The sequence below is a fragment of the Curcuma longa genome, chromosome 21 (assembly GCF_044706935.1).
Source record: "Curcuma longa cultivar G26 ecotype Majalengka, Jawa Barat chromosome 21, ITB_CL_G26_1.1, whole genome shotgun sequence".
Lineage (NCBI taxonomy): Eukaryota > Viridiplantae > Streptophyta > Magnoliopsida > Zingiberales > Zingiberaceae > Curcuma > Curcuma longa.
This window is the reverse complement of record NC_133881.1, coordinates 13000246-13059162: the sequence shown is the minus strand read 5'-3', so window position 1 is coordinate 13059162 and position 58917 is coordinate 13000246. Positions and strand designations below refer to the sequence as shown.

General features: G+C 39.3%; 10 protein-coding genes across 12 annotated transcripts; 7 read left to right on the top strand and 3 right to left on the bottom strand.

The window, feature by feature from the left end:
* Positions 1 to 1310: 1310 nt before the first annotated feature.
* LOC141815064 (uncharacterized) lies at positions 1311 to 6147 on the top strand. Of its 2 annotated transcripts, none has more exons than XM_074703029.1 (5): positions 1311 to 1454; positions 2548 to 2594; positions 4641 to 4817; positions 5122 to 5223; positions 5743 to 6147. In XM_074703029.1, exons 1-5 carry the CDS (start codon positions 1328 to 1330, stop codon positions 5875 to 5877), a joined length of 588 nt encoding a protein of 195 aa, XP_074559130.1. In that variant the 5' UTR covers positions 1311 to 1327; the 3' UTR covers positions 5878 to 6147. The 2 variants fall into 2 exon arrangements, with proteins under 2 accessions (XP_074559130.1, XP_074559129.1); XM_074703028.1 differs by having other exon boundaries at positions 2542 to 2594.
* Positions 6148 to 8588: 2441 nt separating this feature from the next.
* LOC141814407 (sulfite exporter TauE/SafE family protein 3-like) lies at positions 8589 to 11730 on the top strand. Its single transcript, XM_074702369.1, has 12 exons — positions 8589 to 9009; positions 9112 to 9271; positions 9522 to 9722; positions 9812 to 9876; positions 9969 to 9996; positions 10080 to 10240; positions 10327 to 10380; positions 10468 to 10689; positions 10776 to 10869; positions 10955 to 11095; positions 11200 to 11322; positions 11395 to 11730. The coding sequence occupies exons 1-11, from the start codon at positions 8797 to 8799 to the stop codon at positions 11283 to 11285; spliced, it is 1425 nt and encodes a 474-aa protein (XP_074558470.1). The 5' UTR covers positions 8589 to 8796; the 3' UTR covers positions 11286 to 11322; positions 11395 to 11730.
* A 351-nt stretch (positions 11731 to 12081) lies between these two features.
* LOC141814856 (bark storage protein A) lies at positions 12082 to 13892 on the bottom strand. Its single transcript, XM_074702808.1, has 5 exons — positions 13600 to 13892; positions 13332 to 13399; positions 13090 to 13245; positions 12617 to 12853; positions 12082 to 12524 (listed from the first exon to the last, which is right to left on the bottom strand). The coding sequence occupies exons 1-5, from the start codon at positions 13844 to 13846 to the stop codon at positions 12189 to 12191; spliced, it is 1044 nt and encodes a 347-aa protein (XP_074558909.1). The 5' UTR covers positions 13847 to 13892; the 3' UTR covers positions 12082 to 12188.
* Positions 13893 to 20317: 6425 nt separating this feature from the next.
* On the top strand, positions 20318 to 22360 carry LOC141815467 (transcription factor bHLH68-like). Its single transcript, XM_074703412.1, has 7 exons — positions 20318 to 20601; positions 20686 to 20986; positions 21157 to 21234; positions 21399 to 21464; positions 21575 to 21640; positions 21743 to 21802; positions 21924 to 22360. The coding sequence occupies exons 1-7, from the start codon at positions 20483 to 20485 to the stop codon at positions 22038 to 22040; spliced, it is 807 nt and encodes a 268-aa protein (XP_074559513.1). The 5' UTR covers positions 20318 to 20482; the 3' UTR covers positions 22041 to 22360.
* A 1379-nt stretch (positions 22361 to 23739) lies between these two features.
* On the top strand, positions 23740 to 30229 carry LOC141814757 (uncharacterized). Its single transcript, XM_074702702.1, has 9 exons — positions 23740 to 24173; positions 26144 to 26388; positions 27212 to 27296; positions 27594 to 27779; positions 27859 to 28029; positions 28106 to 28321; positions 29423 to 29594; positions 29668 to 29843; positions 29922 to 30229. Exons 1-9 carry the CDS (start codon positions 23781 to 23783, stop codon positions 30009 to 30011), a joined length of 1734 nt encoding a protein of 577 aa, XP_074558803.1. The 5' UTR covers positions 23740 to 23780; the 3' UTR covers positions 30012 to 30229.
* Positions 30230 to 33386: 3157 nt separating this feature from the next.
* On the top strand, positions 33387 to 36876 carry LOC141815206 (brassinosteroid LRR receptor kinase BRL2). Its single transcript, XM_074703123.1, has 2 exons — positions 33387 to 35936; positions 36012 to 36876. The coding sequence occupies exons 1-2, from the start codon at positions 33387 to 33389 to the stop codon at positions 36858 to 36860; spliced, it is 3399 nt and encodes a 1132-aa protein (XP_074559224.1). The 3' UTR covers positions 36861 to 36876.
* On the bottom strand, positions 36813 to 40785 carry LOC141815332 (pentatricopeptide repeat-containing protein At4g20090). Of its 2 annotated transcripts, none has more exons than XM_074703273.1 (4): positions 40459 to 40785; positions 40328 to 40382; positions 37216 to 39102; positions 36813 to 36877 (listed from the first exon to the last, which is right to left on the bottom strand). In XM_074703273.1, exon 3 carries the CDS (start codon positions 38702 to 38704, stop codon positions 37547 to 37549), a length of 1158 nt encoding a protein of 385 aa, XP_074559374.1. In that variant the 5' UTR covers positions 38705 to 39102; positions 40328 to 40382; positions 40459 to 40785; the 3' UTR covers positions 36813 to 36877; positions 37216 to 37546. The 2 variants fall into 2 exon arrangements, with proteins under 2 accessions (XP_074559374.1, XP_074559375.1); XM_074703274.1 differs by lacking the exon at positions 40328 to 40382 and having other exon boundaries at positions 37216 to 38818; positions 38885 to 39102.
* A 647-nt stretch (positions 40786 to 41432) lies between these two features.
* On the top strand, positions 41433 to 43490 carry LOC141815205 (pollen receptor-like kinase 3). The gene is made up of 2 exons (XM_074703122.1): positions 41433 to 42819; positions 42898 to 43490. The coding sequence occupies exons 1-2, from the start codon at positions 41433 to 41435 to the stop codon at positions 43488 to 43490; spliced, it is 1980 nt and encodes a 659-aa protein (XP_074559223.1).
* A 2530-nt stretch (positions 43491 to 46020) lies between these two features.
* On the bottom strand, positions 46021 to 46535 carry LOC141815526 (auxin-responsive protein SAUR76-like). The gene has a single exon (XM_074703472.1). The coding sequence runs from the start codon at positions 46500 to 46502 to the stop codon at positions 46152 to 46154; it is 351 nt and encodes a 116-aa protein (XP_074559573.1). The 5' UTR covers positions 46503 to 46535; the 3' UTR covers positions 46021 to 46151.
* A 7379-nt stretch (positions 46536 to 53914) lies between these two features.
* On the top strand, positions 53915 to 57855 carry LOC141815307 (putative oxidoreductase At4g09670). Its single transcript, XM_074703241.1, has 2 exons — positions 53915 to 54433; positions 57115 to 57855. Exons 1-2 carry the CDS (start codon positions 53963 to 53965, stop codon positions 57733 to 57735), a joined length of 1092 nt encoding a protein of 363 aa, XP_074559342.1. The 5' UTR covers positions 53915 to 53962; the 3' UTR covers positions 57736 to 57855.
* The last annotated feature ends 1062 nt before the right edge of the window (positions 57856 to 58917 follow it).

Sequence of the window (58917 nt, the reverse complement as noted above, 5' to 3'; positions counted from 1 at the left end):
CGTGGCAGCCCATCACTGGAGGTCTATCGCAGGAATATCAACCGGCACAACTCGACTCGGACTCGGTCTAGTCAGTCGAACACACGTCTCCTTCGACTAGACTAGTGGGAAGGCTGGTGTTACGGGCGTGAGGATACGGGTCCGGATCCGACCGAGAGACACGGCCGAGTCGAGTCAATCATCCGGCGGCAGTCGGCTGGAACATTGGGGCCCGGATCCAGGTGCCGGGATAACCGCCCGAGAGGTCTACATCCAAGCCCTATAGCCCGGGGCGTCCGCCGAGTTTACGAATAACCCCACCGAGCCGACTCCCAAATAACCCGAGTGGGCAGCATACCCGACTCGTCCCGAGAAGTCGGAGCTCGCCAGCATATGTCACAGATAGGCTTGCCAAGCCGACTCCCGGATAGTCCGATTGAGCAGCGTACTCGATTCGACCCAGGGAGTCGGGGCCGAATCGTACGCTCTGTCTCTGACCACTCCCTCTCCTGTCCTACTGACCACTCCAGCACGCCGTCAGGCACAAGCGTACGACACTGTCCACAGTGTACCTCCTCATGGCCACGCCTTCAAGGTAAGGTCCACCTCCTCGTCCGTGGTACGGACCGACTCCCCCTTATATAAGGCGAGCCCCTGCGGAGGGGTCAGGTATGTGCTCACTATTCCTTACTGTTGCCACTCTCGTTTTCTCATATGCCACCGCTGACTTAAGCATCGGAGTAGTCCGCCGGTCTCGCCGGCCGTCCATCTCACGGTGTCTGTGTTTGCAGGTCTCCGGCGATCGTCAGCCAGTCTCAGCCGTTTTCCCGCACAGTGCCCCTGAGGAAGTGTCGTGTGCGCCCAGGAGAGGTTCTTGACGGGAACACTATTTTATGATCCAAATAAATAATTAATACTTAAAATTTTTTAATTTCCCGTGAAACGGCCGCAAAACTGGCTGATTTAGATTCAGTATGTTCGAGCAAAATCATGGAATGCGAAAATAATGCCAAAATTGAAGGGCAAAAATAAAAGACACCCCACTTTTAAAATTAAACTAAAACAGCAAGCACCTACTTTTTAAGATTTTGAATATAATATAAAATAAATTTATCTATTTATTAAAAATGAAAAAATTATATTAATTAACATATACTTAATTATTATTATAATTCGATTAAAATCACACATCTTTATTTAAAATAATTTTGTTAAAAGGGAAAAAATAGGGGTGTTTTTATTATATTCAGACTACAGAAGGGTTTTTGGGTAAATCTGTTCGCGTTGAAAAATCTCGATCGATTAGGTCTCTCCTCCTCCTCGATATTCCAGGAAACGCCTGCCCGCTATGTATCGCCCTCCGTCCACCTCCTCCTCCATGTATCCTAGAGTCGGCTCCTCCGGAGCACCTACGCCGGATGTCGAAGCACCTTATGCCCACCCGACCTCATCTGCACCTCCCCCTTCCTCCGTCGGTACAGTCTCTTTATTAAAATATCTATTTTGGTAGATTTCTTGTATTATTATTACTTTTTTAAGATGATCGGATCTCGGATTTCTTTGTTCACAAGCTCTCTCTCTCTTTGTTCCGTCGCTGTGTGGTCTGATTCTCCATTCATACACTTCGTATTGGTTCCAACTTCAATTAATTGGATTTCCGGAAGAATTTCTGGAGAGTTAGTGTTACGCGTTTAGTTATCTGGTTTCCATTGTTGTCTTTAGTAGGGAAAGAGTTATTCTCTGACAAGCCTAAATGTGTGATTTTGGTTGCCTGAGTTGAGCACCAAGGGAAAAAGCTTGAACTTCTAATTGTATCTTGTTGATGAAGTGTTCAGTGTCCTTTTTGTATGTGACTTGCTGCATATCTCAGATTTGTGAGTATAATAAATGTCTGTAGATTTCAAGTATGAGCTTTTCCATGTCACTGGTTGAGTGCGAGAACTTGGGCTATGTTTTCTTTTGTTTCTTCTTTATTAGACATTTTCCAATGTCACGTGGACTTAAAATTAATTTAGTCAACGTGATTCTTTTGCTTTTAAAACCTTATAAAATTTGTCTTTTGCATCAGCAGTAGCCAAGTTTAAAGGGAAGCATGTAAGACATGGTGGTTTATGTTATGTTTTGGCTACTAGTTAATGCCAGATAATAGGATGAGAAAACTGAAGGATACCATTTTTATTCATTGTAATATGGTTGGTCTCCTTGTTTGAACAATTTTGATTTCAGATTTTTTTTGACTAAAATACAAGATCCGTATGCTTTTTCTTGAAGCACCTGCTGATTTTACAGATATCTATTGTCAGTGTCTGTTTCTCCACTCATCTTTACTTCACTACAATAGATGTTTGACAATTAGGTGAATAAAAAATATTAACCTTCATGAACTAAATCAATAGTTATTACCAACTTATATTTCTTTTGATTTCTTTGTCATTTTATGTGGTTAATGCTCCTTTTGATACAAAACTCTTAAATATTTCTGCATTAATTAATTGTTCTTTGAAAATCTTTAATTATCACTGAATATTGGTATAATATATTCAAGCCTCTTAAACTTTTTAGCTGCAGGACTTGGCATCAAAGTTATGATAAAGCCAGAATATGTTATAACTCCAGTAAGTAATTTGTTTCATAGTTATGTTCTATTCGTCATTAATTTCCTAGTCCAGAACTTGCCTTCTCAAAATTAACATATATGTCTGTAATCTTCATTGTTTGTTTGTGTCTGTTGTACTTGATCTTACATATTGAAACAAATATTAGTTAATCTTAATTGATTTTTCAAAATTTCCATTTCCTTGATGCCCAATTCCTCAGTTTGATTATGATACAAATTGCATCTTCTTTTATTATTTAGTTTTTTGGATACCTAATGTATAAAGTAAACTTGTAATTGCTTCTGAAATTTTACTTTCGTGCACCCTGACTATTACTAGATCATCCTTATTTCTTGTCCATTTTATGAAACAGATGAGTGCTAAATTTTTTATGATTATCTTAAGGTTATTTGCTCATGCATGTATATCTTTCAAAAGAAACGTTAAGTTACATGCATTTTGCATACTAGTTTTGTTTACTTTGCATTCTTATTTCCATGTGTCTAACATTGTGCAACACAATTTTAGATACATGGTCTCTCTGATTTTTTCCTCAGCATTTCTAACTATGATGTGATGAATCACACAATGCCTGGTTCTGATTCATCTCACAGTTAAGTGTTGTAACATTAATACAAGTTGGGAGCAAGCAAATGTAGTGTTGAGAAAACGAGTTACTTGAGACAAGAGAGATGTCAAGAAAGATGAACGCTGTTAAGTTTTGTCTCATATTGAGTAGGGTTAATTAATAAATTATCACAAATTTTGTACAGCTTTCATATCTGTCACAACAGTTAGATTTTTTTAAATGTATCTCAACATCTAAGTTTCAATGTTAAATCTATCATCCACTTGATTTTCATCCAGATGCACTAAGTTGATAAACTGTTGTGACATGCTGAAATGCTAGATCATCCATTTTACATTACCCTGTCAATCTAACAGTTCCTTGCCAACTCATTTGCTAATTCATCCCTTGTTAATGCAAGTCCTTGCTCTTTCCTCCCTCCTCTTCCTCCTCCTCCTCGTCCTCGTCCCACCATCCAACACAATATTGGAGCTGTGATGACAGATCACAATCACAAAATGATGATATTTTGATTGCTTAAGTTACTGAAGACTTGTACGAAAACTAATCTATCTTATTGTTACAACAAAAAGGACATGTATTTCCTTTTGCTGTTGGTATGATAAATCACTTTATGCAGCATTTACTCAATAAGAAGTATGGGCATGTGAAGTTCAATTATTTCTCTGATACAGACTTTTTTGGTCTATGGATGTTAGGAGGTCGTTTTCAGAATTTATAGTTTTTTTGGAGGTAAACTGATATGTGGAAGAGGAGTATAATGCTGTTGTTCACTCTCCTGCTGAAGTTGAATGTGGTGCCAGGATGTTAAAAATTTTGCGATGCTGTGGTCCATCATTCTTCTCAATAGCAGCACTTTTACCCGTTCAAAATTAGTGAATATGCACCCTAATTATGAAGCTACCATCTATATTGCAAATAATCCTATGGTTCATGATTCCATGAAAGACTAGACACAATGAACTCATTTGTAACTTCATCAGAAATGTTGTTATGTGCAATAAATCAACACAGTTTCATCTGGAGGAAAAATTGATTTGATTTTCTATGTCGTGTCACAAGCTTGACATAATTGATATCTCCTTGTGAGAGTTAGAGTGAGATGGAGCTATAGACGAACATTAGTTGTTTACTATTTTTTACTACTGTATATGAAACTTTTATATGTTGTGTATCCTCACCAGCTCACCTTTTCAATTGAAGTGGAACCTTTCTGTTAACTGAGCATATTTCAGCAATTATCTATGCTAACGATCTTCTAGCCTATAGTTCTTGTAGTTTGAGCCAGCATACACTCCTTTGAACTAAAAATAGGCAAAGCAATTTGACAAGAACATCAAATTCAGAATTATTGTTTATAAATTGGAGTCATTTTCATAGATAATTCCTTGTGTTATATTTGTCATTTGTGTAATTGTTGTTTTTGAGTTTCTGAATATATTGACATTTGTTTCTTAATTAACATTAATCTTCAGCCTCAGTTAGCACCTCAAATGCCAGAAGTTCCTCGTAGCAAATTCCAATTTGATTTTGAGTTTGAGAAACAAATACTAGCTGAAGCTGAAAAAGATAGTCAGAGTTGGAGCAAAATTGCATCTCAAAAACAACCATCAAAGCCTTCAACTGTGTCATCATCTTCATCTTCTTCAATGGTAGGGTAGACCTCAGCCTGACATACCTGTATTGCATGTTCTTTTTATTTACTTCTTGATCTCTAAAATTTGACTTACTTTCTATTCTATCATGAAACCATCATTTGTAGCCAAATTCTGTTTGTTTGCTGGAATGTTTTTTTTCTTTGATTTTGTTTATGTACTTTAATTGTCATATACATAATGCGATTATGGGTTACTTTTATTTCTTTCCACTACCTTTCCACATTATATATAAAAAATAAGAGAAACTGTTCTACGACTCAAGGCATTTCCTTATTTGGTCTTGTGCAATCTTTTGAAGGCATCAGCAGGGGATCCAATTGTGGACAAGTATGTTGCCTCAGGGCTTGGACGTGAAGCCGTGTCACTTGCAGTCCTGAACTATGGTGACAATCCGGTGAAGGTACCTAATTGTCTCTTTAAAAATTCTCTCCCGTCATAAAAGTAATACAAACACATCTTGCATCAATTAATTTCTTTTATGATGACAAGGTTCCACTGTTTACTTCGTACTCTTCTCATTACAACTGTGTTTTCTTATCCTGATTGCATTTTTTTGTATTATTTTGTTGCAAACTTCATGTTCATTGCATAGTTACAAGTGGATGTAACAAAGTGATTCATATAGCCTGAATGGAGGAATTAGATATAAACTAGAGTTTTGCTTCTAGGTTGTTTTTTCCCAGATGAATGAAGAGGTAAAAGAATAGGGAAATAAAAAAATTAATCATTCTTGAGAGAGTAAAATGTAGGTAAGACAAACCAAATATAGTTACTTTCCCTTGATCCTTCTATCCATATGAAGATTTTCTACCTCCAAGCAACATCTGCGAATCTTTTCAGCACCATCACAATCAGCTTTCTCCATTTATTTTAGTTCTTGGGCTTTATTTTCATTCGTATTAAAACAATTGTTTTTCAGGTGAGGGAATTTGTAAAAGGGTACAACATTCTCCGTGAAATGGGGTTCCCATCGAAGAATGTGGCAGAGGCATTGGCCATTTACGATAATGACACGGACAAGGCCGTCGCCCACTTTCTTAACTCCTCGCAGTGATGCTGCTCTTAATGTTTTTAAAATGTTGATTTTGTGTTCGATAGACTCTCTCCATGTTGTTATTGTGTGTATAATCATCAATACGTATTTCATAGTCTTGTTACCATATAAAAGTCTTAACGTTGTTGAATAATTTTGGTTTGCAATTCTATTGTGCACCTCTATAAACTGTCTTGTTTACGCTGCTTCGGGTTGTATTTCACGTCACTTTTTTGTTGTGCAAACTTGAGTTGAATGGTAGAAATTTTAGTTTGTGATTTATCTTCCAAATCAGAGCATCAAATAAATAAAAGGTCATACAATCCAGATGTCCCAGTTTAGTTCAATTAATTTTAGAGTTAGATGGTTTTTTTAAACAAAAAATTCTGAGCTTCACTTAGAGGTAGATGATTTTTTGCTTTATTCATTTTTTTTCTGCAAAAAGTGAAACTGCCACCTTCAGCGGCCTTACACGGTCGGCTCCATGATTATCTATGAGGAAGTTAATCGAAAAGTACAGTTAGTACATGCACGGAGGAGAGTATTATTTGATTTCGTTGAATTTCAAAATCTTGTTCTTTTTTAATAAATCTGTTTTATTGTAATCAATCAATCATGTCTATGTCCCGAGCGCTGTTTTATTCATCTTTGAAATAACTAAAGGTGCACATATTTATTTTCCTAAACTGATAGTAAATTAATAGGTGATGTTTGAGGCCTTAAGATATGGGAGCTCTCATTTATATTCAGTTTCACATTTTTTTTTGATAACAAAATTCATATAAAACATAAACATCTTATGCGTATCAGTGCTTCTTATCCATCAAAACATCGTTCTCCACCACGCGTGCAGTTTCGTGTTGGACTCCAGGTCTAACCTTTCTTCTGATGAAGATGACTAGCCTTTCAAGTACCTTCATCTTCAACTTTGTCCATGCACCGCTAGTGTTGTAAAGCTCAGTTCACAAGTCTCGCCAAGTGTCAAATGGCAATGGAGAAGAAAAACACTCCTTTTCTGCTGCCAATCAACCTCCTCCGATTCACACTTCGATCTGATCTCCATAGCTATCCACCTCATCATCAATTATTCCTCATATCAATCGCGTATTCGCGTGGCTTCAACACCTCAAAAGAAGAAATCTAAGAAACACAAACGCAAAGTTAGATACAAAGTAATTGGATTGAATTGTATTGTATTGATGTGAGGGGTGTGTTTGCCTTCCCATGAACAATTATTAGTATGCAAAAGGTTATGCAGTCTAGAGTTAGAGCTGTCAATTTAAATTGGATCCGTTAAATAATTTAAATAGATTAAATTATAATTTTATTAATCTGTTTTAAGATGGTTTAGGTCGAATGATCTGTTTAGGTCTGCGATCTGTGTGGATGGGTCTACGGCGGACTTAGTTTGATTTATAAATTGAGAAAACTTATTTTTTAAAATTTAAATTAAAATAAAAAATTTAATAGACTAGTGGGGTTGACCATCTAAACTATAATCCAAATTTAAAAAATTTAAAACACATTTAAATTATAATTCAAATTTTAAAAATTTAATATTTTTTACACTCTTTATTTTTTAATAGATCTGTTCATCTCAACCCGTCAAGTTGATAGATCGATCCGTCTAACTCCATCATATGATAAGTTTCTGATAGATTGAATCGCCCAATTGACCGCATTTGACCGCTCTAACTTGGTCCTAATCAACTCTGATATTGCTATCGTTCTTACATAAATTGATTGTACATTGTAATTATCTATTTCATAAGAAATGGACGTATGGTTCTTTTCAGATTTGTTCATAATTACGTGTCTCTCTTGTAGTTTAGAGGGGGAAAAAAATCATTTTTTTAAAATTTAAATTTGATGTCTATCGATACACATCTTCAATTTAAAATTTTCTAGAATTGTTGTCTGTTTTTTTTTTGTTTGTCATGCTAGATCCCTCCAAAACCTTGCAATTATTTTGTGATTCTTACCAATTGAGCAAATCCATATATAATCTAAACATTATTAAATAATTATTGTTGTGCTTAAATGTGTGAGTTGGTTAGTTGAATTAGTTATTTTTTTTTATTTTTTTGTTCTGGGTCCTTTTCTTCTTTTAGTAAAGTAGGCTCCAAAGAGTTCTTCAAAGGTTAGCATTCATTAACAATTCAATCTATAAGAGCCAATCAAAGTTGATAGATGGCCCTTCAATAATTCAAAGTCCATTTCAATTGGTCTTTTAAATTCTTCACAATTTCCACTTTGACTTTGCCAAAAAGGAGCCTCCAATCATAAAGCTTAGTGATTGAGCACATGGATAGAGTAAATGATATAGTTAATTTTTTTATCTATGATTAAGTTGATTATTATAGGATAGATTTGCTGCAGTAGATAAAGATTAAATTTCGATGAAATTGAAATAATACTATCTTCGTAGTGGTTAACTGTAACTTTTTGATCTATTTCCTCGTAGATAATCGTAAGACCGATCATGCGGAATTGCTAGAGTAGTAAATTTCATTTTTTACTGCAATGATATTTAATTATAAAAAGGATTAAGAAATCTTTTTTAGTAGTTTATATATAAAGAGTCTCAATATAATTAATTATACTTGTTAATATGAATGGAAAAACTGCCCACGCTACCGTAAATTAAATAACACCAACTACAGGGGTGTTTCGTAATAGAAGCTTTTTAAATGTGGCTCTGCCTCTTCTCCCCCGAACGCTGGTACTGAACTCGTGGCCACAACCGCTGCTGCTCTCCGCTCTGCTTCCCCGACGTCGGAGACCGGCGGCGACGATCTAGAATCGCCTATCTTTTGGATTCCACACCTGCGCTTCTTCCTTTAGCTAGAGGCGTGATTTTAGAGGAGAACTCGAGCAAGCGAGGAAAGTTTAGATTTTTTTTTAGGCGCACGCTCGTGGAGGGGGCAAAGAAGGGGGGAAATGGAACCCAAGTGGCGGAGCGCTCAGTTGCTGCCGGCAGTTCTGGTCGCTCTGGCGTCTTTCGTGGCTGTCTCCGCAGAGCGTCGACTGCGGTCGGAGGGGGCGGTGGCCGAGGTTGTTGAAGCGGAGGAGGTCGGGCTGTCCGATTACGTGCTCAGGGTGGTCGACTTCCTGTGGCGGCCCGATGAGTCTTCCTACCAGCACGTCTGGCCGGTAACTTTGATTTTTAGCTTATATTCTTGCTCTTTCTGTTTTCTAGTGGTCGATCTCGTGAGAAAATTGTCTCTTTTTCCCCCCGTTGGTTTCCTCTCAAAGGCTATGAAATTTGGGTGGCAAATCGTGGTCGGAACCATCATCGGGTTCTTGGGCTCAGCATTTGGGAGCGTCGGAGGCGTCGGTGGTGGTGGAATATATGTTCCCATGCTCACTCTCATCATTGGATTCGACGCCAAATCTTCCACTGCCATATCAAAATGTGAGAGACTATGTTCTGTTTGCGTTATTGAGTTTAGAACCCACTCTCATCATCCCAATTTGTGCTATCACTACCAGTAAATGATGTTTTCTGAAAGCTTAACAAGGGAAACTTAACTTATTTGTTTGCTTTTTTGGCCATTAATTACGTACTTAAAGTGGATAATTTACGTTGCAAATACTATTCTACCTTACTAAGTTCATTGATTAATGCTTATTCTTCTTGTCTGTGTTCACAATTCTTTGGATAGGTATGATCATGGGTGCAGCAGGATCAACAGTTTGGTACAACCTTAAGCTCAGGCATCCAACTCTAGACATTCCGATCGTTGACTATGATTTGGCTTTGCTTTTCCAACCAATGCTCATGCTGGGGATTAGTATTGGAGTGTCTTTCAATGTCATCTTTGCAGATTGGATGGTCACTGTCCTTCTAATTATCCTCTTCATAGGTAATTATGCCATTCTACTTCCTTGCAGTTTTGCGTTTGCTGCTTCAGACTGTTTGCAGAAGCTTATGTTGTATGGCTTCTCTTGATAGGCACATCAACCAAAGCTTTTTTGAAAGGGGTCGAGACATGGAAGACAGAGACAATTATGAAGAGGGTGAGCAGCGTTCTTAGTTTATCTTAGAACAGGATTTTGCTTCTATCTCTATTGAATCACAGTTTGCCTTGCATATTTTCTTCGAAATCTAGGAGGCAAAAAAGCGTATAGAGTCCAATGGTAAGCTGACAAGCCTTCCTTTTTTCTCCCCCGACATGGCACATGGCCAACTGTTGCCTAAATTGCTGTTCTACATCACATAGGGAGTGAAGAAACAGAATACAAAGCTCTCCCTTCTGGTCCTGGGAATTCAAATACGAAAGAGGAGAAGGTGCAGGCTCCAGTGTTGGAAAATGTTCACTGGAAGGAGCTTGGTCTTCTTTGCTTCGTATGGGTAGCTTTCCTTGTCCTGCAAATTTTGAAGGTGAACCATTCTGTTCTGAAGCATTCACCGGGTCCATTATCTTTCAATTAAATCACTCACAGTTGCTTGAATTCTTGTACCTCCAGCAAAATTATACGTCAACATGTTCTCTTTGGTATTGGATATTGAACTTTCTTCAGGTAATCCATTAATTGTTCTTCTTAAGCAGAAATGCTAACCTTTGATTAGATTTATATGTATGTGAATAATGCAAAAAACTTGTTCAGGTTCCTGTATCACTGGGAGTTGCAGGATACGAGGCTATTAGCTTACACAAGGGGAAGAGAGTAATATCATCAAAGGGGGATGAAGAAATAGGTTTTACAGTTTTGCAGCTCGTTTCCTACTGCTTGGTTGGTGTCCTTGCAGGAGTAGTGGGAGGGCTTCTTGGCCTTGGAGGAGGCTTCATTTTGGGCCCTGTATTCTTGGAACTTGGCATTCCTCCCCAGGTAAGCTCCATCAACGATTCTAGGAATTTGATCATTTCTGGATTAAATTGTCTGAATTACTGAAGAACAGGTTGATCTTTCCCCAGGTCTCAAGCGCCACTGCAACTTTTGCAATGACCTTTTCTTCATCTATGTCCGTCGTTGAATACTACCTTTTGAAGCGGTTCCCAGTCCCGTATGGTAACTTCTAACAGTACGTTCAACATTTTCATCTCGTTCGTTCTGTTGTGTGAATCAGTGCTTCGTGGCCATTACAATTGGGCAGCATTGTATTTCGTGGCGGTCGCACTAGTTGCTGCAATCATCGGCCAACACATAGTGAGGAAGATCATTGAAATACTGGGGAGAGCTTCTCTCATTATCTTCATTCTTTCCTTTACGATCTTCGTCAGCGCTGTTTCTCTCGGTCAGTGGCCATCTTCACATAATCAGCATTCTCAGGCATGCGTTGTCTTCCATTTTTCTGATCTCCTGGTGCTAAAATTATGCATGTATCCTAATGCTTGACAGGAGGGGTGGGTATTTCCAACATGATTTACAAAATTGAGCATCACGAGTACATGGGATTTGAAGATCTCTGCAAATATGAAGTGTAGATGAGGACGGAGACATTTAGTTGGTAGCTCTGCCATGGTAGCGTCCATGCAATTATCTTAAACGATTGTCTTGTTTGTTGGAATTACTAAAAGTTTTTCTTTTTTGCAGTACGTCGTTAGATTCGTGTGGTTGTGGACTGATAAGGACTACCAGTCGATTATTAACAAGAAATGTAGTCACAGAATGTTATCCAATTCCAATCGATTGATTCCATCAATCAAATGCTATCAGTTCGACTATAACATTTGATTGATGGAATCAATCGATTGTTATAAGATCTCAGTCGACTGATGTGTCTGAACTTGCAAACAGAATAGTATTTGGATTTGATTGGAGCATTCGATTGATATGACTGTTGCTCATAAGGTTGGACATAGAATGTTATCAGTTCGGTTGTAGCATTCGATTGATTTCATCAGTTGACTGCTATCAAGTCTTGATCTACTAATGTGCTTGAAATTGTGAACAAAATGATATCAAACTCAATTAGAGCATTCAACTACTTGTATTAGTCGACTGCTATAAGGTCCCAATCGATTAATGTTTGAGAAGTTCTGAATAAAATACTATCAAAATTGATTAGAGCATTCAACTGATTACTATCAGTTGACTATTATGAAGTACCAGTCAACTGTTGCTTGATGGCTCATGCACAGAAGCTTTTTGATTGGATTGACAAACATAGATGATGATGACATTATATCCCATGATTCATCATATGATTTTATTTCTATGTATCACTTTTGCTTTCACGATACCTATTATCAAAGTTCTGTATCTTTAAAAGAATATACATGAATGCAAACAAGTAGCTCGTAGAACGAGCTTTATTATAGATTGATCAACAATTATTGAGTCACAATACAAATCTGAAGAGGATCATCATAAGACACACATACACTTCAATGCAACAGATTGATGAATTCTATCACAACGTCGACAGCATTTTGAGCAGCCAGCGAACCGAAAACAGCAGCTTCATTGGATTGAGAGGAGCCACCACCCGCGAGGTCTGATAGCGCTCTGAAGGCGATGAAAGGCACCTGTTCCTGTCGGCAAACGAGCGCGACAGCAGCGCTCTCCATGTCTATCGGAGTAACATCAAACTTAGCCCTCAAGAACTGCCTGTATCCTGCATTGTCAACAAATGTGTTGGCACTGCAACCATTCTCCACCCTCACCACTTTCGCCCTCCTGCTCAGGCATGTGCCGTTGATGCACTGCGGCAGCTTCAAGCCCTGTCAAGAATAAGTATTTCCAAGTCGTGAATTAGCTAGCTCACAAGATAACCAAGTTTTTCAGCCTCATAGTCATCGATCGCCACTATCACCTCTAGATTCCTGGAGAGTGTGTAGTAGTTCTTGCTGACAGAAACCCAGAAGGCATGCTGTCTGACTTCTGGAATTCCATCCACTGGAAAAATCTCTTCAGGTTGGTACCAAACGCTGTTCAGTAAGTTTCCTTCTTTGATTACATCGTAATCTGAAAAATTGAGATACCCAATTCTTCTTGTGTAGTCACCAGCGGCCTCCAGAGCCAGTTCATCATTAGGTCCAGCTCCATATCGCTGTCAAGGTTATGAAAACAGCACAGAAGCTTAATTCAATGGCTGCTGCATAAGGAACTTTCCTAGAAATCAGTAATAGTTGAATCATTTGAAGTCTATATATGTTTACGTCAAGCTATTAATCACTTCGTTTGAATTGTCTATTGCATGTCAGTTTCAGTGACTAGTCTTCAGCCTTGACTTTGTCGACTCAAGAGTATTTTTTTTATATATTGATTTCTTGTTCGATAGATCACCTGCCAATTCCAAAGGCCTGTGTGAGCCCATCGACGAGGAATTGCTACGTCTCCTATTTGGAGATCAGAGTTTGCATTCCCAGCAATTCCAAAATGCACAACTCCTTTCACATCGAAGAGAGTCAGAAGCAACTGGGTGCTTAAACCAGCATTAAGCTGCAATTGGATTGAAAGAATGTGATTATTCACAGTTAAGTATTGTATAATTAACTCTTCATTTTCATTATAATTGGATATTATACCATGCTCAAGCCTGTCATCACCACAATAACCTTCTCTTTTCCCACTGTTCCAAATCGAAATCTCTTTCCTTCATTCATATGAACCCAACAACATCAATTTAATACATGTTAGAGTTTAATATCACTTTTAGCAGTAGAAACCAAATTTGTGAAGCTTTACTATGCATGCTAATGGCAAACCCTATCAAAATTTTCAATCATGTTCTTGGGGATGTAGCTGAATAAACAATTCAAAGAAGAATTAATGAATCAAGAGAAAAGTATGCACCTGCAAGATCCAAGAAAGGGAGACGTGAACTGTTGACAAAGTTGGAGGACTGGAGAAGAGGATTCAGCTCGAAGGAGTTTGGGACTACAAGCCCCAAGTATGGCCCTTCCCTGTTCACTCTTCTAATTGTTCTCCAAGCCTTCTTCGTTATACTCCCACCACTGGCTCTCGCACTCCATGAGCACGCCATGGCTGTCAAAACAAGCAGCACAAGGATCCTCCTCTTCTCCATCGATTCCATCCTCATGGACTCTCTTTCTCTATGAGCTAGCTCGTTCGTTATAAGAAGATGCAAGGCTTGATTTGGACGTTAAATAAAGCAAAGAAGGAGAAAGAGGAGAAAATTCTGACCGGCCTTAAATTTTGACTCCGAGCTTTGGTTCACGATAATTTTATTAGAATCCGGATTGCACAAGACAAAGCACGACAAGTAAGAAAAAGAACTTTGCAAGTTTTCTTCGAAGAAGAGATTAATTTTCTTAATTGTTGCACAGAGGGATAAAACTCCTATTTTATAAGAAATTAATTAGATTGTTACTTAGCCGTTGTCGACCAGCCAAAGAACAGTTGTATTACAATCAAATAATAGCAAGTAATCAATCAAACAATGGTTAATATGGCAGTTAATTAATGGTTGATTTGGGCACCAGTTAGTGATTGATAAACTAATCAAATAAGGGTTGACTTTAAAACTAAGGCTGGTTAAATAATGATAGATTTCTAGAGGGATAATGATAGATTTCCTAACATAGTTGAATATGCATGCTTTTATTGTCGAAAATATAAGTTAAATGTTTTAGTTTTTTTTCTCCAAACTAAAGTTCATTAATCTAGAGAAATGTTAGAACTTTCATATCTATAAATATCAAATTTTATTTTCTTCCTCTCTAACATAGAAGTTGAAACAAAATAAAAAATAAAATTTTATATTCAATGCAGTGTTGGATTTAATTTTTTTATTGGGGGTTTATATATTATTTTGTAACACATAATTTTATGTCGTTAAGGACAAACTCATTATGTGATCTAATTAATATTAATTATGAATTTATATTATTGGATGTGAATTTATAGGTGTAGAATCTATTAAACTATATTTTTTTATCAATGATCGACTGATTATAAAATCGAACTTATTGTAGATATAGGGGTTAGATCCATCGTCATTTGATTGAATTTTATTTCTACTATTCATTTGATGTTAACTATATTTTATTTATGATTTTTTGTTGCATTCATATGGTTTATTAGAATGGTCTTAGCAACATGTATTTGTTCACTGAGGTGCTGTGCGATTCAAGTCTTAGCAACATGTATTTGTTGGCTGAGGTGCTGTTGAGGCAGTATGCTCTTATCAATCTATAGTGGTACCGTGCCTCTAAAAAATCCCTTAGGGGGTTTTCTGATATGGAGCCGTTTCGGCGGTGGGGCCGGTCACTATAAAAAGTTTACCCGCTACAGTTTTTTGTTGAAGTGCCTTATCCCAAGTGGTAAGCATGGAGACGTGTGTTGCTTGAGGTTTCAAATTCGAATCATCGTAGCAACATGTATTTGTTGGCTGAGGTGCTGTTGAGGTAGTATGCTGTTATCAACCTAGTGGTACCGTGTCTCCAAAATATGAGGCCATGGCGGTGGGGCCGGTTACTATAAAAAGTTTATCCACTACAGTTTAGTCCCCGGGGCTATGGTGTCGTGGTAGACATCCAGGTTGTCACCCAGGCACCCGCGGTTCGATCCCCAGCTACGGTGTATTTATAAGAATTTTCTTCTAAATGGAGATCACAATCAAAGGATGCTGGGCATCTGGGTTGGCCGCTGCGTGCGCTTCCCGATTTACCCTGATGGCCGGTGGGAAGCTTCGGTGGGACCGGATCGATCACCCCCAGGGATTGAGTCAATGCGACTAACTGGGATTATCATTTTTATTAGAATGGTGTTATGAATGATTCCTCGGAACCGAGGTGTTTTATACCATTCCAAAGATCTAGTAAATAATATTCCTTGCTTTGTGATGTCGTTGTTGGACGTTATAACGGCAAAAGAATGGACCGGAACAATGTATTGTTAGGATTACTCAGAGATAATTCCTTTTAACCAATTACAGTTTCTTGATTTACTTCTTTACAGATTGTCATAGGACTGATCGTATGAAGCCATTGAAATGATAGATTTTATTTTTTATCGAAGAGATAATTCCTCTTAATTAAATTTATTACCTAGGCAGTCGCTCGCGGCCTCTTCTCCAACAGCGGCAGGCTGCCGACAGAGGTTATTCTCCAGCTACTGGCGATGGGAAAGAACAAGGGTATTGTCAGTCGATGGTGAAGTCTGTGGTGCGTCGGAAAGGAGGAAAACAAACTGCAATAAAGGGCAAACTGTTTGAGGTTGTCGGTGATGATTGCTATCGACTACTCATGAGCAACGTTGTCGGTGATGATTGCTATCTACTACTCATGAGCATAGCGACTTCGGGTTTGGCATGCGTGAAGGCACACAGTGTTAAATCGAAATCTTAGATTTTAATTAAAATTATATATTAATAAATTAAACCAATTTCAGACTTAAATAGATAATTTAATTAAAGTCTAATTAAATTATCTCCTAAAAATATTATATAAAATTTGTTTAAATTCAGAAAAATTCTAAATAAATTATATATATATATATATATATATATATATATATATATATAATTCACATTGCGATTGTGATCATTTCGTAAGATGGTATATTATTCTTGTGAACCATAGTATTAGGTGGTAAAAAAGGATCTTATAACGATTAAAAGAAGTAAATCAAGATAACTCAACTACCTTTTTTAAGTAGGAAGAATTTTATTCTTTTAAAAAATAGTTTTTGATAATTTAATTCTTACTTTCATATAATAATTTATTATTTTTTATAAATTTTATTAAATCATTTTTGAGACATAATTGAATTGATTATGACAAAGTAAAGTTATAGAATAGATAAAAATTTGAATCTGGACGAAGTTAAAATAATTATTTTTTTTATCCTAATTAATTATAATTTTTTAATTTATTTATTTTATATATGATTATAAAATCGACCAACAATGATGGATTCCCTTACAGAAATTAATTCCATTGTGCCATGGGAACATTATTGCCCTCTTCCGTCACGTCAGGAATTGGACCGGGAAAGAGGAATTGGGCCGGGAAGCCCGCCCCTCTTCACCGGGCCGGTGAGAGGAGCTAGGGTTTGCTTTTGCGACTCCGGTCGTCGTCCTCCGCGTCGGTTGTGTTCAGGAAACGGAAGCGGGTTAGGGCTTGAGCGCTAGCCTCCATGTCTACCGGGCGTACGAAAGGTTCGAATCGGGTCAAGGCGGTGGGGCAGCTCAACCAGGGGGATCTCGTTCTCGCTAAGGTGAAAGGATACCCTGCTTGGCCTGCGAAGGTTAGTTCCCATTTGCAATATTCTTGATTCTATACTCTAAAAAGATGGGATTTTGATCCTTCCTTCCTGACTTTGGGAGTCTGCTGTTATCTGTTCTCAAGCTCTTTATGATCTGTTGGGAGAAGCTCACTTTGTGATATGCGGGCTATTAAGATTTTGACTAATCTCCAGATCTCCCAGGAAATACTTTGTTCGATTTTTTAGGACCACTGAAATGTAAGTTTCTTATTTGTTTTGATTTTTTGCCCCCATCAGTTTGATTTGTTCCGTATTCTTCCTGATAACTGAGTTTGCTTGTGGTGCTAAAAGAATTCCGAATTTGGTTGCTTTTAAAACTATGTGCAAATCCATAAAACTATGTGGCTGCTTTTAAAATTCTAGAGCACCAAAGACTGTGATGAGGTCTTGCGAGGGGGATCTTACATTGCGATTGGATGCCCCTTGTACCTCAAAGCGTCGTCGATGGAGTTTTCCTTTCAACGGGAGGAGCTCCAGCACTTGCTGATCTGGATACAAATCTCTAACTTGGCTCTCTGAGTGTTGGACGATGCGAGCATTGAACAAATTGGCCTCACAATTTGGTCGGCTGCTATACACGGATCAAATGACAAGGCAACGCGGAAGGATATATCAACTTCGCACGAGTTCTTGTGGAGGTTGACATCACCTACGAACCAGCGAACATTCTTCCCATCACATTGCATGGAGGGCTAGAGGTGGAACTTCCATTCCATTTTGAATCTAAATTTAAATTTTGTTTACATTGTCAGCATATGAGACACTACAAAGAGCAATGCGAAGCCAATATTCAGCTGGACACAATGTGACATTATTGAACTGGTCCTGCAGCTGGCCATGCCGGTGTCTGATCTTGATCTCAACCATACTGAATGCACTGATGGGGTTGTACAAGTGATACCATCTGAGTAAGTTTCGGGGACTCAACAGACAGTTACCTTCTCATAGATGATCATGGGATCGATCGTGTCAGGCCGCTGGGGTGGCAGATTCTACCTTTTTGCAGAAGAAGAGGGGACTCAACTGACAGAATTTTATATCACCATCCATCAAGCTATGAAGACGGTTAGAGGGCTCAAGCTTATGAAGATCGGATCATGGAACATTCGTAACCTTAATAAAGACCTCAAGTAGAAGGGGATGGAATCTTCTCTCTGTCCCTAACTATTTACTAGCTACTATCTATGTAATAAATCATCTTCCAACTCCTATTCTCAAACAATCTCACCATTTGATTGAATGTCTTCATAATTAATGTTTCTCCTCATACAACCATCTTCATGTCTAGCAATACCTATTTGTTCTGTTACACAATAAACTCATCGCCAAAAATTGCAATGGCAAAGATGGCTGGATGTCGAAAATGAAGGCTGTAGATACTTCATGGAGATCTTAAAGACATTCATGAAGGCTAATAAGAGTGCATTTTAAATTACGTAGAGATATATGGAAATTTCATCCTTGTATTCAACTCCTATTTACTGGAAAGGACAGAACACTTTGACATCAATCGTCTCTTTATTCAGTCTAGCTCGATCGGTATCGAGAAAACCAATTTAATTACGATATTTCTCCTCTAAAGAACAAGCTAGCTGCAAACCTTCTCACTAAGTTAACAGCAATGCAGTTTAGGGGTCTGATCACTGATTTGGTGGAGCATATATATTCCTTTTCATTCTTTAATTTCCTTACCAATTCTAGCTTTCCATTTGTGTATAAATACCATGTAAATCTTTAGAAATAAAAAAAATCAATCATGTTTTCTTCCATTAACCTCTCATAATTAATATCCTTTGGTCATTGTTTTGAGATTTTTCATTTATTACTATTTTTCCACACTACAGTTTCTCATTAATTTGGATTGAATCTATACATTAGTGACTTTTATCATGTTGTAGGGATATATACCTCACGGTTAAGACTTGGAGCAGTAAAATCCAAGATTCAAAGAGAAAGCACTGTTAAACCAACAAAAACATACATGAAATTGAACATGGAGCAAAGCTGCAAGCTAGCAGACAAATCGATCGATCGAAAATCTGCTAAACAAAACAAAATATGGGCAATGCTTTAGATTTGCGCAGAAGGTAGCAGCGGACGTGTGGTAGCTACCACAAAGCTCACTTTTTCTTTTATGTCCATGCAATGATGAGCACGCGCTCCAGATTTTGCGTGGTTCAAGAGCTGTAAAGCTGAGGAGAAGCATGGGGGCATTGGCTTGTCACCGCACACGACATTGATCGATCGATCACTAGCTAGCTAGCTAGAAGAATCGCATCCTCCTAGGCAATCAATTGATAAAGAAATTATATATATATGTTTAGCTAACTAGTAATCCGTACCTTGAGGCAATGCATGCTAATCTCGTTGTTTGTAACAGGGGAGGGAGGGAGGAGAAACGCATACGCATGCATGATGCATGCATGGCGTGGAGAAACAGACAAGGGAGTGGAGACAGTGGATTGGAATAATGTTGTGTGAGAAGAAGGGAATGATGGCAGAGTCAACGTCGTCTTTCACCTCCTCGTTGCTCTCGACCAGCAGATTGGCAGGCACGCGGAGCCCCACCACCGGCCGCGCGGATTCCTCCCCTTTCTTAGAGAAAAAAACATAAACAATCACTGGTTAATTAGAGAAGCTCTCACGAGAGGGAGGTGATGAAAGGAAGCAGAAAGTAGAGGAGAAGGTGCAGGAAAGAGATCGAGGTTCAAAAGTTGTTTATTTGGGATCATTACAAAAGAAGGATGGAACTTTTAATCTGTCTAATACTTTCTTTTGCTTTTATATGAGAAGAAAGATGGATGGTAATTAAGAAAACTAACTACCATTTATCATAGAAATAGACAGAAGGCAGAATACGCTGTAACATGTGGTGAAAGGAAGGAATATCTGCATGGCAGGATGAAGACAAGCAAGAGGAAGTGAAACTTCCAAGAAAATGAGTTAGAGAAAGAGATTAATTAATTATTTGTATACATATGAAAGAACAGTATGTGGCACTTGCTGAGGACAGAGGACAAACTACTTGGGGAACCGAAGTACTCGTGATAATTTACCTTTTTTCTGCCTAAACAAAGCACACAGATGGTGCAGTGTTTTGCGATTCTTCAAACTTAAACAAATTTAAGGACCATCCGAGTTTCTGTCCTACTTTATGATAAAGCAAAAGCATGGGCTACAGGAAAGGAGAAAAAAATTAATAATTAAGAGAAATAATCTTGCTAAATAAAACACATCCACTTTATGAACACTGAGGTATTCGTCTTCACTTGGCTATGCTTTCTTCTCCTAACCTTATCTCCATGGCGAAAGGTGGAGCAAACAGAAGCTTGTAGGGGTAGTTATAGCTTCAATCATGTACATATACTGGTACAGTCACAAGGGAAGTAATCAAGGTTGTAGAGATGAATAGAGGATTGCTTCATATCAAAGTAGTCCTCCATTGCAAATGATGAGGGGAAGTCGTAGCTTTTGGAGCATGAACGCTATGATGAGCCCACCTGCCGAGCAAAACTATTGCCTTCTACCTTACCAAGATCCTCCACTCTCATGGAGCCAATTGTTGCTGTAATTAACTCTCTAGATCTAGCTCTTGTTATTTATTTATTTATTTTTATGGAAATACTAAAGATTAATGTGCATGACATCTAGCGATTGTTGCAGGGGAGAATCATATGCTAGCGAAGAAGAGAAGCATGATACTGAACTTATAGAGGGTTGTTGGGAAGAACAAATTGGAAACGCTGGCACAGGTGCATATATGGCAGCTGCAGGGAGTGGGTGCATGATCCAGAGCCCTGCAGGGAGTAGCGAAGTGATCCAATCATCTAAATGTTCATGGAGCCATCAAGTTTTGCCACCTTCTATCTCCACTTTGAGCAACAACCTGTTGGAGTTCTCAAACAACAAGTCTCAGCACAACAGCACCAAGCCAGCTGATAGCTCATCTGAGGTAGGAATAAAATCAGTAAGAAGATTAATTATATATATGCATTAAAATTTTTAGAAAAATCAATGAAATAGGTTATGTAATGTGAGTTTAGTTTGCTATGATAAATTGGAGAAAATTTTCAAACGATTGTGGAAAACTTTCCTAATAGTTCGGACTTCTCCTTTCTCAAGTGCAACAGCACTGCAACTGGTGGAGCTCTCAAGAAGGCCAGGGTTCAAGGCTCCTTCACAGCTCAATCCACGTTGAAGGTTCACTTCTATAAACATCCATGGCTGATATCATATAATTATGAACTTATAACTATGCAGATTAGTAACTTCAGTACTGGAAAACAATTTAGTACTCAAGTAAGAAGCAGCTTTTGTTAATTAGCTGCACACGAAAATTAAGCTGATATCTTCTTTACTCTTAGGTGAGGAAGGAAAAATTAGGAGATAGAATAACTGCACTTCATCAGATTGTTTCCCCTTTTGGGAAGGTACTGAATACATTCCTATGTATTTTGCATCTACCCTCATTGTTCATGAAATTTAAGCTCATTCCATCTCTTATTTTCATATCTTTTGTTGATTTTGATGAGCTTTACAGACTGATACAGCCTCTGTGTTGTTAGAAGCAATTGGCTACATAAGATTCTTGCAAAGTCAAATTGAGGTAGCTTAACTAGTCCCCTGTGTCTACTGTTTGAACAAAGAATCCATTTCTCTCATCAAGAGATATTTATTCTCTTCTCACCATACTTTGTTTTATTTCTAGGCTCTGACCTCACCGTACTTGAGCAGTGCTTCAGGAAACATGAAGCAACAACCTCCCACTGTGAGTATGCCTTGTTAAATTTTCGATGATCATGAACAGATATTAACTACCAGTACCCTCAAAGTTTGATCCATCGAAGTACATAGGTATTATGAAATTTGTTGCATTTTCATTGCACCAGGAAAGCAGAATTGAGGAAGAGAAGGATCTGACGAGTAGGGGACTTTGCCTTATTCCACTCCCTTTCATCTCGCACGCAGGAAGAGAGTTTGGTGGAAACTATTGGGGAAGCTTCTGATTTACAGATACATGAGTGACAGGTTCTGAGCATTGTTGAAGCTTCTGCAGTTGATGTGCATGCATAAGATCATTAGCAGCCACTCTGAATAAAGATTGATTGCTCCTGATAGTATGCATCAAGTTGGGCTTAGGATACAGAAACTTCAACCCTGCTAAGAACCACCAAGCTGATCAGCTAGGCATGATGCATTGATCCCCATGGAGTTGTGCTCATTTAATCCCTCTTGATTTGAGAACGTTAATATTGCATATGAAATTTCGTGTGATCTGAATTTGATTAATTAATGCCCAGTGTGATTTCAGTTCAGTTTGCTATAATTAAGGTGAAAATAGTGGTCTTTGGGGTGCCTAAAGTAATTGACTGCTTCTTTCTTTTAGTTCAGGAATGGATTTTAAAAATGATAAATCCCAGGAATGGATTTTAAGAGCTAGCTAAGGTTGCAATTAAGCAAATTCTGACTTAGGATTATCGCAGTCAATATCACAGTACGTATATTGATTATTGCAATGGAATTGCCATTTTCTTATTTGTAATGTTATATCAAACTAAAATAGCAATAAAAAATAATTAAACTACTAATTTAATTTGTTGTATCTTTGTGGATTTGAGATGTATGTATAAGGTGGCACACTCTATATTTCATCCACATAATACAATCTCCCATAATAATGTGAAGGTGTTCGTGCTTGGGCAAGGGTCGAATCTCAACGAAGTCGAAATAATGCTCTCCTTCGTATTGGTCAACTGCAACTTTCCGATTTATCTCCTCACATATGGTTGTAGGACCGACCATGTGAGGCTGCTGGGATGACGGATTCTGCCTTTTACTGAAATCAAAGTGTTCATGCCTGTCATAGTTAGAGAGGAGGTTGATTAGTCATCATCATTACAAAGTTTTAATTAATTAATAATTATTCAATGGTTAAAAAATAATTATTGTTCAATGATTAATTTTTTTTATTTATATTTATATTTATATTTTTATTAAAGATGGATGAAAAAATTTCTTTTATAAATTTTTTAAATTCTTCAAACATGGAAGAAAATGGATCTATCCAAAATATTGATATTCATCCAAATGTCCAATATTCTCATTTTCCTCTCATACACAATACCTTCTAAAATTTTAAAATATTTTATATATTCCATAATATCCTTCAAATTTCTCAAATTTTTAATATTTTCAAAATTCTTCAACGAATCTTAGTAACTTCGTCATAGCTCCGTTTGGTATGTATCCATCCCAAGATCAATCGACCATGATTGACCAATTTGGGATGTCATCTCTATCGTACGTATTTTCTCATCTTCAACCATCAGTTATACCTTCGAACGAATCAATAAGAAAATTTTTGTAAGATTGAATCGATCATCTAAAAAAAATATTAGATCATCCACTAGAATTCATTTGCGCTTCTTGATTGTAAGAGATGATTACATATATTATATATAAAAAAAACATTGACCCATAACTTTTAAAATTTACGATACCTCATGATCAAAGAGCTTTTGATTCACAAAACACTTTAAAAAAAAGTCTCAAAGTTAAAGCTCTCAACTATCATAGTTGTAAAAAAAAAAATAAATATATATATATATATATTTGTAATTACTATTATATTTCATTTTGTATTAATTCGTCGTGTTTTCTTATAATGGTAGATCGGCCGACTCTTCCACCACTCCCCGGCCCCCCGTTTTGAAAGGTGAGTGACGCTAGGGTTTATTCCGACGCCCATGGACGCTCCGAGGAAGAGGAAATCCCGAGAAGACGAGGTCCATGACGAGGCGGAGGCGATCAAGAGGCAGCGGATGCCAGATGGCTTGGACGAGGAAGGAGACGGCGGCTCTCTCCCGGGCCTCGCCGTTTATACGGGCATCGACGACGAGGAGGTCACGGGGAGGAGAGAGCAGTCGAGTGGCCGGGATAATGGAGGATATGAGCCGGGGAACGTTCGCGTGGAGACTAACGAGAATGGAGGTGATCTAGTGGCATGGGATGGAGGAGACAACGAAGAGGAAGAGGGGGAGGACCAGAAGGACGGTAGCCGGTTTATGGAACCGGTGAGACGTCAGCGCCAGGTGGAGCGTCGGAGGGACTGCCCCTATCTCGATACCGTCAATCGTCAGGTTCTTCTGTTGCTTGTTACGTAGAATCTAAGTTCGTTCTAGATTAATATATGGCAACCCCTAGAATTCTGCACGCACACCTACTGTATTTCGGGACTTTTTTTCTATGTTTATAGAAATTACAGAACTTTTTGCTCAAAATTGACTAGATAAAAATCTGAAAACAGATTATGAATTTTGAGTTCAGCTGGAGGAAATTGGATTAGCCTTCTAGGCTTGAGTATGGATCATTTTGTTTTCTGTTGTGCCTTACTCTTCAAGTTTATGATGGAAGGCCAGTCAGATACACTATGAAATTTTAATTAGTTTGTAAAAATTAGCTATATAAAGCCTGACTTCTTGAGTTCACAATCAACTGGAGATATAGATTCGATGAACTTTCTTCCTTCAGTGCACTAGTAAGTTTTCAGCAATAATTCATACTAGTAAGGAGATGGTTGACTATTGACATAATTTTCACTAATCCATAAGGCCATGAGTGATTATTGGGTGATCCAATATGCTAATTTCTATCTGTTGCTTGAGTAAAATCATGTATGCCATGCCAATGCTCTTGGACTGACATTCTTCCCCAATAAGGGAAATGACCATTAACATGTTAGGCTCAATTCTTTAACATCATTGTGCAAGCCATGTGTATCCAATAATTTGGGTTTGGCAATATAAATTTTGTTCTTCCGTTGAGCTTGATACAAAGCTATATTAGTAGTAATATTGAAATCAATTAAATATTTTTCTATCACTAATGTTGTCTTTGTTCTCTTTTTGCCCCTTGCACTTTCCACTCTAATTGATACTAATTCTTCAGATTATGAAACTTACTGGTCACCTTTGCACATGCCGGTACCATCTTAACTTGTTTTCCCAAACTTTATATTCTATTGAAACTACACATAATCACTCTCTAGTTTCTAATAGTAGGATTATGTATTTTATACTTTTTAGTAACTTCGCACATTCATTTTAGCATATTCCTATATCTTTTACATTAACTTTTTGTGTCACTTCCTAAGCTCAAACTCTCAGATTTGTTTACTCAACAATCACAGAAAGCCCCTCATCATTTTAAACTCATTCTTTATCCTGGTAATTGTATTTTCATTTAATATCTTCTTGTTGAATAAAATATTTACATATCTAAAGCTCTCGCTTACATAAATTTTATGTCAATACATCTTAGTTACCCACTTAGTTCTTTTCTTATAAACAAATTAAATTGATCCTTTAGTTTCTAAAAAAAAATTCTCCACAATTTAAGTTTTAAATTTAGTCTTTTTAAACTGATAACTAAAAATGTTGATCTCAAATATGATGGGTGAGATCATCGAGTAGTAATGTAAAAAGATTGGCTTAGAAGTGACTCCTAATGTACACTCTGAATAGCCATAACACTAGTAAACACATTATTATATTTATCTTCTATCAATCATTATAGTTACGAACAAAATAAGTTGTTAGATTCCATTGCTGGATCAAAATGCTTAAATTCTAACCAATTTTAGTCACCAATCAAGTTTATATAAATCCTCTTCATTAGCAAACCACCTCCTTTTCAAGACCAGAGGATCTAAATTACCGAGGAATAAGATGCTAGGTTAAAGAAACAATATCTGTGATATTTGTGATGAGATTTTGGTTTATGTTATATATCTTTTGTTTTTTCACTGTTGAAAAGTTCTACTGGCCAAAACCACCAAGATGTGGATAAAGAAGCATCGAACCATCAGCTTTTTTTTTTGACATTTTGTTTTAATTAGACTTACTAATAGAGTTTGCATAATTGGAGAAGAGAGGAACGAGAAAATAAAAACAAAAGTAGTCATCAAATGAAAGGACAACGATATCAGGCAATTAAGTTGGGTCCAAATTTACTAACAATGGTTGGATCAAATAGGAGAGAAGAGAAAGGAATTGTGGAGATTCCATTTGTTGATTGCACTCTTCTAACGTTTGTTATCTAATTATTGCAGGTTTTGGACTTTGACTTTGAGAAGTTTTGTTCCATTTCTCTCTCAAACTTAAATGTATATGCATGCCTGGTTTGTGGAAAGTACTACCAAGGACGAGGCTTGAACTCTTATGCATATACACACAGTCTTGAAGCAGGTCACCATGTATACATTAATCTTCAAACAGAAAAAGTTTACTGCCTTCCTGATGGATACGAAATTGATGATCCATCACTAGATGATATCCGGCATGTTTTAAACCCAAGGTAATGTTGTATTATATGCAGTTCTTCTACTCTTCCTTGGATGTGAGTTGTAACAATACGAAATACATTTACATACTTAATCTTTATTAATTTATTTTTGACCGAGTATTATCTACATGCTTCATCTTCCGGTATCACTGGAGTAAGTAGTTACTGTACATTTTCCATATAGTGTAAGTTGGAACTAGTACACCCAATGTAGAAGTATACAAGACTAACTAATGAAAGAAGACTATTTTTTCTTTGTCCATGTTCCTTATAGGTAGAGCTTTTTCTTTCTTTTGTTTTCTGTGAATTTATGGGCTTTTCTTGGTTTTATGATTACTGAAAATAACAGTTTGTAATGTGAGATCAAAGTTTCTAGGCACATGGCACATACTCTATGGCTTATGATATAGTTAGAAGAAAAGACAACTTGAACTGGCCACTATGACAAAGTAGTAGTCATAATTGTAGCTAAGTTTTTTATTATAGGTAAATTGGCAATTCATACAATTTTTCTGTGATATCCAATAGGTTTTTTTAGAACATAAAAAGAGATTTCAGAGGAAATAGGCAGCTTTATTTTTCTGACGAAAAGTAGCTAGAACGTTGGCTCCAAAAAGGCTGAGCTGGACAATGTACTATTGGTCAATAATTGTTATTGACTGTTCAGTTAGTTAATTTCATAGAGGAACACTGTTTATATAACCAAAGCATCAAAGTTCACTAATTTGTTTGATACTTTGATAACTTGGTATAGTTTTAGTCAATTGTCTTTTTTATTCAGACAACATGGAAGTGTTTTTATTCGGGCTAACTTCGTACAATTTTTGCAATTCAGGTTTTCTAGAGAACAAGTTCTGCACCTGGATGAAAACAGACAGTGGTCAAGAGCACTGGATGGTTCCAACTATCTACCTGGAATGGTATGTTCAACTTGCATATATGCGCAATGGCTTACACAAGCTTTTCACGAAATATGTTTTTAAGTATGTCATAACAATTAGTTTTTCTGCTAGTCACTTGATACCTTCCAGTTGAATGGAATAAATAAATTCAAGAGTTTATAACAGAGTTTATCATTAAATAAATGTCTAGCTTCTATGTGTCTGCAAGGGTGTTCTGGGGTTTTATAATCTTGATTGACTATGACTATTCATTCTCTTTTTCAGAATCCTTACATTTGCTGTTGTGAACTTGTCAATTTTTTGCCTTGTTATTAGGTGGGTCTCAACAATATCAAGGAGACTGATTTTGTTAATGTCACAATTCAGTCTTTGATGAGAGTGACTCCCCTGAGGAACTTTTTCCTAATCCCCGAAAACTATCAACACAACAAATCTCCACTCATTCATCGATTCGGAGAACTTACACGAAAAATTTGGCATGCAAGGAACTTTAAGGGACAGGTCAGTTCCTAAGGACTTCTGTTTCTTTATGCTAATACTTTGTTTGGAGGAACGATCCATATTGATCTTTCCTTTTCAGGTCAGCCCCCATGAATTTCTACAGGCTGTTATGAAGGCTAGTAACAAGCGATTCCAAATAGGTGTCCAATCAGATCCTGTTGAATTTATGTCCTGGTTGTTGAATACACTGCATACACAACTTAGACCCTCGAAGAAAAAGGATCGAAGCATTATTTATGACTGTTTCCAGGTATTTCCCTACAGGTTATGGCTATTCATCTGTATGTTTCACGCCTGTTTTTATTGTTGGTTACTTTGCTATGCAGGGTGAATTGGAGGTTGTAAAAGACATGCCAAAGAAATCTATTGCTGATAAACTAGATAATGAAGATGAACAGAATAAAAAAGGTTTTACAGAGGGTGGATTACTAGATGACAATATTGTTAGGGAAACATCTAAAGTTTCGTTCCTAATGCTTGGCCTTGATCTGCCACCACCTCCCCTGTTTAAGGATGCAATGGAGAAGAACATTATTCCTCAGGTATCAATCCTGTGTGCCTATATATGTATGAGAATCTTTTATATTCCTATTCAATGATCGCCTATTATAGGTAATGGGTTACAGATCTTCAATCTTTCAAACCTACCTCAGTCTCGAAGTGTACATTTTGAATTTTTCATAGTTCCCTTTCTTTTCATTCTTGAAGAATTATTGTTTGGAGAAAATTATCTAATGGAATACTATACTAATTAGCACTATGGGTCTTTGTTTACCGGCAAAATATGTGCAGGGAAGTAATTGTAGAAATGCTGCAAGTAGCATTTTTTCTGCAGCTGATTATCTGCATACATTTTTGCTAGTTGCATGTGTAACAGTAATAAGCAGCAAGTTATCCCACATGATTTTAATAAGTGCCCTGCTGAGCTTCCTTTCCCTTGAACGTTTTATCCAAATGATGAGGAATCCATATGATGCAAACCTATTCAAGATTTTATACAAGACCGAATGATCTTTATGGTGCAAAACTATTCAGCTCTAGACTTTTCCTATATCTAGTGTTTCATTTAATGTTGGACTTCGTCAATGAGTGAAGTTCTTTATCCCCACCGACTCTTTTTCCTTTTCCAAAAATATATATATTTTTCTATTGTTAGTTGTAAGGCCTATATAAAGGAGTAGATAAAGGTGTAGATAGTACTGGCAGGGTTATGTTCATAATATTGATAGTCTATTTCTCCTTTTATTCTTGGTTCTCTTCTCTTCTTTATGTTCTCTACCCTTCCTCTTTTCTTGGGTCAGTTTCGATACTGAACTATTGTTGAACAATTTCTAGTTGATAGTGAGAGTGGCCTACATGTGATACACAGTTACTATAGTGACAATATATCACAGATCAGACTACTACCATATTTTAATTTGGGTTAGGTATCCTCTGATTACTATTCCAGGATGGTTTGTTCAACTAGTTGTACTTACATAAGTTTAATTAATTAGCATGTGGATCTGAAGTTTTCACTATTTAGTTACTGTAAGCATTTCGTATATCAATACATTGGCAGTTCCGGAAGTGGAAGACCACTGGTTCTGAAATGGCTAGGCTGGTTAATAAAGGAAAACTAATCTGGCATTTGCTTTTTGTAGGTTCCTCTGTTCAATATATTGAAGAAGTTTGATGGTGAGACTATCACAGAGGTTGTCCGGCCTTGTATAGCTAGGATGAGATATCGGGTCATCCGACTGCCAAAATATTTGATTCTTCACATGCGTCGATTTACAAAAAATAACTTCTTCATAGAAAAGAATCCTACACTTGGTATACTAAATTCCTTCAATTTGAAGTATTATTTTCCTGTAGCTGTATCTGATTGCGGATAATTTTTGTTCAGTTAACTTCCCTGTGAAGAATCTTGAGTTGAAGGATTACATTCCATTACCCCTGCCAAAGGACAAGAAGAAGTTGCGGTCAAAATATGATCTTATAGGGAACATAGTTCACGATGGGAAGCCTGGAGAGGGATATTATCGAGTGTTTGTGCAGCGTAAATCAGAAGAGCTCTGGTACCTTGGTTTTGAAAGTTTAGTTTGTTATCGTGTTTGTTATTTACCTTCTGGCTTGCTGAGTATTATTTCTTTCAGGTACGAGATGCAGGATCTCCACGTCACTGAAACTCTTCCTCAAATGGTTGCTCTATCGGAGGCCTATATGCAAATATATGAGCAGCAAGAATGATCGCAGGATAATTTCCTCACTTTAACCTTGGCCTTTTACATTTGGAAGATGTGGAAACTATGAATTGTGTGGTCAAGGTGCCTCTTTTTTGCGGGGCCTAATATCATGGCTGAAGTTATTTTTAAGTTCATTTTTGTGCTTACAGTATCAAATGCTGGTCATGTAATTAAGAGTATTCTCGATCATCGGCAAGAAAAGTGGGTCCTTTATGATGTTGATTCTTGGGATTTTTGTCATGAAGCTGGTTGTAGACTTGTAGTCACAACAGTTTGTCGAGGACCCTGAATCATCCATTTATGCTTCAGAAGTAGAAGGTAAACATCTACGTGTCACATTTTTGCATCGAAATATGAATGACTTGGCCCTAATCTGGTTGCTCTCAGGTACTGATCTAACACAAGGACGGTCAAGCCTGTGATCAATAGGAACTCCACAATTTGATTTTAGAGCCTGTGATCTCAATGAGCTGAAAGAACAAATTGAAGTGTTGCTCTGGATTAGGTTTAGATTGCGGCACTGATTCATTGAGGAGCTCAGAGATCTCAAGGAACTGAAAACTAAAAGGATTTCAAGATATGAAGAACCTAAAAAATACAATACAGGCTTCGGTTCTTTTACTAAGCTTGGTGATGATCCACGAGTTTGATAGCCCCATTGATATCCATCAAATACACTAACTTAATGGAATTGTTAAACTATCAAATTATATCTAACTACTACGGAGGGACCAAATGTCCTAACATAAATGATCCATTATGCAAGGAAAAGGAGTTTTATTGTTAGCTAAAGGGTAATCTTGCTCATATTGAATAGCGGAGGCACCAGGAAACTAGTTTGTGACTGAGGGAGACGAGAATTAGTTTGCGATTGAGAGAGACAGACGACAAGAATTGATGCTCAACTTATTGCACAAAGGATGCATTGGTTGCTCTAGCCAAGAAGAAAGTGAGCAAAAAAATTTACTTGCATGCGTGTAGAAGAGCTTCAATGAGAAGTAGGTGAAGCTTGGTTTGGTCTAAGATCATAGGAGAAGAGGCTTCCAACAACATAAACATTGACAGTGACGCGTAGCTAGTGATATGACAAAATTTGAAGGGGAATAAACAAGAATCTGTTGGTGTATTTATACAGTGATTACATGATTTTATAAGAGTGATAATGTAGCGAAAAAGAAAGTGCATAAAAGAAATATATATGATGGTGATACTAACTCTTGAAGAAATAACAAGGAATCAGAAAATAGTTGTGCTAATTGATTGAGCAAGAATATGAGTGAGAAAACCTCCTTTAATACATTTTGTTTCACTTTTCTTCTAAAAAAAAATGGAATCCGTCATCCTAATGGTTCCACACGATCGGTCTCATGATCATTTGTGAAGAGATAAATCAAGAAATTACAATTGGTCACGACGGAGGAGGGTATTGTTCGACTTTGTTGAAATTCAAATCCTTGTCCTCTTCTACAATTCTGTTCTGTCGTAACCAACTCAGCTATGTCCCGGAAGTTTGTTTCACTTTTCCTTTCAAATTAAAGATGTTGCAAGCAGTTATGTTTGCATTCTGTATGATATATAATTGGGCATCTTATCCTAAATGTCCATAGATTTCAGATCATCATATCTATGACCCAAGTTGATCTGCAAAAAACTAGGGCACATCCACCGATCAAATATCCAAATTATCTGCATATATTCAAATGTTCAAATTTTTTAACATATTCCTGTAAGTGATAATTCCAATGAGCAATATTTGTTCATTGAACAACAGAGTCTACATTATTAAATAGATCTATTAGAATTCAACTATTTCTAGTCCACCAAAAGTAAAGCAATATATATATCTATATATGCTGTGCAGCCATTCCAACGAGCATGAAGAATGGCGTGTGAAGTATAATAATCGCACAACGTAAGGAATCATAACAGAGAGGGTGTGGCTGATGGGAAAAGACGCATGTGGGAGGTGTCATGATTCAGCCTCGCACTTTACATTCTCACAAAGCTGCAGCCTGCGCCTCCATCGGAAAGCTCCATCCTCACTTCTCGGGATCCTACAAAGTAAGCAACCCACGCCATTTTCTTTAGTTTATACGCAATGCAACACCTAAAAGACCACAGCATTTAAAGGCAGAGTTGAGGTTGAGGTTCCAACAAAGTAACCACATGCAGCTTCGCAACAAAGAAGATGATGAGGAGCGATGGCAATGATGGCGTGTGGTGTCTTCGCTTAACAAATTCTTCAGAGAGGCAGACTTCCTGTTCCTCGTTGGTGTATTTGCATCTCCATTCGAGGAGATAAATTTGAAATCTGCTCCCGGTGAAAATAATGTAGCATCGAGGAAATAGTGTTCATCACTGTCACCTCAGCTTTTGCTCAGCGTTGAATCGATCACATTATTATTATTATATTAAATTCAGTGATCACTTCCAGTCTCTCTCACTATTTATTCTATTTGTTTTTCTATTCTTAAATTTTGCAAGGGCATGAATTTTCTAAGCAGGAACAGAACAAATAATAATTTCGTTTGGTTTCCTACTTGATCCTTCAAGTCTCTACCTTGAAGGAGAGTTTATCTGTCAATCATCAATAAGTGAAACTGAAGTGACCTCATGAGTCCACCCACCATTTCGCATGCAATTGGAAATTAAAATGTGGCTTCTTTTCAAATAAATTGTGAAACTCTCTTCAAAACTTAATTTCATTGCTAAACCCATAGAATCAACGAATGAATGATGCACCTAAAATAATTTCATTGCTTTCCACTCAAACCACATTACGCTGATCTAATGATGATCACACGTGTGCTCGTGGCGATAATAATTCTAAGATGTCGAATCAAACTGGAGTATCGAGGGCATATGACTGGCGAACATGCTGCTTTATTTTATGGTTGATGGATAGGCATTAGAATGACACCCATTCAAATCTCATCTTCAGTAGCAAAATACTCTTCACTAGTTGAAGTTAAACAAGAACCAAAAGAGAAGATAAAAAGGCAGAAAAAGTGGAATGAGAGGAGAATTAATAACAGATGCCATTGATGGTTTGTTTTGAGGTGGACCATCTCTGTCTCTTGGACGAGGAACACAAGGACCTCCCCTTCATGCACTCGAACACACTTTTGTGTAGTTTATGTGCATGCAAAGCATTCCAAAAATAATAAATAAAAAATTTACATGTTTAATCTGTTCCTTTGTGTGATTTCCACACTGCTTATGATGGCCACCCTTGGATCCTTCAGTAATCTAAGGCACAGGTTGTTGGATTGCGTGTTTGACCAACGCAAACATTCCCTCTCATCATTTTACTTAGCACCACAAAAGTTAAAAGCAGCGATGCAGAAGCTTGTTAACTGAATTCATTCTCCATCTCTCCATGGCCTTCCCATCTGAGAAGCAAATGGGCAATCAATCCCAAAGGAGAGCCTTTGCTGTCGTCCTAGTTCTCGTTCTGTTCGTGGAACTGACTTCGTCCTCGTCTCTTGATTCGAGCGCAAACTCGGACAGAGATGCTCTGCTCCGTTTCAGAAGCACGATCGGGAAGGATCCCAATGGAGTTCTGTCTAGTTGGCAGCTCAACCAGAGCCACTGCAGCTGGTATGGCGTGGTCTGCTGGCAAGGAAGAGCGACCGAGCTCAATCTAGGCGGCGGCTGCCTCTCAGGAACTCCTTCTCTCGATCCTCTGGTGTCGCTCGACATGCTGTGGAGTCTCAATCTATCTTTCAACAACTTCTACATCAATTCCGCTACCTCTTTGCTCCAGCTTCCTCGCTCGCTGAAGGAGCTCGATCTCTCTTACTCTGGACTGACCGACGTCCTCCCCGAGGAGTTCTTTTCGAGCTATCCTAGTCTCTCCTATGTGAACCTCTCCCATAACAATCTTTCTGGCTCTTTGAGTCTGAATTCCGGCAGTCTCCATGCTCTTGATCTCTCCTTCAACAATTTGTCAGGCGCCATCGCGGTGGAGAACTCTTGCAGTGGTCTAGTGCACTTGGATCTCTCTGCGAATCGCATCGCCGGCGCGATCCCGCCTTCCTTGTCCAATTGCACCAGTCTTAAGTATTTAAATCTGTCGGCCAACGCGGTCACAGGGGAGATACCTGAGGCTTTGGGCGAGCTCCGGGGGCTCGAGAGATTGGACCTGTCTCGCAACTACTTCACCGGGTGGATTCCTGATGCTCTGGGGAACTCTTGTGGGTCGCTGCTGCAGCTGAAGCTCTCCAACAATAACATATCTGGAGCGATTCCCAGCTCGTTCTACTCTTGCTATTCTCTGCAATTGCTCGACTTGGCCAAGAACAACATGTCCGGTGAGCTGCCAGAGGACGTGCTCAAGAATCTCGTGTCCCTGGAAAGTCTGCTGCTGAGCAACAACTTCATTTCCGGACCGTTTCCGAGCTCGATTTTCAGTTTGCAGCGCTTGAGGATCGCCGATTTCAGTTCGAACAAGTTGCATGGATCCTTCCCAGAAGTTGGTTGTTCCAGTAAGTCCTCTCTCGAGGAGCTGAGAGTTCCTGATAATTTGGTTACGGGACGAATCCCGCCTCAATTTTCCAACTGTTCGAGGTTGAGGACGATCGATCTCAGCATCAACTATCTGCGTGGCCCGATACCGCCGGAGCTCGGGCGGCTCAAGGGCCTGGAGCACTTGATGCTGTGGTTCAACGGGTTGCAGGGGCCGATCCCGGCGGAGCTCGGCCGCTGCTCGAGGTTGCGGAATCTTATCTTGAACAACAATTTCATCAGCGGCGACATGCCTGTGGAGCTGTTCAATTGCAGCAACCTCGAGTGGATCGCGCTGACCAGCAATAGAATCACTGGGAGGGTCCGGCCGGAGTTCGGCCTACTCTCCCGGCTCGCCGTCCTCCAGCTCGCCAACAACAGCTTGAGCGGCGAGATTCCTCGGGAGCTTGGAAAATGTAGCAGTCTGGTGTGGCTCGATCTCAACAGTAACAAGCTCACCGGCTCAATCCCACCGCGCCTCGGTCGGCAGCTGGGGGCCAAGGCGCCGAGCGGTATCCTGTCGGGGAACACGCTGGCGTTCGTCAGGAATGTTGGGAATTCTTGCAAGGGGGTAGGCGGGCTGCTGGAGTTCGCCGGCATCAGGCCGGAGAGGCTGCTTCAGGTGCCGACGTTGAAGACCTGCGACTTCACGCGGCTCTACTCCGGTGCGGCGGTCAACGACTGGGCGCACTTCCAGACGCTGGAGTACCTCGACCTCTCGTACAACGAGCTCAGCGGCAGCATCCCCGTGGAGTTCGGGGGCATGTTGGTGCTGCAGGTGCTGGCCCTGGCGCGCAACCGGCTGACTGGGGAGATCCCGACGAGCCTCGGCCGTCTCCGGAACCTCGGCGTCTTCGACGCCTCGCACAACCGCTTGCAAGGGAGCATCCCGGAGTCGTTTTCCAACCTCTCCTTCCTGGTGCAGATAGACCTTTCCGACAACAACCTGTCGGGCCCGATCCCGGCGCGGGGGCAGCTCACGACGCTCCCGGCGAGCCAGTACGCGAACAACCCGGGACTCTGCGGCGTGCCGCTGCCGCCGTGCCAGTCGCCGCTGGGGAACCTACCGAGCACGGCGCCGCTGAGGGAACAGGGGAAGGAGAGCGGGCCGCCGGCAGCGGCGGCCTGGGCTAACAGCCTGGTTCTGGGCGTGCTGGTGTCGGTGGCGTCGCTGTGCGTGCTGATCGTGTGGGCGATCGCGATGCGGGCGCGGCGGAGGGAGGCGGAGGAGGCGAAGATGCTGAACAGTCTGCAGGCGGCGCACGCCGCGACGACGTGGAAGATCGAGAAAGAGAAGGAGCCGCTGAGCATTAACGTGGCCACCTTCCAGCGGCAGCTCCACAAGCTCAAGTTCTCGCAACTCATCGAGGCCACCAACGGCTTCTCCGCCGCCAGCTTAATCGGGTGCGGAGGCTTCGGCGAGGTACTGCAACTTTCTGCCCTAAATTTGGCTGTGGTTGTTGGCGAATCCTCGTACTGAAATAACTAGCTGTTGCAGGTGTTCAAGGCGACGCTTAAGGACGGGTCGTGCGTGGCGATCAAGAAGCTGATCCACTTGAGCTACCAGGGCGACCGCGAGTTCATGGCGGAGATGGAGACGTTGGGCAAGATTAAGCACAAGAACCTGGTGCCGCTGCTGGGATACTGCAAGGTGGGGGAGGAGCGGCTCCTCGTCTACGAGTTCATGCACCACGGCAGCCTCGAGGATACGCTCCACTCGCCGCCCACCGACAAGGCCGCCGGCCCCGCCCTCAGCTGGGCGGCGCGCAAGCAGATCGCCCGCGGCGCCGCCAGGGGCCTCTGCTTCCTCCACCACAACTGCATCCCCCACATCATCCACCGCGACATGAAGTCCAGCAATGTGCTGCTGGACGCGCAGATGGAGGCGCGCGTCTCCGACTTCGGCATGGCTCGGCTCATAAGCGCCCTCGACACCCACCTCAGCGTCAGCACGCTGGCCGGCACACCGGGCTACGTTCCGCCGGAGTACTACCAGAGCTTCCGCTGCACGGCCAAGGGGGATGTCTACTCCTTCGGGGTGGTCCTGCTCGAGCTGCTCACCGGGCGGCGGCCCACCGACAAGGAGGACTTCGGGGACACCAACTTGGTGGGGTGGGTGAAGATGAAGGTGAGGGAGGGGAAAGCGCGGGAAGTGTTGGACGGGGAGTTGCTGCTGATGGGCGGCGGGGAGGCGGCGGAGGAGGAGATGGAGAGGTTCTTGGAGATCACGTTGAAGTGCGTGGATGACTTTCCCTCCAAGAGGCCGAACATGCTGCAGGTGGTCGCCATGCTGAAGGAGCTCAGGCCGGCCGGGGATGTAGCGGCGGCGGCGGTCGACGTAGCTTAATGATGCTCCTTATAATTCTGCATATATAAAAATATATATATAATATATATTAATGAGTTATCATATATGACATCATCCTGTCTGTGATTAATTACAAGTCGAACCGGAAGAGAAAGCGAAATTGTTGTTTTTTTCAATGTTAAAAGCATATTTACGTCTTCCTGTTTTGATATAAATGCATTTAAACCCATTGGCATCCATCATTTATACACCCAAAATAATAAATAAAATTTTCATCAAAACAAATTCATAGCAAAGAAGACATTAGTATAGCCTATGATGAGAGGATATCCTAGAATCAAGGTAGATGTCTAAAAACAATTTACTTATGGTCAATTATAATTTTTTGATTTACCTCTTCACATATAATCGTAGAATCGAATCGCTGGAATGACAAATTCCATCTTTCACAGCAAAGTCGATCTATTCACTGTTTCTCCTCCATCTGAAGAAGTGACCCCTGGGCCTATAGGAGACACTGAATTTGGTAAATGAAATTCAAGATAAAAACACCAACTCCATTGCTCAACTGGCAGAAGAAAGAGCCTGGATGAAGTGCTGAACCAAAGCAGTCATTACAAACCACAAGAATTATCCTATCCGCAATCTGAAATCATTGTGCATTGCCTTAGCTTCACTTTGCTGCTTTAATAATTGTGTGATTAGATAAAATACGCCAAAGAATATTATTTGTCTTCTACAAACATGCATTTTAGTAATATCTTCCATGTCCCCATTCGAGGAACAAATCCCTGATGCACCATTTGCTCCAACACCATCTCAGCATGAGTCAAGGAGTTCTCCCTACAAAGGCCATCAATAATTATTTTGTATGATGAGAAACTTGGCCTACTACCTTCGGAGATCATTGTGTCTATAAAATACTTAGCCTCCACAAATTTCTCTGAACTGAGCAAACCATAGAGTAGCACCTGGAATGTGCCTGAATTTGGATAGCATCCCTTTAATTTCATAGCATTTAACATCTCCATAGCCTCGGTCACTCTTCCTTGTTTGCACAGGCCAGAAATCAAAATGTTGAAAGTTATAGTGTCAGGGTAACAACCAGTTTTCTCCATTGTCTCGCACAGATCAAGTGCTTCACCTACCCTGTCATGCTTACAAAGATAATACATTATTGTCGAATAAGTAGTTGCATTAGGTTTACATCCTTGGTTTCGTATTTCCTGCAGCACAGAAAAAGCAGCATCCAGCTTTCCCCATTGGCACAAGCCTTTGATCAGAATATTAAAGGAACAAGTGTCCAGGGTTACACATAATCTCAGAGCACTTAAGTAAACCTCATGTATAACTTCATACTGCCGAGTATTAACAAGCATATTGAGAACATAATTGAAAGTCTTGACAGTTGGCCAACAATTAAAATCTGGCATCTTGAGGAGAATCTCAATGGCCTTATCAGGATGATTCGCCACATTACCATACATTTTGATCAATCTATAAAAAAAATCATCTGAGAGCTTACAGTTCTCCCACTTTGCCCTTTCCAATAGTTCATCAACATAACTAAATGTCCGAAAATGAGCAAGTTTATCAATCAGTAAACTATAAAGTGTTTCATTAGGCCTATAATCCATGCGACTAGCTGCCTTTCTGAATGCAGTAATAATTGATTCAGGGTTTCTCATATGTCTAAATATTTTCAGAAATGCATTTGGTGCAAGCCAATCCTTTTGATCCAACTTATCCAACCAAAATTCATCGTTGTCAAGCTTGCAATTCGACTTTGAGATGAGAAATGTAGAGTATCTTGATATTCTAATCATGCTATAATCAGCAAGTAACCCATTAAGGGCAGTTTGAGACACAATTCTGCAACCCATATGTCCTGTTTTATTTCCTGCATTCACTAATAATCCTCACCCATATGTCCTGTTTTATTTTGCTCAAATGTTTTGCAAATTGAGAAGTAAAGTCTGGAGCCCAGAACTGATTCCCTAATGAGATCAGATGCCAATGTTAAATTTTACAAGGATGTATAGAATAAAGATGTGAAATCTCACCGCCACTCCAAAAAAACATCCTGGCAGCATTGTGAGAAGTAGTCAATCTTGTAAAATGGCTAAATTTTTCTTCCTGCAAGTGCCACTAACATCAAGGAGAGCATACTGCTATGCACCAACAATGCCTGGCATCCATGGCACGACAAAGGGCGCATTAGGTGATTGTTCCAATACGACTTTGAGTACTTGTCTTTGAAGTTCAATCGATGTTTATCAGCCTGCATTTGGCAAAGTAGAAAGCATGTTCATTGGGGAAAGAAGTCAGCTTGTGAATTAATGGCAAAGTAAAGCAAAATGTAAAAAGAAGAAATGTAGAACATGAACTAGTCAAGCTATAAATAATGTGCCTATGTATCGTTTTAATTCCTTGAACATGTAATTGCTCTTTTTCTCATTTGACTGACAAGTACTAGATCTTCCTATTTATATTCAGTAGTAAAATATTTTTTTAACATGTATCTCACATGTTTGTTATATTAAAAGTTGCTGTCAAAGTGGATTATCTTTCAAAAGGAGATTGCAGGATGCTTAGTGAAGAGATGTTAGCGGCTGATGCCAACTTGCAGCTAAAGGCTTTATCCACTTGAAGACAAACATGCTCAAGTTTCACTGGTAGAAACTTAAACCCTAATCAAAGAGGAAATGATATATACACTTGAGTTGCATCTTCTTCTCATTTAAGTGTGGAGCAATATTAAATAGTATATAAGATTTAATTGAAATGTCATTGACCTATAATTAATGTTTCTTTCTTCTACAACCAACAATTAAGATGGCATTTTCCCAGAGGCTTATACTTGAGTTGTAACTCATTGGCTGAAGGATATATATTTGATGACTAGTGCTATAGGAGTTGCAATGTCTTCACATTTTAGTTTCTTGCTTTTAATCTCTGGATCTGTTCAAGTTTTTTCCTGAGCATGTGATCCCCTCCGATTTATATTTTAGGAGCAGACTATTAATATCATCCACCAAACTTTTATGGGTCATTTAAAGCTATACTTTTAGGAACAAATTACTAGTGATATAAACATTGAGTGCTAAAATTTATGTAGTCAGTCCTTGAGACACATAGGATTGTGATGACAACGATAATGATGATTTACTAAAACGTTTTGGCTATTGCCTTAGTCATAGCAGGTTTTTAGAGTTCTTCTTCTCATTCAATTCAATCAGTTCCTTAAGTTAACAACAAACTTCAATCGATTTGTGTTATGATTCCTGAAAAGATGCAACTATCCATGTCAATCTGATAAAACAATCTTAGACATCAAAATCTGTTTTAAATTATTTCATGAGCATACTAAAAGTGGCATTGCTAATGTGCACGCAGAACCATAAATTCTTAGAAAAAGTAAATCTCAACATATCGTGAGGAAAACAGTAAAAATACTTCATCATATTTAGCTAAATATCAAGAGACTGGTTTGGTGAAATGATTACGCGTAGAAAGATGAGAGATTGCTACTGAGGGAGAAGGCCAAGAGAGGTCATAAGCCTGAAAAAAAAAATGACCATTTCGAAAAGTAAGGGAACTCCTTGATCTAGAATACGAGCAAATCATTGAACCTAACCTTTCTGGAGAAGAAAAGCAGCGAGGTTTTAGGTAAACCCAGCAATTATAATCCACTCATCCATGGCTCGCTGAAACCAATCTCTACCACCACCAGACAAGCAAAACACGACGTAAGAACTCAGATGATGGAAAAACAGAACTGCGGGCTTCCACAAAGCCCCAGCTCTGCCGTCGCGCTCTGATAAGCCGGATTAGATAAGGTAAGCGCAGTTCCAGTGAGGGGAGATAAGGCAAAGAACTCGGCGCCCGGTAGATAACGCCGAAGCGAATTGGAGATCGGCGGCGAGAGCAATGGTGGCGGGCGCCGCACCGTTGATGCGATGCAGGGCACTCAGCCTTCATGGACTCGAGACCTCGAAGTAGAGACTAGCAGCGCAGTTATGGGCTTTCGGTTTGTTGTCTGGTTCAAGATCGGCCCAATTTGGCCCTTTTCAGCCCAAATCAAGAGTGTAGATTTTGGACAGAAATTATAAATAGAATTTATTTTAATAATTTTATAAAGAATGACACAACAACATACTTTTATTTTCTTGCTTATTATTATTATTATTATTATTATTATTATTATTATTATTAATAAGCAGTTCTTTGGAGTTTTGACACTTCGTCTTCAACGCCGATGTTAACTTTTCACAAAAACCCTGCAAATTTGAAGATTCATCTTCGATCAGTCTGACTGATGAACGAAGCATGTTTAAATTTGGCCGTTGACCTCGTCGTTTGTTCTTGCTGTCAACTTACCAATTCTAATTCATCTTCCAACCTTTTTCCATCTTCCGCATCTAAATTTGGCCTCTCTCAGATCCCTGCAGCTCTCTGTCTCTCTCTCTCTCTCTCTCCCCAAGCTGCCACACCATTGCAAAATTGAACAAAAGAAAAGGGAGAAAGAAAGAAAGCACCGTTGAGTTCGTAGAACGAGAGAGCAGAGGCTGATCGCGTAAAGAAGGCAATCGAGAAGGAAATTGGACATTAATGGAACGAGCAGGTTTGGCTTTCATCTTCTTCCTTCTCATTTACACGGCTTTCTTCGCGGAGTCATCGGCTGCCCAAGAGACGGAGGAGCTGATGACGGACGCCACCGCCCTCCTCTTCCTCAAGGATTCCTTCACCGGCGCCGGCGACGCCCTCAACTCTTGGTCCCCTTCATCCACCGCCTCGCCTTGCAGCTGGTTCGGTGTCATCTGCGAAAGCGGCATCGTCACCGGCCTCCGCCTCGCCGGACTTGGCCTCTCCGGCACCGTCAATGTCACTGCCCTCGCCCACTTCAAGGGCCTCCGCTCCATCAGCCTCAACAATAACAACTTTTTCGGGCAGTTACCTCCGGACCTCGGCAGCCTCGGAAGCCTCAAGTCCCTGTTTCTCTCTCACAATGCCTTCTCCGGCGAGATTCCTGACGGGCTTTTCGCCTCCATGCGCTCCCTCAAGAAGCTCTGGCTCAACGACAACAAATTCACCGGGCGCATCCCCTACATCTCTGACGCCTCCAAGCTCATCGAGCTCCGGTTGGAGGGCAACGCCTTCGAAGGCGCCATTCCTTCTTTTGAGATATCCTCTCTCAAGTCGTTCAACGTGTCGAACAATCGACTCGCCGGTTCCATTCCCGCATCCCTGACTCGATTCAGCGTCACATCTTTCGCGGGGAATCCAGATCTCTGCGGGCCGCCTCTCAACTCCACTGCCTGTGGAACGCCGCCATCGGCCACACCACCGGCCGCGGACAATAAGCGTCCCGAGAAACAGAATAGCTCCAGTTCAAACATTGCCGCCTTGGTGGGGACGGTAGTGGCGGTGCTCATCCTCATCGCCATAATCGCAATGTTCTGCCGCCGACGACCGGGACCGGGCGAGGGAAAACTGGATACGGCTGGCGGGGCGGAGTCCGCAGAGGCCATGGAGTCAGCGGAAGCGACCACTGCCATCCCGATCACCACCACGACGGCCGGTAGCGCCGTCCAAAAGAAGGATCAGAAGGAGTCAGGGTCGACATCGAGTCGTAATAAGCGCGCTGCCGTGTCGGGCCGCGGACCGGTGGCGGCGACTGAGTTGATCATGATTAACGAAGATAGGGGCGTGTTCGGCCTGACGGACATGATGAAGGCCACGGCCGAGGTGCTGGGCAACGGCAGCTTGGGCTCCGCCTACAAGGCCACCATGTCGGCCATCGGCTTGACCGTCGTCGTCAAGCGCATGCGCGACATGAACCGGTTGAGCAAGGAAGCCTTCGACGGCGAGATGCACCGTCTCGGGACTCTCCGCCATCCCAACGTCCTCACTCCCCTCGCCTACCATTACCGCAAGGAGGAGAAGCTCATCGTCTGCGAGTACGTCCCCAAAGGAAGCCTACGCTATATTCTCCATGGTAATCGATCAATTAAACTCGATCGTAGCCAATATATTTGGTCTTCAATTGATTGATCACACGGCGTCGGAATGGCAGGGGACACGGGAGCAGGGCACCGGGCATTGGATTGCCCCACGCGGCTCAAGATCGCGCTGGGCATCGCGCGCGGGATGGCGTACCTCCACGCCGAGCTCGCGGCGCTCGACGTACCACACGGCAACCTCAAGTCCGCCAACGTCCTCCTCGGCGATGACTTCGAGCCGCTGATAGCCGACCACGGCCTCGCGTCACTGGTAGGCGCGGCGCAGGCGTCGCAGATAATGTTCGCGTACCGGACGCCGGAGGGCACGCAGCACCGCCTCGTGTCCCCCAAGTCCGACGTCTTCTGCCTCGGCGTCGTCATCCTCGAGCTCGTCACCGGGAAGTTCCCGTCTCAGTACATGAACAACACCAAGGGCGGGACGGACGTGGTGCAGTGGGCGGCGTCGGCCATCGCCGAGAAGCGGGAGGCGGAGCTGGTGGACCCGAACGTTGCGGTCCCGGGCGCGGTGGAAGGCATGGTTCGGCTCCTCAGAGTGGGCGCCGCTTGCGCGAACGCGAATCCAGAGGAGAGACCGGAGATGTTGGAGGTAGCAGAGCTCATCGAGGAGATCATTAGCGCCTTCGTCGCCGGCGAGAAGCAGTCGTAGGATTGATGGATGCTGTTTAATTAACCTCGTCGATGCATGGTTAGGATTAGCATGGTTAATGAGACCGTAACAGAGAACATAATTAAGCTTAATTGGACCTCGCCATGCTAATTAAGTTAAGCGGCAGATGATTATACCGTTTTATTTCCTCTCCCATGGAAAGAGGGAACGTCAAGAGGCGCAAGGGACATAATATTGCATGTGGTAATTAATTTTATCATAATATAAAAATTATGATAATTCTTAATAAATTCACAAAATCTAAATATATCATATATAACATCTATGCAAAAAACGTTCATAATTCAAGGAGGATAAAACTTTTTGTTTCTGTTTAATATTTTAATGAAACTAAAATGATAAATTAGTGAGATCTTGTATTTATCCGATTCTCATCCTTTAAAAATTACAAATAGAGAAGGATGAAATTTTTTTGAAAAATTATTCTTTCTACAGTCTACATTTCAGTTTTTCATCCGACTAAACATGCTCTAAGAAAAAAACAAGATATGTGATAGGGTAAGTCTCGTCTGATATGCATGATAAAAAAAATTAATAATCGATCCAAAGTGGCATTTGACCTAGCATGTATAAGGTCAAAGGGCAGATCATGGTTCGAGCTCAGGTGAGTTCGACCACACGCTTAGGACAGTTCGGTCACACATATAGATGGACCCAACCACACACTTAGTTCAACTAGAACAGTTACACAAGTCAGCTCGCCTATACCTATAGGTGAGCTCAGCCACTCGCTTAGGTCAACTCGCCCACACATATAGGTGAGCTCGGCCATATGCTCAAGTCAGCTCGACCACACCTATAGGTGAGCTCGGTTACATGCTCAGGTCAGCTCGCCCACACCTATAGGTGAGCTTGGTCACTCGCTCAGGTCAGCTCGATCACACACTCAGGTTAGCTCAGCCACACCAATAGGTGAGTTCAGCCACTCACTCAGGTCAACTCGGCCACACCTATAGGTGAGCTTGACCACACGCTCAGGTCAGCTCGGCCACACCTATAAGTGAGCTTGACCACACGCTTAGGTCAGTTCGGCCACACCTATAGGGCAACTCGGCCACTCGCTTATGTCAGCTCAGCCACATCTATAGGCGAGCTTAGTCACACATTCACGTCAGCTCGACCACACGCTCAACTCAATTCGGCCACACGCTCAGCTCAGCTCGACCATTTATATAATTCGGCCACATATCTTTCGACCTCACACATCATATCAGTCATCAACGGACAAATACATTGACTCTTTCTCCTTGACTCAGACTTATCAGCTCATCTAAAAGGATAAAGATGGTGACCAAGTTCCCAAACTTGATCCCTGAAAATCTCGCACACTTATGCGCACAACCATTGAATGAAAATAATCAGCCCTGCTGAGCCGTTGGATATTTGGAAACCGTCAGAGCTCGTGTCATTAATGGCGCAATAACTGCCAATCCCACGCGTTAATTAATCTCCAAAGATCATGCATGCTATCTCTGCTACTATATAAACCCCGCAGGTATGAAGCGAGACTCTCTCTCTCGAATTCTTGAGACACGCATATTATTATTTTTTTCTCCCTTCTTACTCTTACTGACTTGAGCGTCGAAGTGGTCTTGTCGGAAATCTCCGACACGCTGCTAATTTGCTTCATTCAGTTCTCTTCTTCTTCAGATTTTTCTCATCGGCAGGATCAACGAAAATTGAGATGGCATATTTTTAACGATGACTTAATCATCCGTGTATTTAGCTGGAATAATATGTACTTTTTAATTTTTATCAGATCATCGATCTGTTGAGGATGCATCTAGATGTGATGAATGTGATGATGATCCAACTGCAGGATCATGCAAATCTAAGAACAGGACAACCTTTCTGTGTCGCTACAGGGTTGGCTCTGCAGCCAACTGCGGTCGGCAGTGCTGAACGACAGTCAACTCTGCTCCAACCACTATTCTGTTGCTGTATCAATGTCTAATCATTTATCTGTTATACATATACATAAATCCATAAATATAATATATATATATATATATATATAATATATTTTAACACCCAGCTCGTTGATTCTTCTGCCATTGCAGAAAGAACAGAGCTCGGATATGCGCAATCTTGTGCACGTAATGTTCCTCGTGATTAATTGAATGAATGAAGCAGATTAATTAGTGTCGAGAAACAGAGCATTCGGTTCCCTCAAGACACGGGGCCGCCGAAAACCATGTGCCCCATCTCTTTCAAGGTCTTCATCCCCAAGTGGTCCAAATGGCATCATCAACCGCTTTGGTATTAAAAGAATATTACTCACTTTTATTAGGGTTTCAGATGCTTTTAATTTTCTAAAATGCTTCTTTGCAGGTCGATCGATCCAGTTGGTTGACAATTGATTTCGAGCAGCGTCGTTGATCCCCACTATCGTTCAGTTCATGATTAAATGCTGTCATGCTGATGAATTCACAACTTCGATGCGAGGTTGACCGTGGAATTAATGAAATGATCGATGAACAGGAGCAGGACGACGTTCAAATGGTAAATAAATCCAGTAAAGAAGACAGATCGAAGAACATTACATAAGATTAATCATCATCTCGCATTAGACCTCTCGCAAAAGCTCAATGCGGATAGCAGATTAATTAACAGCAGCTAGCGGCGTGCATGTGCAAAGGCTCAGCAGGCATAAAATTCGACGAGCTCGTCGAAGGACTCCGGCGAGGGGTCGCCGTTATTCTCGAGCATCCAGAGGAGGTGTTCGAACAGCACCACCTCGCAGTCCACGACGACGGCGTCGGGGTCGTCGTCCGCGGAGCGCTGGCCGATCAGGACTTGGAAGAGAGGGTGGTCGACGAGACGGGAGCTGATGAGGTACCGCCGGCGGGACTTGCCGACGTAGACGGGGTGTAGACCGGCGTGGGCGTCGTCGTCCGAATGGTGGCGGTCGTCGTCGGCGGCGGCGGCGAGGCGGCTGCGGGAGTTCCACCGCTTGAGCACGGACCTGAGCCTGTGGAACTTGCCGGCCATGAATTTCGAGTACCAAATGGAACAGGGGAGGTAGGGAGGAGAGCTAGAGAGGTGAGGAAGGAGGAATAGGAGAAGAAGCACTTTTATACAAAGAGATGGGAGGTCAAAGCCAAATTAGAGTTCCATTAATTAATTAATCAAATAACGACGATCGAGTTAATTATTGGTGCTCCACTTTTGTTACATGTTTAATTAATTCCTAGCTAGTATTAGTTAACAACATGACATGCAAATTTTTTGGAGTTAAATTTGTTGAAGTGAGTCAAACTGTGATTAGTTGTTAATCTAGCTAGCTAATGATTTGTCCTGATCGGTAGCTGGGGCAGGTCATTCTTATCTAATCGAGCTCGAGCAAATTGCATGCATACTTTAATTAGGTGAGAATTATTTAAAGATGTGAAAATGATGGGCATGTGGTGGAATTTGTGTAGGTCCTGATTCAACGTTTGTTGGGAGTTTGTTTTCTTTCTTTCCTGATATTTTATGATCGATTGATGATTATATATAAAACTAAACTAGGAAGAACATAGCTTAACTAGAGAATTGAATATGCATGGAGACCAACTGCAGTGAAAGAAAGAATGAATGAATGAATGAAAGGATGAAAGAAAGAAAAACAAAAACAAAAATTATTGTGGAAAAGACTAACGCAAGTGAACGTGCACTCACTTTGCCTGCCTCAGTGCGGTTTTTTGAAAAGCAGGAAAAAACGAAGAAGATTTCTTGGAATATAGAAAGTGATAAGCGATTCTGATTCGGAGAGTCTATTATTGGAAATTTTGATGAAAATAAGAGAAGTGAAAAAAAATTCATTGTAAATGAGATTTTAATTTGACATTGAGAGTTTTAATGTATTTGTTAGTATCATAAATATTGAGATATATATGTATGAAGAGGAGCTTTCTTTCACAAGTGGTATCGCAAGAGAGTGCAAATTCAAGATTTGGATTGTATTGAACTCAGATGACTTTTATATGAGCATAATTTGCATGTGTTATGCTATTGAGATAAAATTTACTCAAGTGACGCTCAACATTTTTGCTCACTTTTTTCTTGCTATTAAAGTGTATTGGATGCTTTAATGTGTGATTAATGAAAAATCCATACCAATTGATGGTCAACGACTAATGTTTTAACCCTGACGAGTAAAGGCGATAAATGATCTTTATTCGACCTAATGCAAGAGATGTAATAAAGAGGCTGTTTTGATCATTTCAAACCATTGACTTCTGATTTTATTATTTTTCAATGGTCAATGCACACTGGTAGGCCTTTGAAACGGTTCACAACTAATGAAGACCGAGGGCATTTTACAAGGATTGGCATAATCCCCTTAAGTATCGTGCCACCATCTGTTTCTCTATTTTCGATAAGTCATTTCAAGCAATCAACTGGTAGAACTCCCCTGTATAATCATCAACAGATCTCGCACCCTGCCTCAGCATGTAAAGTCGCTGAAACAAAGTTTGACTTTGGGTGTAGCCGAAAGGAAGAAAGTGACCTCTCATCTTCTTCTTCATCTTCTCCCAATTGGTGAACTTAGCCTTGCCTTGTTTCTCTGATGAGCGTCGCAACTGTTCCCGCCATGCGGATGCTCAAGCCTTGAGTTTGATGACAACCAACTTTACTTTCATTCGATCAGACACTTCCTTGTAATAAAAAATTCTTTCTATCTCGTTAAGTTAATCAACGAATTATTTCACTTGTAATGTTTCTTGAAAACTCAAGTAGATCAATTCAAAAACTGAAGTCTACATACCGTTCATCTCGACCTTAACACTCTGAGACCTTATCATGGTGGTGGTAAGGGTTGTCGAAGGTGGATGCAGAATTATAGTCATAGCTCCCTCGATCTTCAAAACCCCACATCGCCAAACGCTCGGTTAATTCTGCAACTTACCTTAGTAAATCCTCAACGGTCACATCTTGATCGGTACAATCGTGGTATTGGACTTCCTCCATCGGAACTTGATTATTGCGACTGCAACTGTCATGACCACACATGACCTTCCATTGGATCTGATGCGCTCTAGTACCAACTGACGTTAGATAGAATAATTATTATTTTAGAGACGGAAGATTAGAGAAGAATTGGAGGGAAAATAAGTACGAGAAATTGAAAAAAAATGAAGAGAAACGATGCATCTCTAGGGTTTTTATCGAAAAGGAAAATTTTTATTCAATCATCAAAATTGTTAGAAAACGGCTAAACATGCATATAAATATCCTAATTTGAAAAAAAAAAAAATACTAAAAAAAAATTAAAATAAAAAATTACTATAAATAGTAAAAAATAAATTCCGAGTCGCAAATGAAGTACTAAACGATGTCGGATGGGATCGAAAGTGGATTGGTGTAGGTTTTATCCGGTACCGAATAAAGATCTTTGAAATAGCTTCAATTAACAATTGACCGTGTTTCATTCTGATATCCAAATCAAAAGTTACGATCCATTAAAATTCTACTCCTTGTGCGTCATCTCTGTATCATTCATCTCACATAGATGCGAAGTGAATATAATAATCATAAATTTTATCTTTTATTAATAAAATATGATATACATTTTTTTATCAATTATCTCATAATTATTTCTAAGGACTAATACTAAAACTTCCCTTTGTAAACTCCAGCCACAATCTTAGATCCATTTAGAAATAACTTCCGACGCTTATTTCTTAGGAAATTAAGATGATAAGGAAACTGTTGTCTCTGTGGCAGTTTAATTACTCTTCAATGATATTGCCCACTAATCCATGATCTAGGGACATGGAGTTCCATTAATTACTCATAGTTTCCAAACCATTTTCACTTCTTCTGCTGAGGGCTTTGCGACCTTCTGCAAGTCCACTGCTAGTTTCCATCGACGACGATGGTGATAGGAAAATTTCATTTTTTTAAAAAAAAAGCTTTCTTTAATTTTTAGCATGGGTTAATTAATTAGTGGGATCCAGATGATCTCATTGTGAAACAGTAGGATGAGCTGGGTTTTTTTTTAAAGAAAATTCTTAGTCAATGGAGGAGGGCCACTCTATCAAGAGATGAATTTGATCTTCATGCAGTGTATCGACTAGACTGTTAAGATGATTTCAGCAAGTGTGGTATAACTGTATAGGAACATGATACTAGTGGAATATAATCCAGAAATTAAAATTTGAGTGGACTTAAATTTAATATAATATATTATATATTATTATGAAAATAATATAATAAATTATGTGTATATATAACAAAAATATATTATATTATATTGTTTAATAAAATAACTATAAAAATGAAAAAAAAATAAATCTGACTTTTATTTTCAACTGTCCCAATTAACTTATGAAGAAAAGATAAAATAAGAATTGTTTTTGTTTGGTGAGCAACAAGGACAAGATTATTATTGGTGGTTAGAATATAATAGAAGAAATGGAAGAAGAATTATTATTCTTGATAAGAGGAAGAAAAAAACTACTGTTGTTGGAGATCATAGAAAGAAGAAGAAAAGTTGACTCATTAAAAAAAAATTAGATCTATCATCTCAGCAGTTTTCCTAGAGTTGGCCTTACTAGTATGAAGGAAAATAAATTTAAATACATAAATAGGAGACATGGTGAGATGAATGATAGGTTATGAATTCCTATGAGATTCGACCTTTGATGATTATATTATAAATGTTACATGTCCACCATCTGCGCTATGCTCTAGGGGCAAAAAATCAACATGTTAAAGCTTGTGTGTGAGGTGATAGAAGCAAAGAGATGCAGCAGTGGAAGAGAATAAAAAAAAAAAGAGCAAATAGAATACGTTTTCTTAAAAATTCTCTTATTTATTTTGAATTTTCATTTAAAAAACTTTGATATCAAATCAATCCAAATTTGGATCCACATATTTTTTATCTTTACATGTACTCAATGAATTTTATTCCACCTCAACTAACTTTAACTTAACATCTTCGTATTTGATGATTTAATTAATTAATTAAAATTTTAATACTTAATAAACTTTAAAAAATTGAGGTGGACTGTACCTCAGCAGTAACGTGGCTCCGTCCCGTATGACTACAAACTAATGATAAAATAAAATACTAAATGCGCAAAACGAATTAACAAGTAAAAGCTTGAGGAAGAGTGTCTCTATATTAAAAGTTCTCTGTTTGTCTTTAGTACAGATACAGTGCCGTGTTAAAGTATTTGACGGAGATGAATATTTTAAAAATTAATTTTTTATTATGTATAAATTATTTATTTGGTAGGTGAATAAAAAAAAGTCTTTTACTTTTAAAATTAATCTAACAAAATTTGAATATTTAGATTATAAAATAAAAGGCTTAATTAATGTCTTTCTTTCTCAATATTGCTTGTTGACGCATCAGAGACAGACAGTACTGATGTGAACGATCCTTTTCCGCATCACCACACTTCGAGGCGTGTTTTATATATTGTACATGATTTTTAATGTGAATTTGTACATACAATTTTAAATCCCTATTTTCTCTGTATAAACTTAAGATATAATTAAATTTTATCTTAGGTTTAATTAAGATAAATCTGGTATAACTTCGCCCTTAGCAACAGTAGTATCGGTAGGAGTTGAGACTGTTGGATCGTGTAGAGCATTAGATGAGACGTGAATAGCGGACTTTATACTCGTTTGAAAATCGTTCAAGTTTAAAGAGAGTTGTGCAATGTTCCGGGAATAATCCATGGGGGCCCCTGGTTTGATTCGAGTCCGATCCTGGTCCCTCCCGTAAGTCCGGTCAGCCACAACCACAGTCTCGATTGACCCGGTTCTCTCCCCCTACTTCAAAAGAGCCGAATCACCCCTCCGTCTCCTTCATGGCCGAATAGCCCACTCGGCCATTCGGCCATGTCCCCATTCGGCCACTCGGCCATTCGACCATTCGGTCATTTCTCCATTCGGCCACTCAGCCATTCGGCCATTCGGCCATGTCCCCATTTGGCCACTCGACCATTCGGTCATTCGGTCATGTGCCCATTCGGCCATGTCCTCATTCGGTCGAATCCTCCATTCGGTCATGTCCTCATTCGGCTCTGCCATTCGGCCATTCGGCCACTCGGCCATTCGTCCATTCGGCCACTCGGTCATTCAGGCATGTTTTGCCCTGCTCTGCGCTGCTCCGTCTGCTATTCGTGGTGCGCTGTCTGCGCGAGCCACGCATGTGCCAGAGGCACCGTCGCAGACTCTGCGTGTCCTGCTCTGCGCTGCTCCGTCTGCTATGCGTGGTGCGCTGTCGAGTCACTGAGTGGCCGGATCACCAGCCGGCCACCGCCCTTGCCCTTCAAACCTCCCATCAAGCCGAATCGTCGGATCGCCCCACAATGCCCTGACATATCCCATCATGACTCTGACAGGCCCACACCCCCATTTATTACCGCTATCCTTCTGACACCCGCATGGGCCATCATGCAACGGAAAGATAAATACAAACGAGTACATTGTTAATTTTACATGATTCATAATCGCTTGGTTATTACTCTAAGATCCGCAGTCAATTAGACCATTTCGATGGACAATCACTATTAACTTTTTTTCAAAAAAGAAAAAGATTCACTTCTTTTTCAAATAAAGGGTTTGCAATAAGTCCACTTGACTCTTAAAATATTTAAACATACAAATGAAGCAAATGTAAAATAGACAACAACTAAATATTATCATGCACTTTTGAAAAAAAAATAATAGGTGTCAATTCAACTTAAGTTTTCATAAAAGATTAAAAGTTGAGACTGGATAACTAAAAATCTATCATTTATATTCGTTATATTATACATATACTAACTCTACGATGCAAATCGAAAGTTCTTTAGAATGATGTTGCTTATGAGCATTTCTATTCACATTAAAATTCGACCTCAAGTCTACTGTTAATAACATCCCTATAGGAACTATTTGAGCCACTTCTGAGTAGGGGCTATACCATTAATTCATGTATATATACCAACTTGATACCAAAAATATGGAAGAGTGATTTCCAAATAATTGTCATTTTTGAGAAAAAAATAAAAAATCCCTTTTATTCTTATTATTATAAAAAACAATCCATTTTAAAAATATTAAAATAATACCGCATATTCTCTTATTTAAAAAATACTTCATATTTTGGCTAAAATTGATCCAATTAGAATACTTTTTACTAATAATATTTTATATCAGATCATTGTTTTTGGAGTAGATTAACAATAAGAAAAGAAAGAAACAAAAATAAAAGTTACATCCTTAAAAAAGTAACTCTAGAAGTACCCGCCAACAAGAAAGTTGAGATGTCCTATGAGAGGGAGAATGGACAATCTTAATCCGAATCTGATGCTTCAATCTTGTCATAAAGTTAGCACATAAAATCCCGTCCCTTCATGGGGCATTATTTGAGTTGATTATAACATAATAGAATTATTAAAATGGACAAGAATTCGAATCTCGATGAAGTTGAGATAATACTCTTCTCCATCGTGACTAACTTCTTTTGCTAAAATGTTCTAACTTAATTATCTTTATTTCAATAAAAGATTGAATTCATCGTTCCAACGGTCCCACACAGTTAATTCCACGATCATCTATGAAGAGGGCATTACATCGGTTTCATAAAGATTCGACTATTATCCACTTTAATAAATATGATCCGTAGTAGCCCATTCAACAATATCCCGGGGACGATAATAATTACAAACTTATGCATAAGAGGCATTTCCTCTTTAATTAAAGATATAACATTGCTTGAATTTGAGTAGCAAAGGATCTGTCTAAATCTAACAGTCTGTTTGGACCAAGATAACAATCATATAAAATAGTTTGTTCCAAACCTCCGCCGTATTTCTTGTTTCCATTATAACATATTTCATTAAAATTACTTAAATTATAATAATTTTAATTAAAACTACTTTAATGATATTTGAACAAATTGGATCAATTTTAATTTAATAAAAAAAGTTTTAACTAATTTAAATAATTTTGATTAATATTAAAAATAATTTTAACTATAATTATTTAATAATTTTAAAAAAAGTTGATAATACTAAAAATAATTTTAAGTATATTAACCAGTTTTAATTAAAGACAATATAAAAATATTATGAAAGTTGAAATTACACAAATTAATACATCCCATCAATAAATTATGAAATATTTATCTGACTGTAATGACATAATAAATATATTTATTGGTTTATGTGTGAACTCGTGAATATAGTAAAACATAAATAATAAAAAAATACATATACAATAATATATATATATATATATATATTTTAAAATACATGTTTCTTACTCATGTGAATATATTTTAATATTTTGAAATATAAAGTAGAAGTTTAGCGAGGGAAATTGGTATTTTTGAAAGGCACAGTAGGTAAGTCTGACTGTGTGTGTGAAGGTCAAATCGAAAAACATCACGAACCGTCACTCGTCTAAATCAACACCTCACCGCCCCAATCCTCTTCCTCCACCAGAGAGAGAGAGAGAGAAAGATGGCGACGGAGACGAATCCGATTCGATTTGGCATCATCGGCTGCGCCGACATCGCCCGCAAGGTTTCCCGTGCCATCGCGCTTGCTCCCAACGCCGTCCTCGTCGCCGTCGGCAGCCGCTCGCTCGACAAGGCTCAGCGATTCATCGCCGCGAACGGCTTGGACGCCTCCGTCGTCCGCGCCGTCGGCTCATACGAGGAAGTGCTCGAGGATCCCGGGATCGACGCCGTGTATGTCCCTCTCCCCACCAGCCTCCACGTTCGATGGGCCGTCGCCGTCGCCGAGCGTGGCAAGCACCTGCTTCTGGAGAAGCCGACTGCCGTTTGCGCTGCCGAGCTTGACATAATCCTCGAAGCATGCCGCTCCCGCGGTGTGCAGTTTATGGACTGTACGATGTGGATGCACAATCCGCGGACTACCAAGATGCGGGAGTTGTTGTCTGATTCCGCTCGCTTTGGACAAATACAGACGGTATTTGTTTTTCTTAGATCAATCGTTTAATCGGTTGTTCTATTCATCATTCTTTGATTAGTCTTTTTTTTTTCCGGTGGTTTGGCTTGGATATAGGTAATTAATTTTCTTCTTCCATCATACTAATGATTTGGCTGGTGTGCAGATTTGGTTTAAGAACTCCTCAATTATGGACATCTTACTCTTCCCTGTTCTCCAGTTTTTTAGTATCTGAAAGGGGAATCATTATATTCCTCTCAAATTACTCGTTACATCTCAATAATTGTTGCCAGGTAGACAGACTTCTGTTTAAAGTTAACAAAAGTCAATTGGGCGTGCTTCGGTTTGTTTGACTTGAAAATTGGTGCCATTCTCGAACTATTTGTCTGGTTCTCTACATGTGGTAAACTATAACTCAAACTCTAGTTTTTTTTTTCACGTTGGAATGGTATTCTAATTGCATAGGTTCCTAAGGCATAGATGAATCTACTATCATGAACTTTGACTTATGCATTTTACCTACTAGTTCATCTCTGGTTAGTTAATTTGTCAGTTGTTTATTAGATCAAAACATGGTCCATAATAATCAAACCTAATCTAGGGCTTAGTGAAAAATCCTATAGGAAAGGACTGGTTGTAAATATTGGAGTTGCTACTAGATGTTACTTTGCTAATTAGAGATGATTTAATGCGAGCTAAATTTTGGGTCTTAACATTAAAGGTAGTGGGCCTGCTCTCTTGAATAATAGGCATGACCAAAGAATAATTGTATGAATCGACTGTTTTGGAGAAACCAAGATGAAGTTGGTTGTTCTGGAGAAAAACTAGATGTTTTCAATTGATTTCAAGTACTTTATCTCATTGTAGTGGGTCTGAGATAGTAGGAGAGAGTGGTGAAGGTGCGGTCAGAGTATCTGTTGCCTGGTTAATGTAACCAATTTTGCTAGGGAATTATATTGGACCTTCAAAGAGCCATAATCTAAACAGCCAAATACGGTGGTGGAGATCCAAAGGATTATGGTCCTAGAGGAGCTTCATAAGTATCCATCTACTCATACAATTTTAGTTCTTGAGGTAGCAAGTACATCACACCCATAAAGTTATATTTTCTTTACTGTATTTACAAATGTAGATAAGTTGTAACTCATGAATGATCATAATAACTTACTTTATTATGAGTTTAGTGCTAATCTTTTCAGGCAATTTCCATCGAACTAATTGATTTGCCCAACTGGTCAAGATTGGTCATTATTCCATTGACATACATCAAAATTTAGTTCTCATTTTGTCGACCTTTTGCACATTAGTGTTGGTCTAATATTGACTTGGGCTTGGACATTTTAGCTATGTTTCATCAGGCTTGGTTTTTGGCTATATGTTGCTCAAGCCTATCAAGTTATGCAGATAGTTTTATCGTCAGGCTAGGTTGTGGCACATCAAAAGAGTTGTGTGGGCTGCATACGCATCCAATCCCAACCTAACCTTAAGTTGGGTCCTTAAACATCTCCATGTTGAGATAAGCTTGGGAACAACCTCACAGGATGATCTGCCAAACATACATTCATATTCCTTGTTCCAGAAATTCAAAACTTATATTTTTATTTTTATGAATAATAAATCTTGCACATAGAGTACAACTTTTGTTAATTTTTTACATTGTCATAAGTTAGGAATTTGACAAACTTACCATGTTACATACAATTTGATTTTTTTCAGGGTGGCTTTAAATTTTGGCTTATCTTTAGTGTTCATATTTCAATTGAATTAGACATCTTTGATAATGTTTGCTTCATCTATCTTGTTGTATGTTCAGCAAGTCCTACTACTTAAGATGTATCTATAACTACATCATTTTTAATATCGTGATTAGTCTTTGGTTGAGAAGGATAATATAATGTAATGAAAAGAGAATGATTACACACACATATACAAGACTTCAGTATAATACTCAATCGATAAATACCCAACATGGTACTAAACGTTTGATTTTGATAGCCACATATAACTGTTGATTCTAAGTTTTTGACTCTTCCCTTTTAGCTAGATCATAGATATTAATTCATGTTTAGCTTGTTGCACAAAATGGAAAAATGACCACAAATAGAAAAATAAAATGGACAAAGGCTCTTGACTGGTATGCCAGCACAACAATTGAGAGACATGATGATGAAATGTTTGTTGATGATCTTCGATAGAGACTTTGATTAAGCTGATCCAATTTCTAAAAGAGTTGATATTATATATTTTTTAAAACTTAAATTGATGAAACAATTAAGCTAATATCTGTATATTACTACTAATCCAATTGTCTTTCAAATATCATTTATCCATATTTCATAAGTGGGTCATCAGTTTCTCTTAAGTGTCTTATGTGACTTGCTGATTTTGTCTGGACAAAATTTTAGGTTCGTAGGGATCCATGCCTGTAAAGAAGTATGAACTACTTCAGCTTTGTTACCTGCAGAAAATTTTGATGGATATTAGTTGCATCGTTTTTCTTGCTGGGATAATTTACTGGAGGATAGATTAACTCAGATAATTCATTCCTTCAGTTGGATTGAATTTTATTGTTTTTTTTTTTTTTTTGCATTGCATCAACCCTCATGCCATGTTCATTGGAATCCATAATCCTGTGTTATGTACATGCTAGTGTATTTGGATTTTCTATTTCACCCTTGATTCGAACTATTTTCTGCGTGCAGGTCCATAGCCATTTCTCATTTGCTGGAAACCCCGACTTCCTTCAAAATGACATTCGTGTGAAGCCGGACCTCGATGCTCTTGGGGCTCTTGGTGATGTCGGCTGGTACTGCATTCGCTCGATCCTGTGGGCATTTGACTATGAACTGCCTAAGAAAGCAATTGCACTCCCAGGCACAGTCCGGAACGATTCAGGCATAATTTTGTCATGTGGATCATCCCTCCTCTGGGAGGATGGGAAGGTCGCAACTTTCCACTGCGATTTTCTCACTCATCTGACAATGGACCTATCAGTCGTGGGAACAAACGGATCTCTTCGTCTTGATGACTTTGTGATCCCATTCGAGGAGGACAAAGCACAGTTTTCATTTGGTTCAGCCTTATCGTTCAACGACTTGGTGACAGGTTGGCATACATTGCCTAGCAAGCATATTGTCGTAACTAGTCTGCCACAGGAGGCCCTGATGGTCCAGGAATTCTCAAGATTGGCCGGAAGCATCAGAGCTTCCGTCAGTAAGCCGGATGATAAATGGCCTACCATTACTAGGAAGACTCAGGTAGTTCTGGATGCTGTCAAAGCATCAATTGATCAGGGATGCACGCCTGTGGACATTGTTGGATAATGGACGTGCTCACGTTGTTTCACCAAATGCGTTTTAGGTGTGTTGTGTTGTTAACTGTAATGGTATTTGCTGATGCTATCGCTACATGTTTACAAACTCAAATAAGGGACCTTTGAATAATTCGTCTTTTTTTTGTTGTTGTTGTTTTTCTGTTTATTTATTTTACGAAAACATAATCCAAGGAGGCCTTTGGCCATCTAATGTGCAAAGTGCCAAGCTCCTAGTGAAACTTGATCCTATCAAATTACGGGTTCTCTAAGCTTCACATGTAATCCGTAAACTTCCTGTACATTTAATGCACATGTCAAAAATATAATATAAATCCAACTTAAATTCTTTGTTAGTTATATCAAATTTGGTGAAACTTGACAAATAAAAGCATAATTACATCAATAATTCTTTTTCCCTCCACTAAAAAGCATAATTGCACTACTATTATTTTATTATTATTCCCACCAAAACATCTCGTCAATTATGATTTTTTTCATGACGTTATGTTACAAGTCCCCTCGTGGATTTTGTATTCATGTCTCATAAGAGTAAGAAATAAATTATTATTATTCCCACAAGTATAGTGCAGTTGTACTCGAATAGCATCAAAATTTAAATTTTAAATAAGATAAATATTTTAGAGATGTACATAAATTATATTTTAATTTATTTAATAGGCAAATTAAAGAATAAAATTATTTATTTTCAAGATTAATTATGCGGAGCTCATATACCTAAATTATAAAAAAATAAGTTATTATCCTTCCATCTACCATCTATCTAGTTCTATATTGTTTTATACAATTTCTTGTCAATCTCGCAACCTTCTTTTTCAATAAAGAAAGATTCAATATCCTTGCAAAAGGAGGACGCAAGATAAAAAGTGACAATAATAGTGATGCCAGTAACTTAGCATTATTGCACACATAGCGTACGCACTCACCTGTTCTTTCTATTATTATTATTATTATTATTATTATTATTTTAAACTTTTGTTTTGTCTTCTAGTCGTCACTACCTCGTGTTCTTCACAGACGTTAAGGTGGAGGCAAAAATACCAGCCACAATGCTCAGCCCCCAACCTTTCTACCTTTTACAATATTACATCTTTATCTTTGCTGGAAATTGTAAATTTCTGAAATTAATGTCTTATTTTTAATTAAAATTAAATAGATATCCTATTTAATTTAA

Bases quoted from the DNA above. Each gene is read 5' to 3' on its own strand.
- LOC141815064 (XM_074703028.1), top strand. From the start codon at position 1,328: ATGTATCGCCCTCCGTCCACCTCCTCCTCCATGTATCCTAGAGTCGGC. The intron at 1,455-2,541 runs GTACAGTCTCTT...TAAACTTTTTAG, and splicing joins ACCTCCCCCTTCCTCCGTCG to CTGCAGGACTTGGCATCAAA. The intron at 5,224-5,742 runs GTACCTAATTGT...ATTGTTTTTCAG, and splicing joins ATGGTGACAATCCGGTGAAG to GTGAGGGAATTTGTAAAAGG.
- LOC141814407 (XM_074702369.1), top strand. From the start codon at position 8,797: ATGGAACCCAAGTGGCGGAGCGCTCAGTTGCTGCCGGCAGTTCTGGTC. The intron at 9,010-9,111 runs GTAACTTTGATT...TTCCTCTCAAAG, and splicing joins CCTACCAGCACGTCTGGCCG to GCTATGAAATTTGGGTGGCA. The intron at 10,690-10,775 runs GTAAGCTCCATC...ATCTTTCCCCAG, and splicing joins AACTTGGCATTCCTCCCCAG to GTCTCAAGCGCCACTGCAAC.
- LOC141814856 (XM_074702808.1), bottom strand. From the start codon at position 13,846: ATGAGGATGGAATCGATGGAGAAGAGGAGGATCCTTGTGCTGCTTGTT. The intron at 13,246-13,331 runs GTATAATATCCA...ATCCAATTGCAG, and splicing joins TGATGACAGGCTTGAGCATG to CTTAATGCTGGTTTAAGCAC. The intron at 12,854-13,089 runs GTGATCTATCGA...TAACCTTGACAG, and splicing joins CAGGCCTTTGGAATTGGCAG to CGATATGGAGCTGGACCTAA.
- LOC141815467 (XM_074703412.1), top strand. From the start codon at position 20,483: ATGATGAGGGGAAGTCGTAGCTTTTGGAGCATGAACGCTATGATGAGC. The intron at 20,602-20,685 runs GTAATTAACTCT...CATGACATCTAG, and splicing joins TCATGGAGCCAATTGTTGCT to CGATTGTTGCAGGGGAGAAT. The intron at 20,987-21,156 runs GTAGGAATAAAA...TCCTTTCTCAAG, and splicing joins CAGCTGATAGCTCATCTGAG to TGCAACAGCACTGCAACTGG.
- LOC141814757 (XM_074702702.1), top strand. From the start codon at position 23,781: ATGGACGCTCCGAGGAAGAGGAAATCCCGAGAAGACGAGGTCCATGAC. The intron at 27,780-27,858 runs GTCAGTTCCTAA...TTTCCTTTTCAG, and splicing joins CAAGGAACTTTAAGGGACAG to GTCAGCCCCCATGAATTTCT. The intron at 28,322-29,422 runs GTATCAATCCTG...TGCTTTTTGTAG, and splicing joins AGAAGAACATTATTCCTCAG to GTTCCTCTGTTCAATATATT.
- LOC141815206 (XM_074703123.1), top strand. From the start codon at position 33,387: ATGGCCTTCCCATCTGAGAAGCAAATGGGCAATCAATCCCAAAGGAGA. The intron at 35,937-36,011 runs GTACTGCAACTT...TAGCTGTTGCAG, and splicing joins GGTGCGGAGGCTTCGGCGAG to GTGTTCAAGGCGACGCTTAA.
- LOC141815332 (XM_074703273.1), bottom strand. From the start codon at position 38,704: ATGGGTTGCAGAATTGTGTCTCAAACTGCCCTTAATGGGTTACTTGCT.
- LOC141815205 (XM_074703122.1), top strand. From the start codon at position 41,433: ATGGAACGAGCAGGTTTGGCTTTCATCTTCTTCCTTCTCATTTACACG. The intron at 42,820-42,897 runs GTAATCGATCAA...TCGGAATGGCAG, and splicing joins CCTACGCTATATTCTCCATG to GGGACACGGGAGCAGGGCAC.
- LOC141815526 (XM_074703472.1), bottom strand. From the start codon at position 46,502: ATGGCCGGCAAGTTCCACAGGCTCAGGTCCGTGCTCAAGCGGTGGAAC.
- LOC141815307 (XM_074703241.1), top strand. From the start codon at position 53,963: ATGGCGACGGAGACGAATCCGATTCGATTTGGCATCATCGGCTGCGCC. The intron at 54,434-57,114 runs GTATTTGTTTTT...TTCTGCGTGCAG, and splicing joins GCTTTGGACAAATACAGACG to GTCCATAGCCATTTCTCATT.